At 32.8% G+C, this 72,089-nt stretch overlaps 2 protein-coding genes and 1 long non-coding RNA gene across 4 annotated transcripts; 2 read left to right on the top strand and 1 right to left on the bottom strand.

Annotated features, from left to right (window-relative positions):
* Nucleotides 1-14,474: 14,474 nt before the first annotated feature.
* LOC111413938 (innexin inx2-like) lies at nt 14,475-17,977 on the top strand. Of its 2 annotated transcripts, none has more exons than XM_023045118.2 (2): nt 14,475-14,787; nt 14,839-15,791. In XM_023045118.2, the coding sequence occupies exons 1-2, from the start codon at nt 14,544-14,546 to the stop codon at nt 15,696-15,698; spliced, it is 1,104 nt and encodes a 367-aa protein (XP_022900886.2). In that variant the 5' UTR covers nt 14,475-14,543; the 3' UTR covers nt 15,699-15,791. The 2 variants fall into 2 exon arrangements, 1 of the variants encoding a protein (XP_022900886.2); XR_011641805.1 differs by lacking the exon at nt 14,839-15,791 and adding an exon at nt 17,752-17,977 and having other exon boundaries at nt 14,697-14,787.
* A 12,354-nt stretch (nt 17,978-30,331) lies between these two features.
* Nucleotides 30,332-62,507, bottom strand: LOC111413112 (guanylate cyclase 1 soluble subunit alpha 2). Its single transcript, XM_071199974.1, has 11 exons — nt 62,490-62,507; nt 60,009-60,085; nt 58,794-58,876; nt 36,820-37,189; nt 36,408-36,762; nt 36,063-36,242; nt 35,711-35,849; nt 31,506-31,672; nt 31,312-31,455; nt 31,107-31,261; nt 30,332-31,039 (listed from the first exon to the last, which is right to left on the bottom strand). Exons 1-11 carry the CDS (start codon nt 62,505-62,507, stop codon nt 30,847-30,849), a joined length of 1,881 nt encoding a protein of 626 aa, XP_071056075.1. The 3' UTR covers nt 30,332-30,846.
* Nucleotides 43,448-46,875, top strand: LOC111413478 (uncharacterized). The gene is made up of 3 exons (XR_002706180.2): nt 43,448-43,740; nt 45,085-45,209; nt 45,270-46,875. It is a non-coding gene; the product is annotated as an uncharacterized lncRNA (long non-coding RNA).
* Nucleotides 62,508-72,089: the final 9,582 nt, after the last annotated feature.

The raw sequence follows: 72,089 nt of genomic DNA, 5'->3' as shown, positions 1-72,089 counted from the left end.
AGTGTGGGTACAAGTGGGTTCATTTCTATGCTATTGAAAGGGGTAATGTTGAATTTATTTAAGCACGGTTGATATTCTTTGATAAGTTTTTTCAATTTATTATTGAATGTTGTGGTTGGGTTTCTTTTTATAAGGGAAATGTTATTTTCGCTGAAGAATTTTAGTGTTTTGTCGATATATGTTTGTCGATCTAAAATGATATAACCTGCGTTTTTGTCTCCTAACGTCACTATTAAGTTATTATTAGTAATGGTATCTTTTAGAGATTCCAGTTTGCGACGATTTGAAGAGGTGTATTTGGGTAAATTATGTGAGGGTTTAATATTTTTTATTAGGTGATGATTATCCTGAAATATCTGTTTGATGTTAGGGCTATAACTTAATTGAGATTCGATTTTTATAGCATAGGTGGCGGGGTCGGTAGTCGTAGGTAGAGAATATTTGTGACCCAAATTCAGGATGTCAACCTCATTTTCGGAGAGAATTATGCCACTGAGGTTTGTAAACCTTGGTGCAAAATGAATATCTTTTAAGTTGTTAAATGATATGTTATATGTAGGGTTATTAACGTTAAGTCTATGAATGGTGAAGTTAACTTATTCATTAAGTCATCTTTTACATCACTAGAACTGTTAAGGTTCCTGTTAGGATCAGGAACAGCACCATGTTTATATTTGTGAGGAGGCCGATTATTAACATTATTATTGTTGCCAGAGCAAATATTTATCGAGTTATTTTTATCTTTTACTGACCTAGTGAGTTTGTTTCTCTTCGTTTCTTTACCACGTAATGTCTTGTAGTAGATTTTCTCCTTAAATTGATTGTAGATATTTTCATATTCTAGTTGGTGAAGATGGTGGTGTAACGTTCTATGTAGATATTTCAAAATTGAGTCTTGAATGGTGAGGCGTTTGTATTGAATTCTTACATAATTCATACATAAATATAACAACATATATAGCGACCTTCTTCTAAATGATCTTACAGACATCAACAACAACAGATTTTTTCTTAAATACGTCAATCAAATTTAACATTTTAGTCAATTGCTTTAGAGTAACTTTACCACCTCCACCTGTTTAAACGCGCACGCGCTACTCTTTTTTGAACATTTATTCAGTCTGCCAAAATTTATGAGCGGTGTGAGTACCTGTTTTCTTCCGATTCTATGTTTCGCTGTCGCCATTTGTCTTTTGTTATAATGTTATATTGTATTTTTCATCCTTTTGACGGTATTTATAAACATAATTATCTGTATAATTTTAAATATTAACCATATATTTGTACTTTTAGTCGTGCCCGTCGAAGATTGCTAGGCAATCGAAACATTGTCGCACCGAATTTAAATAATAAACATTATTCATCGTTAAAAATTTTTTCTTTTTTTACTTATTAATTTACTACCTAACGATGATCATTGAAAAAACTATCGCAAAATCTTCATTTTGTGTTATATTACATCACATTTCTGGTTTAGTATATTTATTTTCATCTTCAAATTTTAAGTCTAATATAAATAACCCTTTTAATGTCTTGGATTCAATTTCGCATCCATTTGAATATAACTTTATAAAATTTCTGGTAAACGTGTTTTAATCCTTCTACTATTAATGCATTAATTGTAATTTTTCTATCGTTCTAATATGCATTTACAGTTGCTTTCTTCTTTGCCAACATGTAATTACCATTTGCTATTTGTATTTTTATAAAGGTTTCCAAATTTTCAACTTCTGTTGCATAGGACAACATTTCCTCTGACAATAAATGTTGAGTTGCCCCGGAATCGAGTATGAAAATAGTTTCTCACATTTTCTTCTATAAATCTATTCAATGCAATAAAGGTGATATTATTTGTATGTACTTCATTTACAGTTTCGACTTTATATCTTCTTCCTCGTCCACGATATTTAAAATCTCTACCACCTCTTTTTCTTCCTTTGAAATTAATTTGTGCTCGTTATTTACATTCGTTACTTTTATGTACACTTTTACCACACGAATAACATGAAAAAGGAAATGCTTTGAAAGTTATTTCTTCAATATTTCTTGATTCACCTTTACTTTTCTGTTTTAATTCCTCATCTAACAGTCTTGATTTTACAAAATCCATACTAATTTCTGTATTTAATGTTTCTATAGCTGTAATAACTTGATCATAATCTTCGTTTAATAACAGTAATAAGTGACAAATCTTATCAAATTCGTCCATTTTTGTTCCTATACTTTCCAATTCTCTAATATTACTATCAAATTTTAAGAAATAATCTTCCAGTTTTTCTTGTTTCTTTAATTTTAATGTCAATAATTTCCTTTTAAGTGTTAACTTTGTAAATACACTTTTTCTCTGAAAAACATCTTCTAAAGATTTCAACATTTCCTTTGCTGTTTTTGAATCCTTTATTAAATCTAAGTGTCGATCTGTTATGCACTGAATTATTATGGATTTCGCACAAGCATCTTTAATTTTGAATTCAGATTTTTTTTATAATGCTTTATATTGTCTATATCTTTCTTTAAAGTATTTTTCATTGTTTCTTTGCCGCCATCTATCGACGGTAATAAACAAGTAACCAATTTGAAAACGTTGATATCAGCGTCATCTATTATACATATACCTAATTTTCAACAAATTTATTCAGATAAATAAAAAATTTAGAATTATGTAATGAAATTAATTATCTAAAATAAATATATAAAAATTAATATGATATTTAAAAGTTTTTTTTTAGTTTAATGTTTAGGGTATTCTAGGGATTTCTAACCTATTTTTGTTTAGTTGGTAGCTTTGTGACAGAACAGCCAGAACAGCATCAGAACAGATAGAATAGGGCGTTCATAGCACGTGTTCCTGATCTTCCTTTACTTTATCAAAAATAAGTATCGTAATCATTAATTAATGAAATAACATATATAATACATTTGGTTATACGAACTAAACATAACCAAACCGAATTTGATTGTTCGATGTGTGGAAAATATTTTTCGAGGCAAGATAACTTGTACGCACCTCAAAGATTACTTCATGGACTAGCTATTAAACCTAGATATCAAGCGCCACCACTATCAACTATTGAACCTCAATCCAATTTTGAGATGCGAGTTCCTACTTCATTTTCATCATCTACTACTACTTCTACTAAACGCCGTCGAGATTCAACACCACCACATTCAGTTACCAGGAAGAAAGGTAAGGTGTGTGAGGTTTGTGGCGACATTTTACCATCACTCACGTCGCTTGAAACCTATCTTCGAACGCAGCATGTTGAATTAATCGATAAAAATGTTGAAAAAATGATGTCTTGCTATAAAAATAGGGTAGTTTGCTATAAAATTAGTGGTGCTGAATCTGATGATGATATACCATCATATCTATTGAAATGTTGTGAAACAGTCAATAGACTGATTGAACAGCATGTCAGTGAGAATGGTTCGATTAAAGCTCAGATTGAGTTATTAGCTAATTTTATTAAGTCCGGGTTTGATGATGACGGCAATGAAGAAGTTATGACGTCAGAGAAAAATTTTAACACCAAATTTAAAATTATCACTTCATTTACTATGTTGAATAAGGTGTATGATGAGAGGACTAGCGATATTTTAACTCAAAGCGAGGAATTTCAGGAGCGTGGGTCGGAGTGGGCTTTCAATATCTTAGCTCTTCTTAAACCTCAATAAATTTGAACCTATACCCGGGTCATCATATATTCGTTTACTTCATGAAATTATTCATAAAAAGGCATGCATCAATATTCAAAACTATGAAGACGATGCATGCGTGGTGTTTGACGGCGGCTCTTCATCCTGCGAAATTTAGTCAAGGCCGGACTTCGAGCTACCTTCATTATAGTCAAGCGCTTAATTTGCAAGGGATTAAGCTAATGGGGAATATTAGCTTAAAAGATATTGTTAAAGTAGACAAATTAAATAATTTAAGTATTAATGTTTATGAATTAATTAAGAATTTGAATTTGAAGTATGCATATAAATAGTATGTATATAAATTTGCTTTATCTATACGAAAATGGTTAGGATCATTTCGTTTTAATTAATAACCTTTCTAGGCTTATATCAAGTCAGGTTACATACCACGAACATCCTACACACCTTTGTGATGGATGTTTAACTCGATTTCCATCAAAGAAAAAGTTAATTAAACATCAAAGTTAAGTTAAAGTTAAGTCATGATTGCAATCATATCAAAACAATCGAAACCTAATTATTTTGGCTTATATACCTCCGAAAATATTTTAAAATTTAATAATTATAAATTCACTCAGATGACTCCGTTCGTGATATATGCGGATTTTAAATCAATTCTACAACCCATCGACTTTTGTGAGCCAAATTCCATGCATCCAAAAAAGTTGACATGCATCAGCCCTACAGTTTCGCCTATTACTTCGTTTCTACTATCGATAATAGTTTCAATAAATTGGAAACGTATACGAGGCTTGATGCATCTCAAGTTTATATCACAAAACTAATCGATGATGTCAAATTTATTTAACTCGAAACATATAACTTTATCAATATACGTAAATTCTTTCCACATAATAAATATTTTAAATTGTTAACGAAAAAAGGTATATTTCCATACAATTATATAACCTCTTTCGATACAAATAATACGAAATAAATGATACATCACTACCACCTAAGAGTATGTTGTACAACAAATTAACTTTAGAAGATATAAGTGATGAGCAATATTCGCATACTGAATGTGTGTGGCAAGAATTTAATTGTTAAAATTTAAAAGAATATTCCGACTTATACTTAAAGACGAGAATTTCTATGAAATTATGGAAGAATTTGTGGGTTTGAGATCGACGGTGTATGCTAATAGGGTTGCTGATGGGTGGGTTACAAAAATCAAAAAATGATGGGTGGGTTAATCATAAGCGATATATTTGCGATGATGGAATTAATACATCAGCTTGCATAGGATTAGCAGTAGCGTCTAATCTATAAATAATTGTATTCATGTTATTTTAATTAGTATTTACTTTGTACATAGTTTTTATTTAGTTTCCCTTTTACGTTGTTTAATAAATAATAAATGTATTACTTAAACACATCATTTTTTTGTTTTTATTTTTGTTCGACTGCTAAGCTTTTAATACTAAACTGAAAAGATTTCACTGGTTCAGTATCTTACTGTCTTTAAAGTATTTATATTTCACCTTGTAGCTATAAGTTCACTACACATAAATAAGTAAGTATTATATATTTCGTTAAGGCCGTCGTTCAATGGCGATTTTTATATAAATTGACAGTGGTTCACTTGGTGCACTCACGCCTTTTCTCACATCTTTATTCAAAAGTAAATACAGTAAAAATACATAGGATTGTTGTTAACATATTTCTGTACAAAATGACGTATTTTTTTTTGTTGTAAAATAGTTAGAATGTTAATCATAAAAAATTACTAAACCTTGCCATAAAAACGGCTTAGTATAATGCGATTTATATGTCTATTTCATTCATAATATTAACAGCCAATAAGAATTCGCTGTTTTCCGTCAATTGCGGGTGTTTCAGCGGTTATTTGGCCGTAACCATGGAAAACGATAATACGAACCTTTGTATTATCGCACGAATGACATTTAAATAATTTTATCTACGACTGGTTGGATAAGTCATCATTACCACACTCATTTGAGCTGAATTGAGTTGCGTAATGAAAATCATTACGGCACTGGTTTCATTACGTAACGCATTTTTAGCCCAATCAGAACAGACTTAATGTATTGAAACAAGCAACATTACAAAAGAAAAAGTGCTACCTATTTAAAGAGAAATAATACTATTTATTATACACATTAATTGTTATGTTTTTACATTTCGAAAAACTTATTCCATATGAGTAAACGTGTTATTGAAACCGACATTAATTAAAAATTGTCAACAATGATTTCAAAATATTTTTATAAAAGTCAAAATAGACTTTTTTTTAAAGAAATTGATTTTTAAGAAATTTCGGTACTCGTGTGATTAAATTCTCCACAGTCGTACAGTAATTATGTTTCTAGCCCACTTGTAATATAAATAACTATTATATTAACTAACTTGATAGATAAAATACAACATCCTCCCTCAATTACAACCGTATGGTTTATAACTAATGATTGTAATCGTTAATATTAAAACATTTTAGTTCTTTGTTTAATAAATACATTTCTTGGTAGAGGTATTGTTAGGATGTCTGCGACATTTTCAGCAGTAGATACACATTCCATGTTAATAGTTTTATTATTTATTAATTCTTTAAGAAAATAATTTCTGATATCAATATGTTTGGAGCTCTGTGAATTTTCAAACGAATTTGCCTTTATCAAAATTCTCTAATATTCCTTTTAAATTAATTATTTCTTGTACTGTTACGGCAGCAGCCATGAATTCCGATTCTGCAGTTGATAAAGCTACACATTTCTGTTTTCTTGAAAATTAATGCACTAAATTATTTCCATAAAATAAGAGTCCGCCACTGATACTTTTTCTATCTGATTTATCAGTTGCCCAATCAGAATCAGTATAACCAATCAAGCTATTGCTTGTTCGATTTAACTTATAATTAAGGCCTAAATCCTTGTTTCCATGTAAATATCGAAGAATTCTCTTTGCTGCTTTCCATGTTTGGTTCGTTGCCCTGTTGAAATATCTGCTAAGAAAAGACACTGAGAACATAATATCTGGTCGTGTGATCACTGCAAAGGTACATCAAACTTTCTATAAGTTCTCTATAAGAAACATTTTTAATTTCGTCGTTATCGTCAATTACATTAAAATTCGTTTCCATCGGCATTGCAACTGGGTTCGATTTATCGTTCGACTTAAACCTCCTAGCCAAATGTTTTGAACATTTTATCTCCCATATTTGTTTGATTTATATTTAAACTTTTATCTGTATGCACTATATTCAATCCTAAAAATGTCTTCTCATTTTCTAAATCTTTAGCATTAAATTCTAATTGTAATTTATATACCATTTCTTCTATATTTATATCTTCTCCAATTATCAATAAATCATCAACCTAAACTAAGAGCCATATTTTCTTATCAAAATATAAACAACAATCATAAAGTGATCGTTTCAACTTGTACTTTAAAACAACTTCGTTGAATTTTGTATTTATTCCATGCTTGTGGAGATTCCCTCATCCCATATAACGCTCGATTCAGTTTCAGGTACTTTGACGTTGATCATAACCTTCTGGTTTGTATATACAAACCTCACTTTCGAGTATTACTGGTGTGAAGTTATCCATAAATCCCAGCAATAAACTTAAAACATTAATAATTCCGTAACCAATACGATTTGGGTAACCAAATTTCACACACAGGTCACTCTTACCCTCAAGAACAGCTAACCACCCCCATTTTGTAAAAAAAAAATTTTTCAACCCTCACCCCCGAAAAAGGGATGTTTTCGCCCTGATGGGCACCTTCGAATTAAACGAAATTCTACCACATAATAGAACACACTTCTAAGTATTTTTACCAATTTTCAAAACACCGTAAGCCCTAACGGGTTTCGAGAAAAAAAATCAGTATTATAAACCGCGGATGGGACTTTAGGGGTGAATTTGACCCCGTTGGGCACCTCCAAAATTGATCAAATTTTAGGATGATTTAGAGGATGCCTTTAGCGATTTAAATCAACCATCCAAACACCGTGAGGTATAACGGTTTACGAGAAAAAAAATTGTTATTAGACGCTATAAGTATACACCGCGGCGCGGACTTTGGGGGTGAATTTGACCCCGTTGGGCACCTCTAAAATTGATCAAATTTTAGGATGATTTAGAGGATGCCTTTAGCGATTTAAATCGACCATCCAAACACCGTAAGGTATAACGATTTCCGAGAAAAAAAATTGGTTATTAGACACTATAGGTATGCAGCGCGGCGCGGACTTTGGGGGTGAATTTGACCCCGTTGGGCACCTCCAAAATTGATGAAATTTTACTTTTCCAACAAAAGACATCCATTCATGACTATTTAATTGAGCAGAATCATCTTGGCACAGCCAGTGCTCGGTTATGCAAGCAATTTCCACGCTATGTTCATCAAGAATGATTTCAAACGCGTCCATTTTCCTAAGTAATGATTGAGTATTTACATTTAGGATGGTCATTTTAGCAGGCTTCAAAAAATATATGGAAAATAGAATGAGGCTTTAGAAATATCTCTGCTGAAACAATAGATAAAGTGCAAGCCGAGTTCATAAATCGGCTCCATCTATGCATAAGGGTCATTCTCAGAAAGGGTGGAAAAAAGGTTTATAAGAAAAAAATTCGTGTAATTAGTTTTCTAGGCTATATATTTATCGAAGAAAACATATTAGTATAACAAAAGTTTTGTACTTTGAGAATATAATTAAATAATGAAAATAATGTTAAGTTTAGAGTTTTTCATCGATACGAAAGATCTTGATCCCTTTTATTGAGTTTTGTAAGACTTTTACTAAAGTATCGTAATCTGGTGTGGATACTTTTAATATACAACTAAGGTATGAAAAGTGTGGTAAGGTTGCTTGACAGACTTTACCACGCCGCAATTATATCTAAGATATCTGATGCTTTAAAGAGCCAAAGTGTGCAGATTGTACTTTTTCAGTATATTTACAGTAGTAATTTTTAGAAAAATTCATATGGATCAAGATTTTATCAACAGACAGATTCTTTTTCACTACATTTATACACCGATACTGATGGGATATATTCCTGAGGTGCAACATATATGTATCTCGGAATAGATTGTATCAATTCTGTAACTACTTGGTGTTTTTCTAGCTGCCTTTTTTGCTCGGTAAGTTTTTTACTATGTTCCCTCCATTCTTTCCTTTTACGTCTTTTATCTGGATCTGTTAACATTGATATCTTTTTTATTTTATCGCAATTAACTCTGCGGTGATACCGCTCTCTTTCCTTCAATTTAGCATTTTCATAAGCCTCTCAAAGCAATTTTTTTTTTACTTTGATGTTGTAACCGCAGTCTCACTTAGGACCTTACCTCTAGTTTTCACATTTTGGAACAAAAGAATAATAAAACGTAAAATCGAAATTATACTCAAAATTAGATCTCGTCTAAAGCAAGAGAAACATGGTGCATATAAATTTGGAAATTATCACATTTGAGCACTGTTTTCTTTTTCTTTAACTTAACTAAATGTTGGATACATTGAAAATAAAATATTTACAGTATATAATGCGTTATAACTGTTAAATGTGGCTGTAAATGCTACTGCCTAACATTAGTAACGGAGTTGAAATTCTCGGAGTAGAGAAAACACGCTTTCAAAAATATTCAAAATTAAACTAAATTAGATTTTATGCTGATAGTTGCATACCGTGTTCGTATATTTTTTAGCAATTTACTTAATGTAATTACAGTAAGAAATCACTTAAACTTTACCTTTTACGACAGGTAACGGAGTTGAGAATCCGAATAGCCAGAAAAATATTTGTAGAAATCAATCAAAATCTTGAATATATTCAGCGTGTCAATTTTATATTTTTTAACAGTTATAGTTTCATACTAATATTAACTTCCCTATGCAGTGTTAACAATAAGCCGGGTAACCATGGCGACACGAATATTTATATTAGAAGATGTGGTAACGGAGTTGAGATTAAAACGAGGGACACAACATTTTCGAGATTAATTTAAAACCAAAATGTATAAGAAATTGCAAACCATCTTCAAATCGATTTGTTAATTACCCCATATAAAAAAGACAGTAATAAAAATGATATAATACTATTTTATTTCCGATTTAGAAATAGTTTTAGTTGCAATTTTACCAGAGGGACACCTGAATATTTAATGAAGTGCGAACCAACTTTTAAAAATTTTTGAATTTTGTGTACATAAAATATTTGTTACTTTAATGTAACTTAATGAAGTAATACTAATGAGTCCCACCATATAGCTTTTTGCTCGAATGAATGTACTTATCTCAGTATATAAGATTTGATATTAGAGGGACACTTTTTTAGCCCTTCTGAGAACGACCCATAAACCACAGAGGGCAGATAGTTGAACACTTATAAATAAAGTTTTGTAGAGAATTATTTATCGTCTTATTTCCTGGCCTATTAAGGAAAAAATAAATAAGTTCTGCAATTTTTTGCATGATATTGATTAATTCCACAATATCTCAAAAACTACAACTGATAGGTATAGGAACATGTACTGAAGATTTATACAGATTTAAATTCTCTATTTGGTTAACTAGACAAATATGGGGTGTTCCATTTAAAATTTTCGATTTTTTTGTAATTGAATATGGCAAAAGAGTAGTTACATTTTTGAACATCCTGTATAAGATGACCGATGTAGCCAACAGCACCTGTCACAAATTTTAACTTTCTATCTCTATCAGTCGCCAAGAAATTCAGGTTTGAAGGGCACAGTGTTAATTGCTAAAAAAAGCTTCTAATTAAAATAACTCAAAAACTAAAAACACTAGGTATAAACATGTCTTATCAAAGTTAACTTAGTTTTGTGTATAGAATCAGAATACGCAATAAAAACTATATCATTCCATTTAAAATAACATATGTTTATTTCAGTACGTCGTTATGGAACACCTGTATATATAAAAATATTTTCGGTTTATAGTGTGCTAAATTTCCTACAAGTTTTGCCTAACGAATAACTGCGTATCTTGGCCCCTTAATGCCATTTATGTACTTTGTTGCTTACGTGGGACACCTGTACAGTGTCCCATATCTTCCGGATCAGAGTATTATACGGTTGAAAGATACATTATTCTGAAGCGGTTTTTCTAACAAAAATTTGTCGAAATGTTTATAATAACCGCACAGGAACTGTTTAAACTCGTCCTATAGGAAATCGTAAATTAGACCTATGCAATCGACCCCACCTATCGCCAGTCCGCCGCGCCGTTCTAAACTCTTATGTTTATCTTATGTTTATTTCTCTTCTCTTATGTTCCCGTGCGGTTATTATAAACATTTCTAAAAAATTTTATTGGAAAAATCGCTTCAGAATAATGTATAATGCTCTGATCCGGAAGATATGGGACACCTGTATATTTGAAGCGCCCCTAAAGGTGCCTTTAGTGCGAGGGAGATTTGGGTATTGGGAGATTTGAAGAAGGGAGAATGACACTGTCACGAAGCCTATTTACTGCGCGGGGTATTTGGGTATTCGTCTGATTAGCTGATGACGATCACGTGACGCCAGTACGTTGGGGGTAAATCTCCGTTTCTCCAAATACCCGAAAGTTGGTTGAAGTTTATGTTTTGGAGGTAAAATGTATCTTGCGCACGCGTAATAACTGCTAATAATTTGTCGTTTCTTCAAGAATGCTAACAACAGTAGTGTGTTTGTCATATTTAATATGATGCAAAAAAATCGGAAACCTATACTACAATACAATACTCGACTGTACTATGACTGTACTACAAATTATTGTTAGGTTAGGTCGCGTTGTGACACGTGATGACCGGATCACCGAATCTGCGCCGAATCACCAAATACCCAAACACCCTGCGCAGTTAAATAGATTTCGTGACAGTGTCATTCTCCCTCCTTCAAATCTCCCAATACCCAAATCTCCCTCGCACTAAAGGCACCTTAAGGATTTTCAAGTACGAATGCAACCTTTTAAATTAGATATTCAACAATTATTTATCTCAACTACGAATTTTAACTTTCCCTTTATACTGCTACACCTATTATGATGATTAAGTAATTGATGAAGGTAATAGAAACTTCTTTCTCGCTAAATAATTTTAATTTCATTTATACTCAAAAAACCGGTTTTCGGTCATATTCAGGCCATCGCCAGTTTGAATCTACAAAAACAATATAAAAATGTAAATACATAATCGAATTCAATTACATTTTAAATTCTATTCTTTACAACATTAAATAAAAATAATAAAATAAAACTTACAGTCAAAGTTTTAAAAAAGATCGCCGAACCGTGACAATTGCACCACGTAAAAAATTATTATTTTTGAGCACAAAACGATAGGTCTAACGATATGATAAAATATTAAAACAATCCAAAAAAATAAACCCGAACATACATATCTTGCACATTCAAAAAACGTACGAAAATGAGGGCAGACGGATAAAATATCATAAGTCACCTCGAGTCGAAAATAGACACTAAAGGAAAAGGAAAGACATGAAGAAGGATGGGACGATAAATTGGAGCGGGTTCTTAAGGTGGTTCCTTTAAATTTTCGGGTTTTATACAGGCTGTATCTGAATGACTGCAACAAACTTCAAGGGGTGATTCTTTAGTGAATTTTAAGGGTACTTTGATATATGAACCATGGGCGACTTCGGCTACACCCCTTCAAAAATGGCGGTAAATTTTGGTTTAATTTTTTTTTCTCAAAAACCATAAACGCTAGGAAAATGAAATTTGGGGAATATATTTAACTCATAATAGGGCACGTTTTGACCCTATTTGTACTTTCAACCTACCCTTCTAAACTACTAAACGTAACCACCCCCTTTGCATTTTTGCGAAAATTTTTTTTATGCAGATGATAAATACATTAGAAAAATTTTACATAGATAGATGAAAGTATTTTAAAACTTTTTTGTCTCTCTGAAATTCTTCCAAAAATGACTAATTTTTGAGAAAAAAAATAGTAAAGCAAACACTGCCCGTTAAACAACGGGGTTGTCGATCAAAAGTTGGAATGAATTTTGAATGAAAAAATCTTAGTAGGCTTTGCAATCTTTGTCAGAAATATTTTTGACGTTTAAATGTCAATTTTTCTTACTATTATTATTGTTTTTCAAATTAATTTTTGAATAAAGTTCTATCGCATTTACACTCGTTCACTCGACGTTTCAAAATTTTAAGTAAAACAATAATAAAGTAAGAAAACCACTGATATTTAAACGTCAAAAATATTTCTGACAAAGATTGCAAAGCCTACTAAGATTTTTTCATTAAAAATTCATTCCAACTTTCGATTAAAACTCTACAGCTTAACAGTTAGTGTTTGCTTAATTATTTTTTTTCTCAGAAATTATTAATTTTTAGAAGAACATCAGACAGACAAAAAAGTTTTAGAATAGTATTATCTATCTAACTGAAATTTTTCCAATGTATTTATCACCTTCATAAAAAAAATCTAGGCATAAATTGAACGGGGATGGTTACGTTTAGTAGTGTAGAAGGGTAGATTGAAAGTACAAATAGGGTCAACACGTGCCCTATTATGAATTAAACATATTCCCCAAATTTCATTTTCCTAGCGTTTATGGTTTTTGAGAAAAAGAAATTAAACCAAAATTTTCCGCTATTTTTGGAGGGGTGTAGCTCCTTAAGGGGAGTCGAAGTCGCCCATGGTTCATACATCAAAGTACCGTTAAAATTCACTAAAGAATCACCCCTTGAAGTTTGTTGCAGTCATTCAGATACAGCCTGTATAGGTGAAAAGGGGTTTGTAAAATAATTGAATTTGTTCATTAATTAACGTAACAGAAGGGTTTTTCTTATAAGAGGATATTTCCAGATATTCAAGTAAGTCAAGTTTGAAACCTTTACTGCAAGTATGAATAAGATTAACGTTATCATAATCTATATTATGTCCTGTCTCTATATAATGTTTGTAAATATTAGAATTAGGTTTTTGTTTATGTTCTTTTATTCTACATGCGAGTTTTCTTCCTGTTTGACCGATGTATATAGAGTCACAGTTAAGACAATTAATCGAATAAACACCACTTCTGTCTAATTTATTAAGTTGTCGATTATGGTTAGATAAAAGATTAACAATTGTGTTTCTATTAGAAAAGGTTAAGGAAATGTTATATTTGGAGAATATGGGTTTCATCTGTATAAGGCAATGGTCAAAACGTATGGATTTAAAAACATATGTGTTGGGATTTTTCTTGTATAGAGGATCGAGTTGCAGTTTGTGTTGGCGGATGAGCCGAAATATTATATGACGTGGAAAACCGTTATCGTTAGCCAATTTGAAAATGAATTTAAGTTCGTTGTTGAGATTGTACTTATTAAGTGGGTATTTATAAATTCTATTTATAAGAAAACGAAAATTGGCCAATTTTTGGTTCATAGGGTGAGAAGAATCGTAAGGGATAGTTGTAGAAATCGAGGTGGGTTTTCAATAGATATTGAAACTAGGAATGCTACTGTTATTAGTAATGGTGAGATCGAGAAAATTAAGGCTTCTTTCATTTTCGATTTCGATGGTAAATTTTAATAAGTTGTGGATATTATTTATGTAATCATGAAAGAGATTAAGGGAATTATATGATGATGATGAACAGTTGTTTAACTTTATTTTGACGTTGCGCTTGAAGACTTTTTTTTTAAACCAAAATATATCCATTTTAATAAAGAAATATAAAGTTAAAGTTTTTTAATTTTTAATATTAATATTATATGAATTTAAAAATGAGATTTAATTTTATGTTGGCCGTCATAAACGTTGACAAGTTCCGCCACGTCAACGACAAAGCCATTATACATAAAAAAATCTAGATTTTCTATTCATCTTTTTATTTTGCGTTACAAAATGATGGACTTTTTGAATTCCTTTAAATCACTTATAAAGCTCGAACAGATTCATACCGACAATAACATCTTCAAATTGCACTACAAATTTACTATGATTATGTTGATTGTTTTCTCGATTTTATTAACATCTAAACAATATTTTGGAGATCCAATCGATTGTGAGGTACAAGATAGAAGTTCCGAAGTTATTGAAACGTATTGTTGGATTTTTGGGACTTTTACAATAAAAAAGACATTAAACGGTAGGTTGTTGTATGACGTATAATTTTAATTTTAATGCTTTTTCGGTTTAGAAAATATTTTAAGTGGATTGGGTCCAGACCCAAGATTACTAAATGACTTGCTTCAAGATTCATCATCGGATGAAATTATAACACAAAAGTATTATCAATGGGTCTGCATTGTTTTTTGTTTTCAAGCGTTATTATTTTATATACCAAGATATTTATGGAAAACTTGGGAAGGTGGTCGTTTACGACTATTAGCTAAAGATTTAGGGGGTCCATTAATTCCCAACTGTTGGAACAAAGAGACGAAAGAACGTTTAATTAGTTACATGTTAAGCGGAAATTATTCTCACAATCTTTACGCTTTACGATTCGCTTTTTGCGAATTATTAAATTTTATTAATGTAGTCTGTCAAATTGTATTTATGGATTGGTTTTTAAGTGGCCAATTCACTGATTATGGCATCGCTTTGGCATTGTACAATGGGGAAAACCCAATGACTCGTGTTTTTCCAAAAGTAACCAAATGTACTTATTATAATTACGGTCCCTCCGGAGGTAGACAAAGACAAGACGCTTTATGCGTTCTCCCATTAAATATTGTTAACGAAAAACTATTTTTAATACTATGGGTTTGGTTTTTGATACTTGCCATTGTTAGCTTTTATGTTTTAATTTATCGAACGATCGTTTTAGTTTCACCTAAAATTAGAATGTATCTTTTAATGGCTCACGCAAAATTTTTATCACGAAAAACTGCCAGTATTATAACTTGTAAGATTTCGTTTGGTGATTATTTCTTTTTACATCAGCTGGGTAAAAATTTGAATCCATTAACTTATAAGGATTTATTGATTAGTATCGCAAATGTTTTATTGGATAAATCATCTTTACCTTATAACCCGGAAGTTACTATGCCGGTTTAAAACACAATGTTTCTTATAATGCTTAAATGCTTGCTCAATGTAGACTTATTGTTTTACAAAATGTAATTTTTTTAATGATAATTATTAATTGAATTTGGCCTTCTTTTATGATGAAAAGTTGATCTGTTATATTCACTTCTATTTACTCTGTATACGTTTATTAATATAAAGAGATATTTATGTACAACTTTGAACGTTTTTATTAATAATAAGTTATGGAGTTTATTAAAAAGTTTGTTTTCTGTTTTTATATTTTGTAATAAATAGAGTGGTTTTATTTACAATGTAAAATATAAATTACATTTCAAGTACACAAATAACTCAAATTAAGGACACAAATAATTCTGTTTAAATTAGTACTTTAAAATATCACGATTTAGTACAAGACAAGGTCACGTGACAATTAGAATAGTAGGTTGTCAAAGGTCGTACAATTAGTTCATAAAAAATCATTGATGTTGAAAATCTGTTGATGGAAACGGGTGCAGTTAAGTACAAAAAGAAATTGAAATTGATTTTTTTGTTCACGTTATTTTATTTAGGTTTTAAAGTTTGTTTTTAACATTTTTTAATTAACATACATTCACGAAAAATACATTTAGGTCCATTACTACCATCTTTTAGTTAAATTTATCTTATAGATAAACCCATCTACTAGCCAATCAGTGCGTGAAATAGCCGTAACCATAGTAATAATCCCTTAGATAGCTTAACCAGAAGATGGCAGTAACCAGCCTTAGCAACATAGTAGTAATAGTAACATAGTATAGTAATTCAATAAGATGGTCTTGATATCCCATTATTACTTTTTTTTATTTCTTCTCTTTTACCGTAATTTTAAGTATACACTATTAATCTAAATATTTGTATGGCAACTTAACATTTTACAAATTCAAATATGTGTAGAGGGTTAGGGTGTCCCACAGATATGCGTTCTAGTAACATCAATCCAATCTGGAAATGCGCTTCAGAATTAACCATTTCAGCAAATTCATGATCGATTTGCTTTAAATATCTTTCGGAGAGAAAGACCACGTTATTTTCAAGTTCCACCAACAAGCAGGGATATTTTGCCGTAGTCAATCGTTTGAAACGCACAATTGGATATAGTTCCCCGATTTCCAAATCCATACAGGAGATTTTCGGTTTGCTATCGTAGATCGATTTATTTACAGCTCTTAATTTTGCATCAAAATAGCATCCACACTTTGAAGTAGTTCTTGAACTACCTGACTTGCTTCTGGTGATAACGCTTTCTTCTTTATCTTCGAAAGAAGAAAAAAATGACTTAAACAAAGATTGTTTTTTTGATACTTTCGGCATTGTGTCGGATAACTTGCAAAAGTAACTATGTCTTTAGCACACACTCATTAAATGACGATTACAGAAAAGTTGCAGTGGCTTTTATACACGAAAAATTGGTCTGTATCCGTTATACCGCAGTTCGAATAATAGGAGTTTTGATAGGAGGAAAATGGAGCTTTTATCTCTAAGAAAAACCGTTGCACCGCAAAATTATACAAAACAACATATTATTCATTAGAAAAATATCAACTATTAAGCATTTCGTAACGATTATGACACCGCAGCATAGGAAGCGAAAATTCGTTGGACCACATCCTCCGTTGAAAGTTAAAAAACTTTTTTCCTTATTCTAGGTAAAACCTTTTCCGTTCAACCACAATTCGAACATATCAACTATCAAGGATTTCGTAACTCTTGTGACGCCGCAGAATAGGAAGCGAAAATTCGTTGGATCACATTTTCCTTTGATAATTAAAAATTTTTTCCTCTTAGTTACGGCAGACTGTGGTAAAGAAGAGTATATATACATTGGGTAAGATGCATGGAGTGCATCTTTTGAAAAGAATATTCTTTTTTATTTGGTACTTATTAGGACTACTTTTATTTACGTTTTATTTTAATAGATGGAGACAACAGAAAAACATGAAATAATTCAAAATATGGAAGAGAGAGAGGAAAATTGTGTGGCTTTTATTCTTTTTTTATCAGTATTTGTTAGTAATATTTATTTCCTTGTTTATTTTCTCAGATCAGTGGGGGGAGTATGACACTCCCAGATCACCTTCACCGGAGCAAGTAATTCATGAGGATTACAACAACGAATTTGAAACACCAAAATTATGAAGGAATTTGCCAAATGCTCCAAGCAATGAACTTCCGGGATTATCAACAGAATATTTTTTAAGGAAAAATTGTGAACAATTATCTACAATTTTCGATTTGTTATCTAAAAGTTGCGATAAATTGAATAAAAAATAAAAAAAATACTATTACTACATTTTTTATTTATTTCAATTATATAAAATCTTATATATTTTGTAACAAAATCTTAATTTAAATTAAATTTAAAATTCATTTTCTAAATACATTATAAAGCGAGAAACTTATTTCGCACCTAATTTTAAAAATTTACATATTATCTTATTATTCTCTATGTATAGCACAATTACTTGTACATTTATAATTACTTTCTATAATTACTTTCTAAATTAATAATAATAGATTTTTCTGTGGATAGTAGACCTGTTAGCAGTGTTTTCTTTTGCGAACCCTTCACAAACACTACCTCTACCCCACATGTATGTTTCTCTTAACCGCTTATAGGGCACATCACCACTCTCGTAATTTAAATGATGTTAAGTATTTTCCTTCCAAATAACTTGTTGATGTTCTTTTTTATTGAAGTTTCTTCGAGTAATGTTAGGTTGAAAAAGTAAGTGCAAAAACAGTAATTTTTTCTGTATTAAAGATGTTATTCGTTTTAAAAATCGGAAACGATCACTACTGACTTGCTCCCAATTCGGAGTATGAACTTCTACTACTGCTACTACTTTAATTTCATGAACAACTTGACTACTCTCTTCCTCCTTCGCCACTTCTTTAACCTCAAACATCTCTCCCCCTCTTGCCTAATCTCCTCTTTCTTCCAATTCATTGAATAGCACATTCATTTAATTTCGATTTTAGTCTTTTGTTTTAAATCCATTCGAAGAGTTCGGTATGGATTTTATTGTAGATGTTATTGTTGTGTTATAAGTAGAGTCCGGAATTTATGCAAATTACATATTATTTACTGCTGATAGTACGATTAAATGCTTTTGAATCTAGACGAATTACGTGAATAGGAATTGAATGACGCCTATTAATTTTTCCATATTTGGCATATTTCTAAGTTTTTCGCATATTTTTGCATATATTGCATATTTTCACATATTTTCATAAATTTTACAGTATTATAAGTTTTGAAAGTACAACGTCGATTCCTTATTTATTACTTGAGGTTTAATTTATATTATGGTCAACTCATATTATGGTTAACTCATATTATGGTCAACCGTCGCGACGCACTGTCGGGCGTCGCACGTTCGTCGAGGGCCCGTCGTTTTTGACGACTTATGCCCGACGCGGGTCTTTATGTAGTTGGCGTCTACAATAAAAAATGATATCCACGAACTTAAATTTATTTGAAAACACATCATTCTACGAGTCGATCTTAAGCTGTTCGGATCTCTTTTTAGTTTTTGCTTTGTATGTACAAACTTTTAAGTATTTCAAAAATACCGAAGGTGAAAAATTATTTGGTGATGTCTTGGATAAAAGCAATTCCTGAACTTATTCTGCAAGAAGAAAATGTGTTTTGTAAAGCATGTGGTAAAACGGTAAGTTTATATTTGTCATATTTTTCAATGTAAATTTAAATAAAACTAATAATTACACTTTATAGAGTCTAGATTAAAAAATCACGCTTTTATTTAAGTCATCCTTAAGATTGTTGTTGTAATTTCGAATACTTTTCTTAATCTATTTTATTCCATGGGTTTTATATTAAATTAACTTTGTATGGCTAAAGTCGATTCCAAAATGTTTGTTTCTTACTCTTAAGCTTTTGTTGCATTTTGCTTGTGACCGCAAATCTCAGATCACGCAACATGTTGCTACCGATTTACATAAGAAAAAAACTCACCAACTTAATCAAACTAAAATGGCTCAACAATCTTTGAAGCAAGCTATTCAACCAGAAACAACCAAAAATGAGCAGCAAATATTTAATGCAGGATTATGCAAAGCCTTCTTAGCAGCCAATATTCCATTTCAAAAATTGCAAAATTCTGAATTAAAAAAATTTGTAGAGCAGTATTCTGGGCGTACTATACCGGATGAAAGTACTTTGCGCAAGGGCTACGTAAAAAATGTTAAAATAATTAGGACTATCAAAGAAGTAGTCAAAAACCACTACGTATATTTAATAGTTGACGAAACTACCGATTGTTGGAAGATATATTGCGAACTTGCTGATAGGTATTGCAATTTACTTCATGTGACGTGCTTAGCTCATGGTTTGAATAGAGTAGCAGAGGAAATTAGGAATCAATTTCCAGACGTAAATGCGTTAATTAGCAATGTAAATGTGTGTTTTGATAATTGGAGACAGCCACGCTAGGGGAATGACTGTCATTCTGGAGCGGGTTTTGAATGACCCCCGTTATGAAGTCAGTAGTATTTTTAAACCAAATGCTACATTATCACAAGTTACTGAGGATGTTGAGAAATTGATGGCCACATTTGAATTCAACGACTATGTGGTAATTTGTGGCGGAAGCAACGATGTAATAAGGGGATGTAGTTTGAACCCGTCTGATATGATGGGCTTGAAAGACTGCTCAAAAAGAACGAATGTTATATTATTATCTGCTCCTTTTTGGCGAAATAGACCAGTGTACAATAAACTGATCGAGGAATTCAATTATGTAATTCATCAAAATATTATCATGGGTACAACTATTCAGCGCATTGACGTTGAAAAACTCTTAAAATCTTGTCAATTCACTAAACATGGTCTTCATATGAATAATAATGGTAAGCGCAGAGTTCTGAAGGAAGTGGCTTATTTAATTGATCCCACTATGATGGTGAATGAATCTGTGAATATTTCTAATATCATACCGATAAACTTAGGCAATTCATCCAGTACCGGAAACAACGCTCACAATCCCTTGGATTCCACTGCTCATCCACCAAGGTCTCTGGATCTTTGGGTAGAGCTACCGACAGTTCTTCATAGTGAAAGCCTCTACACGTGCAACCTCCAGGATGGTATTGGGTCATCATCTCGTGAGTTGCGTGATAACTGTGTGTCTGATGTGTCAAGCGTGCGGGCAAGTGATGTGAGTCAAGATATTTGTTTTTTAGTCAAGAGTCCTCAACGTTATCCTCAGAAAGTTTGAAGATTATCCATGTAAATGCTCAATCTATTATGAATAAATTTAATAAACTAGAGGTTTTAGCTGCCCACTATAAACCGGATTTATTGTGCATATCGGAACATTGGGCTAAGTCGGAAGCGCGTGATGTCATAAACATGCGTCATTATAACTTTGTAACTGGCTATTTTCGTTCTGTAAGATCCCACGGGGGGTCCTTAATACTTGCCAGAAACTGCTTGACCATATCGTTAATCAATGTTGAAAGTTTTTCATCGGAAATGTCATTTGAAGTATGTGCCGCACGTGTCAAATTTATGGCTAAAGATGTTGTATGCGTTTGTGTCTATAGGCCCCTACTGGGCTCGATTGAGACGTTTGTTGCTAACCTGTCTGCGTTACTTTGTTCTTTATTCTTAACATTCCAAAACATTGTTCTATGCGGTGATTTTAACATTGACATTAATAAATTCAATAGGGAATCCGATCTATTGAAAGATATTTTGAGCTCATTTGGTCTACACGGTCAAACGAGCGAGCCAACGCGCATAGCTATTGACAAAAACAACCGCATAGCCAATTCACATTGGATTATATATTTACTAATTTACCGGCGCGCTTCTGCACATTTACCGTTTTTGATCCTATTATAGCGGATCACATGGCTTGTTCACTCGAGGTTCTTTTTGAGCCGGTAATTGATGTGGAGATAGAGGGGCCTGTGGTAGTAAGGCGTCGTGTGTTGTCAAATTCGAATCTTGCTAAGTTATATTCGCAATTACGTGATTATGATTGGTCGGATATATGTTCAAATATTCAATCCGACTCTTATGACCGTTTTTTGAATGTATTTATGTTTTACTTTGATATATGTTGCCCTATAGTTTCTGGTCGTCCTGGTGGTTGTAATAGAGCTCCCTGGATTACAAATGTATATGTATATGTGTCTTCTTAAAATGTAAAAAATATTGTTAGAATCGTCGTCGTTTCTTTTATATATTTTTCCTTTTGTAATTCAATTTTTACTAACAATCGGAAAGACCGATATCTTTACATGCCGCATCGACGGAGTCAGTCAAAGAAGCATTTTCTGGTAAGTTTGGATGTTTATAACATATAATAAGTGCTGGCAGGGAACTTAATGACATGTTTTCGATTATGAGCAACGGTTATCCGGAGTTGCGTAACTTATATAATGTTAAGAAGGGTTCATATAGAAAACTGAAACAAATAATAGAGTCATCGAATAGAAGTCGCGCAGTGTGGCATTGTGTAAATAATCAATTGGGTAAAGGAAGGAAGCAAACTAGTTTTCTGTTGCGTTCGGATGATGGTCATATGATTAGCGACACTGCGCAGATCTGCTCAACATTTTCATAGTTTTTCACAACATCTGTTGAGGAGAAGGTAGAGTTGATTTATGGCCCGATGAGGGATGTATCTTGCACCGTTGGTAGCTCTGTACCCAATAGCATATTTTGTATACTATATCCTCCGCAGAAATTCTAGCGGCCATCAAGCGCTTAAAAAACGTACGTTCGACGGGTTGCGATGGCATCGGTGTGAGTGTAATTAAGTATGTAGCGTCTTGTCTGGTCGAGCCCCTTAAGCATGTATTTAATTTTTCTGTTTGTTCTGGAATCTTTCCCGGGGCGCTGAAAATTTCTCGGGTCATTCCAGTTTTCAAGGCTGGTGATCCTACAAATGTCAACAATTTCAGACCAATAGCGATAACTAGCGTTTTTTCAAAGATATTTGAAAGCATCGTCTCGGAGCGAATTTTGAGTTTTCTGGACAGGTTCAATGTTGTTAGTAATGCTCAGCATGGTTTTAGGCGGGGCCTGTCTACAGAGACTGCGTCATTGAATTTTATTGAGTTCATCTACGATAACCTGGATAAAGGTAATTTTGCTGTGGGTCTGTTCTTCGACATGTTGCGTGCGTTTGATTCGCTGCCACTAGTGTACATCATGCAGAAATTGTATGCTTTGGGTTTGCGAGGCACGCTTTAAATTGGCTTCAATCATTTCTGGAGGAACGAAAAATAAAAGTGGTCCTCTCTGGTCAGGAGTCATCGGAATCAAATGTTTCACTGGGAGTTCCCCAGGGCTCAATCTTGGGCCCATTAATTTTTCTATTGTATATAAATGACCTTCCTGAGTATCTTTCCGATGTCCACATAGTCATGTATGCCGATGACACGTCAATTGCCCTGGCGTCGAGTGATGCTGATATGCTTTTTTCGAAAGTCAAGCATACCGTTGAATCATTTGATGCTTGGTGCAAACAAAATCGTATTGTTCTTAATCTAAAAAAGACCGTGTTTGTAAATTTTTATAAGAGGAGAAGGCTTCCGCAAGCCAATGATATCGTTCTATCAAATAGCTGCAACTTTTTGGGTGTTTATCTAGACGAGCAGCTAAGTTTTGACAAACATGTTGATCATCTGGTTTCGAAATTGAACTCGTCCCTTTTATGCAATTCTGAAGTTGAAGGGATGCCTCCCGCTATCGGGATTATTAGATGCGTATTATGCTCTCTGTTATTCGCATCTCTCATACAATATATTATTGTGGGGAAGGTCGACGGAGTGGCGGCGCGGCGTGCCTTTGTAGCACAGAAGCGCATTATAAGATTAATCTTCGACCTAAACTGCAGAGATTCGTGTAGAGATACATTCAAGGCCAATTCGCTTCTTACTCTTCAAAGTATATATATATATATATATATATATATATATATATAAATCAGTTGTTCATGTGCGGGAGCATGTCGATAGATACCCTGTCATGTAACACAATTACGAAACTAGATCTGATAGTTTGGTGTACTTGGGTCATCATAAGACGGCTTTCTTTGAAAAGAGTCCACGGTATGATTTCCCAAAGCTCTATAATAATTTGCCATCTGCAATTAAAAAAGCTGATACGCTTAGCTCATTTAAACATAAAGTAAAAATGATGCTTGTAGAAAGGGCGTTTTACGACCGCCAGGAATACTTGTCATTTAATTTTAGTATTAGTCCTAGTCAACTAGAATAGGTCATACTTCATAATTTAATTTCTCTCTTTCTTTGTTGAATATTGTGCATGTTGTGTATTATACAGTGCTAGCGTAAAGTAACCCCCCCCCCCTGTTTAACTTCCGAACAAATTGAGATATCACTATGAACAAAAAAACGTCAGTTTCTATATTTTATCAGCACAAATATTTTCTTATGGAAAATTTTGCCATCACTTTTAGTTTTTCCGGAAAATAGATCAACTTTGTTTTTTTAAATGGAACACCCAGTATATTATGGTATCTTCCGAAAGATGAAAACAATACGAATCCAACGGTACCTCACAATCAAATATCGGTTTATTAGTTTTTCGCATAAAAATTAAACAAAATGCGGAATTTTGCCGGAAAAACCAACGTATCTTCGTCGACTACCTGTCGAAATGCAATCGGCCAGGTAAATGGTGGACGGTCGGTATACGCTCGAGCTAAGACGGATTTAAAATTGCAAGTTCAATTACTTATTTTTTTTAGAAATGAAATAAAAGTTGTTTGGAAGTATATTAAATTTATGAATTAATCATATTTTATCAAAAAATATTTATAAAGAAAAAAAGTCAATATAAGAAATGAAATTTTCTTATTAAAGATTTTGCTAGTATAGGTAACGTAGTGTTGTTATTGAATAATAAAAGATTTTTTTATTTATTAAGAATCAAATATTAAGTAAATTGTTCGATATGATTACCTTGAACTTCTAGGCAGTGGTACCATCTTTGTATTGTTTCCTCTCTCACACGGCTTAACATGTGATTAATATTTTGGCAGACGTCAATAATTTTTTGTTTTAAATCCTCAATACTACCCAACGGAATTTCATATACCTTGGATTTTAAATAACCCCATAAAAAGAAATCTAAAGGTGTCAGATCTGGTGATCTTGTTGTCCATTAAAATTTTTATCAAGATAATTTCGTACCATTGGCGCATAATGTGGAGGTGCTCCGTCTTGATGAAACACTAGTTCCATTTCAAAATCGTCAGAATTCTGTTGTACAATTTGCAAAAGTCTTGAAAGAAAAACATTTACTTTCTAATGAAATTGAGTGATAACGTCACGATATTCATGTGGATTAACATCACGCCGATGCAATTTTTCACCCAAAAAGAAAGTACATTCATCACTGAAACAAATATGTTTCAAGTATAATCGATTTCGTTCAACCAAATTTGTCATTAGCTCACAAAATTCTGTTCTTCTATATCAGGGTCATCTTCTGTTAATTCATGAAGCATTTTTATTTAAAATGGATGATATTTATTCTTCTTTAAGTATTTCCACGTCTTCCAACAACGACGCGGAAATATTTAACACATCACACGTTGATGCGATAGCAGCAGACGACATCATGTAATGTCATTAAATACTTCTGTTAATATCTGACGACCAGTTCTTTTGCGGTCTTCGACGCTTCCAGTTTCCAAAAACTTATTCACAAGCTCTCTTAAATATTTTCGACTAATTGGATGTTCAGGAAATCGTTCCTTAAATTGTCGCCCTGTTTCATGTAGATTTCTGTCAGCACGAGCGAATATTAAAATTGCTTCGATATTGTGCTCTAAACTCCTTCTAGCCATTTTGATCTCGCCTTTCTTTGGTTATACTTGGTCGGATAGAATTCAAAGATAGAAATGAAGGAAAATATTTGCATGCTGCCTTAAATACAAAATTTCAAAGTACCTACAAACTTTAAAATTGTTGTTATGACAATTTTTTCTTAGAAGTTTTAAAAAGAACTTTCTTTTTATCCTTTTCTTGTATTGATTGTTTCATAAAAACATTCTAAAAGAATTGCTGATTTTAATCCTGCTTAATCCGAGCGTAGACCGACCTTTAACTGACCGTCCACCATTTATCTGGCCCATTGTATCTCGACAGGTAGTCAACGAAGATACGTTGGTTTTTCCGGCGAAATTCCGCATTTTGTTTAATTTTTATGTAAAAAACTAATAAACCGATATTTGATTGTGAGGTATCGTTGAATTCGTATTGTTTTATTCTTTCGAAAGATACCATAATATACTGGGTGTTCCATTTAAAAAAACAAAGCTGTTCCATTTTCCGGAAAAACTAAAAGTGATACCAAAATTTTCCATAAGAAAATATTTGTGCTGATAAAATATAGAAACTGATGTTTTTTTGTTCATATTGATATCTCAATCTGTTCAGATGTTAAACAGGGGGGGGGTTACTTTACGCTAGCACTGTATATTGTATGTGGTTTGAACTTGTCACATCTACTATTTGTAGCCAGGTGATTAAATAAATTATTATTATTATTATTATTAAAAAAATATTTTTAAAGTCTCCCCTTAGGATCCAATTATATAAGGAAAAATTGCCTAATGTTAATTTACCACCAGAGCCTGTCATTACACGGTGGGGTACCTGGTTAAATGTTGTAACATTTTATGCCTTACATTATACGTCTATAAAGGAATTAATCATGGATTTTGAGGAGGAAAATAATCAAGCAATTAAAAAATGCAAAGCACTATTAAAAAAAGCGACATTAGGTTCAGAATTAGTGTTTATTCAAAGTAATTATGAGTTTGTCAGTAGGATTATTTTAAATTTACAAACGCAAGCAATGTCACTAAATGAGTCTGTTGGATTAATAGAGGAATTTGAGAATGGTGTTAAAAAAGTAAATGGTAAAGTAGGCCAAATTATTAATGAAAAGTTTTATGAAGTATTAGAAAAAAATCACGGTTATATATTGTTATCAAAGGCGGCTAAAATAATTAGTGGATATTTAAGCGATCAGGTTAATATTGAGTCAAATTTAATTAGTAACTTTAAATATGCACCCATAACATCTGTAGATGTAGAGAGGAGTTTCTCGAGCTACAAACAGATACTGTCTGATAGACGACGTAACTTCTTAGTTGAGAACATTGAAAAATATATAATTGTAAACTATAACATTACTGTAGGTATTTAAATATTTATATATACATCGATTTTTATGTATGCTGAAGTTTGTAGTTGCCTGTTTATAAATATATTTTATTTAGTGGTATTTTTTTTAATTTTAATAAAATAGAATTTTTACATGTTTAGATGTTATTTTGAATTGAACCTATTAAAAAAATACCGACTTTATATATAAATTAATATACTATTTTAACAGTAGTACAAAATGCATGCATATTTTAACATAAACTTTGCATATTTTTATATGAAATTTGCATATTTTCTTATATTTACTCCATATATATGCGCATATTTTGCATAAATTTTGTGCATAAAATTCCGGACTATAGTTATAAGGTTTGAAACTTGATGATAATACATGTGTTCATGATGTAGTATCTTGTAAGGTTTTACAATTGTTTCATGACCATTGACGTTAAGTTGATTTTGTTTTATTTTTCTTTTTTTCGATACTGTTTTAAAATTAACCATTTCACTGGAAACTCCTAATTGAATCTGACTGTTGCAGTTTTTCACGTTATGAGTAAGCGAACTATGTTTAGAACTATCCGTTTAGAAATCCTCCTACTTAACGATATGGACAAATATAGCTATTAATTTCAAGGATGTGTATCTTATTGAACAAATACTTAAACGATCGAAAAATAAAGAGTACGTGAAATGGTTAGGATTTCCTTCTTCACATAACAGCTGTATTAATAAAAATAATGCTGTATAATTAAATCTAAAACATAATTTTTATCAACTTCTTTATTTATCCTGTTTTTTATACACAGCTTAATACGCGTAGTTAGAACATTAAAAGAGTTATATTATATAAAAGAGTTTATTATGGTATAAATGTTTTAATTATAAAAGTAACTATGTATGGATTGATATGCTGCAGGTCTCACTAAGCAATATAACAATACAAACCGTCGAACTATATCGTTATCACCTTCGAAGGTCGGTCTTGATAACGCGGAACAGCTGTTAAACAAAACGTTTACCCGATTAAAACGATCTAAACAAAAGTTATACGTTAAATGGTAGGGATTTCCTGGTTTTCATAATATTTGGATTAATAAATCTGATATTGTGTAATGAAAAACAAAACAATAAAATGATGCTGGATTTTATAATATAGGCATAAATGAAAGTAAATGCATAAAACTATCATACATAGCGCTAGATAAAATTATACAACTATAAAGAAGACCGATTAACACTATTTAAGCAACTAGTCTGCAACTAGTCCAACATTATTATAACATATTGAAATTAGATCAACATCATACAAAACCGAAATCCAATTCTCAATTACGGTCTATTTCCATATCTCTCCCTAACACTTTGTTTTGGTATCGATGGATCACTTTTAAATTGCTATTACTGGCACATATGTTCACACAGCCTGAACTATTTTGCCTATATATTCTTTTAAATTTGGTATGAAGAATTCTTCTCATTTTTCTTTTTAAATATGCGGTTTCCACCGCTTAGCGTCTAGTATTGTACCCGAATACTTTACAGTATCGGTATATGACGCTTTGGTATTGCTTATGCTGTCAGGAATATATTGGTCCCTTTTGTTTGTCAAATTATTGTGTCCAAACTTTGCCTCATTTAACTTGATTCTTCGTTATTTGATCCAACCATTGTCAAAAGTGCTTGTCGTGTCATGCTATAATTCAGGAATATTTCTAGTTTACAGGATGAGTCGGGAGGAACGGACCAAACTTTAGGAGTGTATTGTACGCTTCAAAATAATGTAAAAAAACTCTTATGTTGTTATCCGATTTTAATTTTTCTTTCATTTTCGACAAGAGCTCTTAATAAACGAAGTTGAAAATGTTTAGAAGTGAATGGCGATATTTTCGAACAATCATTAAAATAACGCTGATGATCAATATTTAATGGTAATTTATAAGATTTTGTTTAATTGTAGTTATGCAGTAAGAGTTATGCAATAAAAATAACAGTGTACGTTCCTCCTGACTCACCCAGTATAGCACATAGAGGACTGACTCTAGTACACTGTCATGTGATACTGCTACGTTAATTGCTTTACGTTCAAAGTATGCGCTTTCGTGATTAGCCCTGCAGACTCGATCTGTTTAAGACTTCAGCAGTTGTGAAAACTTTCTTTCTTCCAGCGACTTTTCAATTATATCTGTCATCATGCAAATCTCATCAATAACTGAGTGACTCTCTCTCTGAAACTTTACAGAGATACATCTTTCCACGTCTGTAAATATTTTCAAGATTTTGTACCATTTTTATGGTTTCCCAGTATTAAACGGGAGCAGACCGTATACTAAAAATAAGATGCCAAACGTCAAAATATACTTGCAACGTCTTCTATAAGAACTTATAACAATCTTAAACAAATACCTACATTTTAAAATAAATTGTAAAGAAATTTAATTATACAATTAAAAAATAAAATGATTGATTTTACGTTTTGGATTGAAAATTTGTTATTATTTAAATTTGTTTTTTTATTTTATTATTTTTTATTTACTTAAAATATATAAATTATTTAAATAATAAGTGTAAATGAAATAAATAAACTTTGTTACAATATTAAACTTATTTTTTTTATAGACTCTTACCTAATCTCAAAAATAGTATGCTTGAGATAAGAGTATAGCGGTTTATTGGGAATCTATAGATGCAATAGATTCGATATTTCGCACATCGATATAGAGTTGCTACCAACTTCACTATTTTTAAGAAAATTAAGAATAATATTAAATTTTCGATATAGCCGAAAGTGATTGAGTCATGACTATACCTTTAAAAGATTGATATCTTTGGCCTATATCGACGTGCCAAATATCAAATCCATTGCAGCTATAGTTTCCCTATAAAATCCTATGTCCCACTTCTGTGAGCCTATATTCTTATTTCAAAATATTAATACACTTATTGCAAGAAAATGGGATTGTTGACGCAAAACTAAGATACTCTCTGGTGTCAAGATAATTGATATACTTCGATCAATTCTTACTTCAAAAGTACTAGTTAGAAAGCGGAGAGTTCATAAATATTATAATCGAATGTTTGTGATACACTCCCTCTGTAAATAAAAATAATAAGTTTCATTTAACGATAATAGAAATTATCATTATTGTTGTAGCTTATTAAGTAGGTTAACTAAATCAACACCATTGTATACACAAATTAGACCGAATTAGGGTCCCCCTATTTAAAACGTTTTGCTAAATGAATTTTATTTATCATACCATCATTTTACTGAGCTTTTGTGCTGGGATTAGTTTGGACTCCAGATATGAGATGGCGCTGTTTGTTACCGACTATCGCGCATTTGTTAATTCCAATATAATGTAAATTAATTGTTTTGTATGAAGAATCTTCTACATATATCAGACTAATATAATAAGATAAAGGTGTATTAAAACTATCAATATTCTTTGTGTATATATATTTTTTTACATAAAGCTTTTTATATTCTTTTATTTGAGACAGCGTGCTTGGGTTTTAGATTCAATAAACAGATTCTTTATACGGTTTACACTTAAAAAGTAATATGTACATTTTACATTGATCAAGTTATGCTTTTAGTTTTACATTTATGAGTTTGAATGTAGTTAGGAAACCTTTTCGAAAAAAAAAATGTGAAAAATCGTATGATTGTCAATATAATATGGTATTTTTTAGGTGTATTAGAACTGGTATTGAATTTTATAAGATTTTTGATTTATTTTTATTAGTTTGAAGATGTATTTTGAAATGCGTTTGAATTTTATTTCTTTTTGTGAGTATTTTCTTTCGCTATAATACAGAGTAAAAAGCAGTGTTGTTCCGTTTCATTACGTTTTTTCATAAGCTGAGTGTTCAATTGCTTCTTAAAATGTAAAAAATATTGCTAGAATCGTCGTCGTTTCTTTTATATATTATTCCTTTTGTAATTCAATTTTTACTAACAATCGGAAAGACCGATATCTTTACATGCCGCATCGACGGAGTCAGTCAAAGAAGCATTTTCTGGTAAGTTTGGATGTTTATAACCCGTTAAAAAGTAACAACTTCCGGGGATGGAACTAGGAAAATCTTTTGGAAGGAATTCCCTTCCACGTTCTTCAAAAGAGAAACCTCCATCTCCTTTTAAAAGACTGAAAAAGATAATTAGTAAAATTATCTAATATAAAATGATTTCCATATTTTGAAAAAAAAACTCACTTATAAGTAGTTGGACTTATATTTATTCTTAAAGGTTCACTTCCTGATTCGAATTTATTCGCTATTGTTACATTATGACCAAACATACAATATCTGGGCATCTTTACACCTACAACCCCAGCTAAAACTGAAGCTGTATGAAGCCCAATTCTCATCTGAAAATGTTTTGTTATGTATAAATTTTTTTATGAAAATGTTATTTTACCTTGATTGGTTCTCCTTGATGCGTTTGATGTCTGGCACATGTATCTATCATTTTGAGTGCCATCCATGCAATTTGTTCGGCATGGGTAGTGGTTTCTTTGTGTAAACCACCAGCCACACAGTAAGCGTCACCAATTGTTTCAACCTAAAGAAATAAAATAATAAACAGGTTAAATTAACTTCCTATAAACTAACCTTATAAACATCTAACTGTCCACAATACGCATCGAATTTATTATATAAATTTTGTAACATGTTGATAACCATCATTGGAGTCGCTGTTGCACAAATTGAAGTAAATCCTACTATATCACTAAACAGCATTGTTACATTTTCGTGAGTTTTAGCTTCTATGGTTTCACCTATGTTAAGAATAATAAGATAAATATAATACTTTTGTGTTAATACAAGATGACGCAAAATGATTTTCCGATTTTAGATTCTTACAAATCTTATTTATGTTTTTTAAAGTTTTTCTGACATTTTCGATATTAATTTTACTTTTAATTTTAGATTTATTTACGAAAAAATTATTTGATTATTAATGGACTACAAAATAAGCACATTTGGACATATTGTCGGTATCAAAAACAAAAAAAAACATAGAAGGGGCTAAATGAGATGGACCTCTTTATATAGAGTGGAATGAGTAATGTAGACAGAGCAACTGGAGTGGGTTGTATATTGCATTGTAATCTTGCAAATATTTTAATCACATGGAAAACAGTAACCGAAACTTAATCTCAAAGGTAAGAAGCTGTAATTCATTGGTAAGAAAATAATAATAATTTTGGCAGAAACAAAATAAAATAGTTGAAGATGCAAATGGAGATGTTTTTATTCTGGGAGATTTCAATATTTCTGGGAGATAGAAATCCGGAATATGGAAATGCAGAAGAACTATTGCAGAATAATTATAAAAAACACACACAGATTAGTGATTTGAGGATATAAAAGAGAAAGTACAACTCAAAGAAAGGTTTCTAAAAGTTGTTGCAAAATAAAACAACGCAGAACTATCAAGCTTATAAGAAACAACGATTAAAAAGGAAATAATTACTCACGCAAAGGAGGGAAGATGGAACGTGTTTGGTAAGAAGTTGAGGAATAATGAAACAACTAAATCAGAAGCTAGTACACTAGATCGGATCATTTGAACTTAAAGCAATAAATCAGCTGAACAGTAGCAGGACGAAAACGTCATATTTAGCGTTTATCGATATAGAGGAAACTTTTGACTGCATACCAAGGAAAAAACTGTGGGCATGTATAAGAAGATGGGTTGAAAATATAAAACTTGTAGGAATGATAACCCAAATGTTCAATGCAACTCGCAATCAGGTCATAAGCAACAACCGAATATCAGAAGAATTTCTTCTAATGAAGGAGTGAGATAAGAAGAGTGTCTTAGCCCACTACTATTCATAACATTTATGGATGTAATTATGAATCTCAGGCATACATGAATACCAAACCACAGTTTGCCTAATGCTTTTTCGACGAAGACATAGCGATACTAGCAGATTCAGAAGAAGAACTCAATAGAAGCATCAACAATTGGAATAATATAACAAAAGTAAAACAACAGTAATGGTAATATCAAAAAATATCGAAAAGATTAACGTACGAAAAGATGATCAAGTATTATAACAAATAAACCATATCTAGGCACAATATTTGAAGATGGTAGAAGACAGCAAATTGAAATGAACTACAGGATAGAGAAAGATAACCGGATTCCTGAAAGTGAAAGGGGTTAGCAGCAACTAAAAATAAGTGCATATAAAACAGAATAAGGATTAATTTTGTCTTATGGCTGTAAAACATGAGTGCTAACGGAACAGAAGAAGGATAACATAAGAGCAGTAGAGTCCTTGCAAGCATGATGTTAGATAACATTCGCAATGAATCCAGGAGAAGTCAAGGGTCGATGGGGCCATTAAAAAGAACACCGTGGAGGAAACGCAATGAAAGACCAAAGATGTTCTGGGACAATATGATAACCAATATGTTAAGACAGAAAACATATAACTAGGATTGACGCAAAGAGACTGGCGATGTATAAAAGACAGTGAAAAGAATTTATTTTGAGATAAGCTTTATAATGGTATTATGAAAATTTATTATGTTACGTATTTACTAAAAAAGTTAATTTGGTATCTGTTTATATACAGGATGAAGATATACAGATACATTAATTTGATTGAGTTAAGGTTGAAAGAATTTATGTCTATGAAGTTTGACACACGATTTCTAAAAAAATGAGTAGTACAACACCCTTGGCAAGTAATTTTAAAAGATGGCCTGTTTAGTCAAGTTTCCAAAATGGTACAACACTTGCTATTTTTCTTGTCATAAAAAATATTATTGCCTGTTTTTCTGCAAAAAACACGTTATTTAAAAAATTCATACTTTTGTATGTTATTTGTATTTAGTTTTATTTCCTCTTGTTAACTTTGTTAGAAGAAGTGCCAGTCAATATCTACGAACTACAAAATGTGGTTTCAACAAGATGGTTGCCCTTATGTCTTGCAAAAATACTCTTTCAAATAATTTTAATCTAAAGACAAAATTAAACAAACAAATTTATTTATTATTAATTTTATAGCATTATTTTCTTAAAACTAAGGCAAATGCTCAAATTATTTGCCGTCGGCACTAATACAAGCTCTGCATCGTCACAGAAAAGACCTTTTTACTAGTTGTGTAAAGTGCTTTTTACTCTTTGAATTTATTTCTTCTGCTGCTGTATAAATATTGTGGCTCAGTTCGGCAAGATTTTCAATCGGTTTTTAATACACTGTTTCTTTTATGCAATCCTAATAAGAAAATCAAAGGGGTTTAGACCCAGAGAATGAGGAGGCCACGTAATCGAACCACGACGCCCAATCCATCTTTCTGGGTTTTCTGTATGCAATCCCATACAGGACAAGCATAATGAGCTGGGCAACCATCTTGTTGAAACCACATTTCTCTGTAGATATTGAGTGGCACATCTTCTAACAAAATGTTGTTAAATCATTTCGAAGGAAATACAAATAACATACGAAAGTATGAATTTTTTAAATAACGCGTTTTTAGCAGAAAAACAGGCAATAATATTTTATAAGAAAAGAAAAATAGCAAGTGTTATACCATTTTCGAATCTTGACTAAACAGGTCATCTTTTAAAATAACTTGTCAAAGGTGTTGTACTACTCCTTTGTTTAGAAATCGTGTGTCAAACTTCATAGACATAAATTCTCTCAACCTTAACTCAATCAAACTAATACTTTTTTTGGCAAAACTAACGACTTTTGTTGTTCGATTTGTGATTGCTATAGTAGCATGGTTCATTAGGAATACATTATTAAAAAAATTACTATTAAATTGCGAACATTTCTGACCGTAGTACCTAAAGATATGATGTACGGGAACGATTTTTAACATTTTCAAAAATATGTCTATTACCACTTAACTAAGAGACATAGAATTTTTTTCTTATTTTTACCAGAACAGGTATGGGTTGGCCTCTCATCCGGTGCCCGCTTGACGTTGAGTTTCGGGACATCCTGTATATGTACACAGTGTATTTGATTTTACCTAACCCTTAACTGTACTGGTGAGGTCTACGTCTACACCAGCAGTAGGAAACTCTTCAGCTACCAACAGAAAGGACATAGAGAAGCCGTTTGTATTTTTTGTAACCCTCAATTAGAGACAGAATAAGGTGTGGGAATAATGATATGACTGGATTTGATATCATTTCAAACTCTTCAAACAAAGGAAAATAACGTTCATGAAGACATTTTCTAAAACTCCAACCTGATGTTGTAGAAGTAATAAAGTATTAAAATGATGCATATGAAATTATATGGAAAAATCGGGAATAAAATTCCTGGACATTTATTACAATATGACAGAATACCTTTTTAAATGATAAACAAAACAAATTCCTTATACTCTATATCTTTAGACTATAAAGGTGGATTGCCGAAGCATTCATATTATCTTTTTCTGTTGGGGACGTTGAGCTATTATATTATAAAGAACTGTTCACAACTTGAAGATTTTTTCCATGGTCAATAAAATATAATGGAACGTTATAATCCAGTAATTTGTCACCTCTTTGCACAAAGTATCGAGAACGTTGAAGTATTCCGCGTATATATAGCGATACTGGATTGGATTTCTAGTAGGATTCTTCATGAATACGAGGTAATTATAGAACTGCTTGACCAATTTTAAGTTTTAAAGATTCACATGATCTCGAAATATATTTTGGAAACCCCATACAAATATTAACTAATTTTGAAGAAAATCTGCTGAAATAGATTAACCCAGGAACAAAGGTGTTTTAATTTATTCGCATCTAAAATCGTATCGATCATTTTGCGTACAGCACTTTTTTAATCAATTACCCAGCCATAATCTTTTGGCAATATCTGGTGGAAAAATTAAGTGCAACAAACTGACGTTTTTTTCTCTTTCCTTATCGACCGCTCGATTACCTTCTTCTATAGAACTTTTTAATTTATCCATTCTCCTTCTCAAACCATCCTAAAAAAGAAAAAAATATTTTTAATCATTTATACCAATTTATTAATTAATATTTAAAACAGCTTAAAAAGTTAAAATAATAATTTTAAGTTTAATAAAAATTATTTTTTTAGGTGCGGTTCTCAGTTTTAATTAAAAAAAAATGTTAAAGGTTTTTTTATTGGCTGTGGGATGGTTTAAAATTTAATATTCTCTATCGATTAATTCCCTTACTTGTGCCCGAGCTTGTTCGCCGACCAAAATAACATCCCTAGTGGCATCGTGAAGCGGAATATCAGATATAAAGAGACCACTTCCGGTGAGCCCTTCCAGTCCGTCGATAAAAGGCGATCCGATAAACAACACAGAATCCGATTCGGGACAATAGACCATCTGTCCTTTTAATTTTAAACCCTAATAAATAACAAAAATAAATTAAACCTTTAAAACAAATTAAAAGGCGACTAGTTTACTGTTAGAAAATTGAAACCGCGAGTTTGATAACTGAAGGTAATCAATTCACGGTTGATGTTCTTGACTTTCAATCTAGATTATTTATTAAAAATCAAATCAGCTTACCTCCGCTGGAAAAGCGTCAACCTCGGACAACTTCTTAATTATCAAGACGAAAGGAGTGTTTGCTCGTTTTACGATTTCGTTAAACGACAAAGTAATACTTTTCGGACGTAAAAATTCGAAATAAGTCGCCATTCCTGTTCCGCAACTTTTTAACAAACAGCCGAATACCCTCATGAATCCCGATCCAAGTTGAACCAACTCCAATCTTCGATCAATTACGAAATGCCAAGGGAATGCTTTGCAAAATGTTGGAACTCCCATGCGTAAATCACCAGGAGTTGATGTAATCGATGACAAACTCCAACAAGATAGGCTTTTATCAGAAATTAAAGGTGTTAAAGGTCTGATTGTGTATCTAAAAAATAATTATTATTATTACATATTTAAGTTTGTAACATTTTTGTTGATAAACCTGAAATATCGAAAATCGTTTGAACTTCTTGTAACCGTAATTTTAGCATCGGTTTGATAGAGGATTCGGGCTATAGCTTTCAAACTGCCTACGAGCAAATAAGCAACGGGCGTCCTCTCGGTAGTAAAATCTAATTGAAGGTAACCGTCGTTGACGGTACACACAAACACGGCCTCGCGCTCCTCTTCGTCATCGTCTTCCCCCGAGGGTGATTGCTGATGTTGTAGAACCTCGCACAAACCGTCCAACGTGATGAGAAATTCCTTCAGGTTACCCCCGAGGCTTCGGAAAGCTTTCTCGTATGTTCCCGAACAACAAATTCGTATCAACTCTTGACCCAGTTTATCCAAAAATTCCATCTCATCGATTTCTGTAATAAATAATATATTTGACTAAAATACAGGGCAATGAAATTATCCATCAAATTGTAATAATTTCGTCATAATCTGACGAGTCTGTCTTTATGATTATTCGTATATTATTCACATCTTTACTTTATATTACATAAATGTTACAATATGCTAAGTTTTTGTTATTCATTACAACTGCAAAGTTTGACATACTTTGAACAGGGTCACCATTATTAGTATTATTAGCAACTTACAGCCCCAATCTAAGAGTCAAGCTACAGATCTCTCCTAACAGCAGCAACATAGTAATCTTTTTTACAGATATTATAGGTACATAAACACAAAATACATAGTATAAGGAAAGTAATACCTATCTCATGCCATAGCTGCTGCTAGGTATTCGACAGTTGACAAAACTCTGTCAGTGTTCATCAAATGGTTTAAGCATTCATCAAGAAAAGGGAACGATGAAGATATCTTCTATACGGGCTAACACATAGGTGGATAGGAAAATGGGAGTGACGGAGAAGTCTAAGAGAAAGGTCAACACATCTGATTAGCACCCAACATACTGCTCACACTCGCACTCCATCTCTGAGGTTATATACCTCGAAACACCAATCGCGGCCAACGCTACCCACGCTACTACAAGTAGTCAATACAATTTGTGCGCATCACAACCAGGAATGGGAAACAATCGGATTTCAAGATCTATAAATACTTCTGGTTATTTTTGACAGTGAACAAATTTCCCACCAATTTTACGTGAAACTCAGAGGGGTACTAGAATGAAAGGCGGAAGCTATCTTTAACAGAATCACATCTCAAGTTTTATGATTGTCGTGGACATCAGCTGATAGCATACTTTTTAATATAGTTCTAGAATCCTAAATAACAGGACAATTCCGGAATGTTACGTAAAACTGTAATTATATGCTAGTCATCAGCCTAGCGAAAATAGTCAACAAAGACATTATCGTACAGATCATCCTCACAACGATTTATTTATTGGTAACTTTTGCAATACATCAAACCGTAAATTCTGTTATTAATAATACCACAAAAAGTTAGGGGTGATCGTGTCATGCCTATGAGAGATCGCATACCACATCAATAGCTCTAATATTACTGTACCACTATCGGAATTAGTAGCATCATAGAATGTACAGTTTGGTAGTTGAATATTGATTTTTCATGTATGATAGAGGCACGAATTCTTTGTCTCATAGGTCGTTATTGTCTTCGTTTGTTGAGGTTTCTTTTGAGCTACTTCTTAGCACGATATTATACCTATTTTTTTCTCGCCAACGCAAATTCAATTTAAACGTAGGATATTGAATTTGCAGCCCTTTTTGATATGAATAACCCAGAGATGAGCTTGGTGAGCTTAGATTTTCCTCTGTACAGTTTCACCGGAGGAGTCTTCTGTCTTTTGTGACCCTTCCGGATTATGATCTGAATTCATCATCCGTGGTTTCGTGGAGTGCGGCCAACAGGTAGCAGGTCATTAAGTGTGTTATGGGTTTGTTTGTGTGTCTGAATGTGTGTCATGAGTCTGTTGAGAGAACTATAGCGCGTTGGTTATCTATAGTTTTCTTTCTCAGTTGCGGCATCCGAGTGCGTATCGTTAAGAAATATCTTTCACTTTGATGTGTACAAATCCACTTAATAATATGATCATATATCATTTTGCTATGTAAATACCATTTATATTATTTGAACTATTCTAAAGATCAGTCCACAAAAAACTCAGTGTTGATTGATAATGCAGACTAACTTTTCTTTCCTTTCTCTTTTTTACAAAAATCGTTTTCTTTTTCAAGACCTTTTACTTGTAAGTATTTTTTAGATTTCTAACTAGATTCACTATTCTTTGTTTGATGAAGGACTCCATTGTTGACTTCGGTCAGTAATGTTAAATATAAAAAAAAATTAAAATTCCGAAGAATAAAATTTATTTGTTCTCAACTACCGGTTTCGGAAAAAGTTTCCGTCATCAGGTTGTTGCTACAAAACATGAGTAAAAATTTTTTTAATTTACAAAAACATAAACATGAGATAACTGTTTACCGTCAATTAATAGCGGCTGCGTGGTATAATAATTTCGGATGTTAAGATTTCCCACTTTTGAATTTCTCTCGGCATTGTTAAATTTACAAGAAAATGTAAGGATAAATTTACGCGTTAAATTTATGTTAAAAATTATTATATTATATTATTATTAGGGCACGGAACTTTTGTAACAAAACGATACGATTCCCCTCCACTCGTTCTCAGAAAATCTTGATAAAAGCACAGCATTCTGTTCAGTGGGAAATTAAAATTTCAAGTTAGAAAAAAATTGTGTTAACAAAAATTGTTCCTGAAACAATTCTAAACAAACTTTGTCAACATTTTTTTTTAATTTAATCAATAATTAAGGAGATAACCTCAAAATAATAATTTTTCCGTTTTTCTACATAATTATACTTAGATGCTTAATTAATAGAGATGTAAAAATGTTTTCTTAAGACAATTGATTCAGAATCGAAATTGAAACAAATTTTATTTAAAACATTTTTTGATAAAAACAATAATTATTGAGATAATTAATTTTGATAGCATACTATTCAGAGGGAAATTAAAATTTCAAGTTAGCAAAAAATTGTATTAACAAACACTGTTCCTGAAGTAATTCTAAACAAATATTGTGAATAAAAATTTTTGATTTGATCAATAATTAAGAACATAACCTCAAAAAAAATATTATACAGGGTGTATCTGAATGACTGCAACAAACTTCAAGGGGTGATTCTTTAGTGAATTTGAAGGGTACTTTGATATATGAACCATGGGCGACTTCGGCTCCCCTAAGGAGCTACACCCCTCCAAAAATGGCGGAAAATTTTGGTTTAATTTCTTTTTCTCAAAAACCATAAACGCTAGGAAAATGAAATTTGGGGAATATGTTTAGCTTATAATAGGGCACGTTCTGATCCTATTTGTACTTTAAACCTACCCTTCTAAATTACTAAACGTAACTACTCCCTTTACATTTTTGCTAATATTTTTTTTTATGCAGATGATAAATACATTAAAAAAATATTACCTAGGTAGATGAAAGTATCCTAAAACTTTTTTGTCTCTCTAAAATTTTTCCAAAAACGACTAATTTTTGAGAAAAAAAGTTGGAATGAATTATTAATGAAAAAATCTTAGTAGGCTTTGCAATCTTTGTCAGAAATATTTTTGACGTTTAAATGTCAGTTTTTTCTTACTGTTATTATTGTTTTTCAAATTAATTGTTAAATAAAGTTCTATTGCATTTACGCTCGTTCACTCGACGTTTCCAAATTTTAAATAAAACAATAATAATAGCAAGAACCACTTAACCATTTAACCATTTGAACCATTTAAACGTCAAAAATATTTATGACAATGACTGCAAAGCGTACTAAGATCTTTTCATTAAAAATTCATTCCAACTTTCGATTAACAACCCTACAGCTTAACCGTTAGTGTTTGCTTAATTATTTTTTTCTCAGAAATTATTAAATTTTCGAAGAACATCAGAGAGACAAAAAAGTTTTAGAATAGTTTTATCTATCTAACTGAAATTTTTCCAATGTATTTATCATTTTCATAAAAAAAATCTCGGCATAAATTGAATGGGGATGGTAACATTTAGTAGTTTAGAAGGGTAGGTTGAAAGTACAAATAGGGTCAAAACGTGCCCTATTATGAGTTAAACATATTCCCCAAATTTCATTTTCCTAACGTTTATGGTTTTTGAGAAAAAAAAATTAAACCAAAATTTTCCGCCGTTTTTAGAGGGGTGTAGCTCCTCAGGGGAGCCGAAGTCGCCCATGGTTCATATATCAAAGTACCCTTAAAATTCACTAAACAATCACCCCTTGAAGTTTGTTGCAGTCATTCAGATACACCCTGTATACTTTTATATATTTTTTATTGAGAAAATCGTTTTAGAATTTAATTTAGAACAACTTTTGTATGAAATTTTCCGCAAAGAACAAGTGGAGGGGGAGAATCGTATCGTTTTGTTACAAAAGTTCCGTGCCCTAATTATTATTATTATTATATTTGCAATGCTGAGAGAAATTCAAAAGTGGGAAATCTTAACATCCGAAATTATTATACCACGCAGCCGCTATTAATTGACGGTAAACAATTATCTCATGTTTATGTTTTTGTAAATTAAAAAAAATTTGACTCATGTTTTGTAGCAACAACCTGATGACGGAAACTTTTTCCGAAACCGGTAATTGAGAACAAATAAATTTCATTCTTCGGATTTTTTATATTTATCACTATTCTTTGGTGGTGAAATCAGTTTATTCTTCTAGTGCTGAATATAAATTTAGGTATGTGTGTAGTTAGCCTTCCTACGACATAAATTGTATCTCGGCAAACGTTTGTTGGTCTTACTGTCGTGCAAAAACAGATGGCTTAGTGGACTGTATTATGCTCAAGTTCTACAGTAAAGTGAACTTAATGTCGTCCGGTGATACTTAAAGTAAATGAAATTACAAAATAAAATTGAAATATAAATATTAGGTTGAAATTGAAGTTAATATCCATTATAATATAAAGCGGTGAATAAATTAAAATTATTACTGTCACAAAATTTACTTAAAATACTTGTAAAAATTCTTTTACAAAACTTTAAAGATTTAACTCCGCATGGACATCTTTTGTGGTAGATGTTACAAGATGGTCTGACCATCTTTATATTTTCGATGTTAATTTCCTGTAAGATACAATGACTTTTGTCTCTGATGATGGCTTTTGCCGAAACTAGTTAGACAACAAAAATATAAATAAACCAGTAAAAGTACAACAAAATTCGAAATTTTTTCTATCGCGAAATATAAATAGTCTACGAGCTACTCTATTTTACAGAGACGAAAAAGATTTGGTTATGGTTTAATAAACATCGTTTTTTGCAAGATGTTTCCTCGTTCACAATTCCTTGCGTGTTCTCCAATATAAATCTAGAATCAAATTATATTGAGGCCTCTTCAATGGGAAAACTTGAAACACTTGTTCTTAATCTTCGAGCGGGGCCGCTGTCATAAAATGTATGATAGTTTTCGTTATTATAATACATCTCCTTATATTGTGCATTTAAATGGATTTAATGCTAAAATATTCGTGTAACTATGTATTTTTGACATAATAAAAAAAAATTTAAAAAAAGTATGTTGTCTTTATGACAAAGAAAGGTATAAAAGGCAAGAAATGTACACATTAATTGCTGATTTATAAAGCCGCATTTATAGTATGGGATGTATTTAGAGATTATAAATGTATTATAAACAGAAGTACGAAGGCTTTGATGGCCGGTGTTAATTGAACTAAAACTAACACTAGAAGTTTTCGGGTTTTGCCGTGCGTGTTTTAAGAAAAAATTTGACGTTTCGGATGCCATGTTGCAACCTTGCAACCAAGTGGTTCGAAGTTCACTTCGAACCAGTTTCTGAAGAAGTCTCTGAAGTTTCTAGTGTTAGTTCTAGTTTCAGTTTAGTATTATAGGTTTCGGCTTGTTTGCATGTTTCTGAAAAATACAGGTCCGTAATGACAATTTTGTCAGAATCGATACTTTTTTTCTTAATTTTTTCTATATTTCAAATTTTTCGGTTTTTCATGAGTTTATAGAAATATTCAATATATTCAAAGGTTCAATATTTTTCGATTGGACGCGTTCTCAATTTTACGATAATTTTTAGACATTATCGTAAGCAACCAGATGGTCCGTATAAGGTAAAGAGATTAGTTGAACGAATAAACTAGCATTGCTCTAGCAGATTATCTACTATACAAGAACTTAACACTGACTGGAACAATAAAAAAGAACAAGTGAAAAATCCCATCAAAATTCTTACCAAATCAAAGTCGAGTCATTCATTCGACATTATTTAATGTTTAATGTTTAATGTTTATTTATATGTCAAAAAAAAGTTTTTGGCAGACGTCATACAAAATATATATGTATACTTCAACAATGAGTATCTAAAACAGTAACTTAACTAATACAGTTCGGTCATATGGTGGACATTACTTAGGAATTCTTCTACCGAGTAAAAGGCCTCAGACACCAAAAAATGTTTAACACGATTTTTAAAACGCGCGGTGTTCATGTTCTTTATGTAATCCGGTAGTTTGTTATAAAGTTTTGTACCCTGGTAGTCCACACCTTGCTGGGTCACCTTAAGACGGTGATACGGAACCCTTATAGAGTCTTTTTGTCGCGTATTATATTCGTGATGTACGGACACAGGTAAGTATGTACATGCAGGGCACGGTAAGTATATCAATTTTTTTTAAATGTTCTTTACATGATTCTAAATTTTTTAGATTACACAAAGCGCGGATACAACTCTTTTGTAGCTTAAACACCCTGTTGATTCCCGGACCCGAACCCCAAATGGAGATGCCATATGAGGCCACTGCATGAAAACAAGAGAAATATGCTGTTCTTACTACTTCAGGTTCGGTACACTTCACCAATCTTCGCACCATAAAAACTGCACTCGCGAGTCTTCTACAAAGGGCACTCACATGGTCATCCCAGGTGAGACGATTGTTCAACTTCAAGCCAAGAAAGTTCACCACGTTATAGTTTCCTTTCGTGAGAAAGTTAATTTTTTGATTCTTTTGTTCATTGAGGATGAGCTTGTTCGCTCGCAACCAATCAGACGCGTCTTCTAAGACATCGTTAGTTCTCAATTGTGTTTCTTCTCTCGTTTTCCCTTTTACTACGAACGACGTATCATCCGCATATAGATACGTTTCTGAGTTTTTTATGTTTCGAGGAAGATCGTTCATATACAGTATAAATAAGATCGGTCCCAGGATTGATCCTTGGGGTACACCGTATCTATTGTTTTTCACATCGGATATTGAACCATTCCAAGCGACATATTGTGTTCTGTTACTCAGATACGATTTCATTAGACTTAGTGTTGATCCCCGTACGCCGTAAAAGGCGAGCTTATCCAGTAATAGATTATGGTCCACCGTATCAAAAGCTTTGGTGAGGTCGTAACAGGTCATTGCCACGCTTTCTCGATTGTCATGAGCTTCCGTGACATCGCGTATCATTCTGGTAACAGCTGTGATCGTCGATCTTCCGGTCCTGTAACCATGTTGGCTGTCGTCAAATATTTTATTTTTTTGTAAGTAGCTGATTAGTCGGCGTTTTATTACTTCTTCGAAGATTTTCGAAAACACTGGAAGGAGGGCAATCGGTCTGTAATTTGAGCAATCGTTGTCATCTCCTTTTTTGTAAATTGGAACGATCCTGGCCTGTTTCATCCTTTCGGGAAAAACTCCCTCTTCAATACATTTGTTTAAAACCATACAAAGCGGTTCAGAGATTTCATTCGCAACTTTCTTTACAACAGCTGTTGAATGTCCATAGACATCTTCGCTCTTTTTGGTTTTTAAATGATTAATTATATTTGTTATCTCGTCTTTGGTACAGGGACTAAAGTAAAGACTTTTTGAAAAAATTCTTGCTGTATTCTTTACGTAAACGTTGGAACTCGTCGTTGTCGGATTCAAACCCTTTACCAGTTTTTCAACTTCTTCAGCGTAGTAGTTACTAAAGTTTTGTGCAGTTAAATTCGTTCCTACTTCTTTTTGTGCATGATGATAGGATCGTTCCTTATTAATAACCTCCCACATCTTTTTTTGTTTATTATCGGCCGTTAAAATGTTTCTCGTGTAGTGTTTTTTCTTTTCGCTCTCTAAGAGATCAAAGTACTTTTGTTTACATTGAGCATATTTGTCGTAGGATTCTCTGGACCTAGTTACAGAGGCTAGCCACCTCAAAAGATCTAGTGTGTCCCTTTGATTTCTAGTCTCCTTAGACATATAAATTGTTTTAAACTTAGTATTCCGTTTTTTCTTATAGGCAAACGGGAAACAATCATCGAAGACTGCACAGAATATATTATGAAAAACATCATACAACTCACCTGCGTTCTCGGATTTTTGGAGAGGCTGCCAATCCACTGTGGAAAGAGCGATTTTAAAAAAGTGAGTGTTCTTATCGTTATAAATTCTTTTTTTAATTTTCTGTGTTTTTTCCTTTTTTAGATCTTTGTTGGTTATCATCAGTATTTGTCCGTAGTGGTCACCGATGTGCAGCTGCATCGTGGTGTTTCTTAGACAATTGTTATTTAGGTTACAAAATATATTATCAATACAACTACTAGTTTTTCTATTCACTCTAGAGGGTGAGTCAAACGTTTGTTGCAGTCCAAATTCCCTCATCAATTCTAATAGGTCGGCTTTATTGACACTTTCATGCAGAAAATTGATATTGAAGTCTCCTGATACTATAAGTTTATAGTTTGGATAATTTTCATCAATGTGAGTTAGGATCTCGTTTAAGGCACTTAGATAGGTATTTATGTCGCCGTCAGGAGACCTATAGATGGACAGGATTATCATCTTCCTGCCTGTTAATTCAACTGCTGACGCCTCAATGTGCTGTTCAATACTTTTGTCTTTAACATACCTCAGTTCCTTGTATTTTATACCGGTTCTCAGCAGAATACCCACGCCCCCGCCTCTTTTGTGTGTTCTACAGTACAGTGAAGCCCATTTATGAGTATTTGTGGCGATAACCTTTTCTGCATGTAACCAGTGCTCGGTGACACACGCTACATCTACTCTGTGCTCATTTAGCACTGTTTCAAACGCATCAATTTTATTATTTAATGATTGAGTATTGATATTCATGACTACTAACCAGTGTTTATTGGTTCTTTCGTTGCCCTCGAAAAAAACGAAAGGGTTTGACTACTACACCTTTCGGCCAGAGATCGTGTTTTGTAAGATCGTCAAGTAGGTGAAAGTCAAAACCTACTTTAAAGGACTTTGCCAGACTTTCGTTTCCGTTGCCTTTCGGAATTTCGTCAATTATAACAGATTCAAGTGGAACTCGGGCCGTGAGGTATTGTCGTAATTTTTCTGCTGTGGTTTCCTTGCTTAGCTTTCCTACATAGAGCCAGGCTTTTTTTTCTGCTGCCTTAATAATTTCGTTGTCTGTTACCTCGGCAGTACCAGTGATGCGTGCTGAATTCTTACGTTTACTAAAATTCTTCTTTTTTCCGTGATTATTACTGGTTGCTGAAGCTGTGGATTCTGATGCGGAAGCCTTCTTCACGTTATCCGAAGTTTTGGCGCTCTTAGAACTATTTACCCTCACTTCACTATTTTTTCCTCCTTTCTTACTTGTTTGGATCGAATCCTTTCCCAAAAGGTTGGATTCTATCTTTGTTGACGTTTTTTTGTTTTTTAAATCATACGGCACGTTCACATTCACATCTGTGGGGTTATCGCCCTGTTGTTGTTTGTCAATGTGAGACAGGTTTTTCTAAGCCGGCGTCTTGTTATTTACGAGTATATTTAATAAAGATATCTGTTTCTTAAGTGAATCAATATATTCACGTAGATCAGTTATTATAATATCTTTGTGTTTCAGAAGTTCTTTTAGGTGCGTTAAGTCCTTTAAGTTATTTTCCTCATGCACATCCACCGCACTCCCGAACGATAATTCAAGTTCCTCGTCAGTTTTTACCGGTTCGATTACACCGTCACAACAGGCTATTGTTGTTTCGTTAATTATTTTAACGGTTTTTAAATGTTTTACGCAACTATGATGCGACACTACACCGCAATTAATACACTTAAGACCCGTCAGAGCAATTTTATTGCATCTTTTGCAAGTTTTACCGGCGAGATCGGACAATGTTGAACCATTCTGCGCCATGACACTTTTATTCTAGATGATTTATTCTAGATTTGGATTTCAAACAAATAAAATGTTGATTTCTTATGTACCACACGAAAATGAAGCCGTTCCTCGCCTTTCCACGATGCACAATGACGAAAAAACCATCGCCAAAAGGTGGAGTTGACACTGTAGATAAAGTGTGAGCCAGTTAGACGGTTACTCGCATTACTAAAAAATGGCCATGTGTGATGTTTAATTTGTTAAATATTGCTGGCATAAATGCGTATGTTTTATATTCGTTTTCATAAACAAATGTAGCAAACTGCCGTAGAATTTTTTTTTAAATCCAGCCTTAAGTTTGATGAAACCTTTAGCGTATTAAATTATACATTCATGCAGGTTATGAGTGATTTATCACTCCAGACAATGTTATTAATAAAACGTGGATCACTATTTATTACGGAATGCATTTACTAGTCTCTCCTTAGCCAGTCGTCTCCTATCTCCGCCCTTCAGTCATCTTAGGTCCTCCTCCACATCGTCCAGAAATCGTCTCTTCCGCCTTCCAACCAATCTTATACTCACAAGTCATAGACAAATCAAAGAATAAAGATAATTCATGTGGTACTTTTTATGTTCATGCTGGGCTACATGGTCAATCCATCTCAACCTTTGAACTTTGAAAAATTGAACTATTTCTGGTTCGTAATATAGGAGATACAACTCGAAGTTGTAACACCGCCGCCAGACATCATTGTCATTAACAGCCCCATATATTCTTTTAAAGATTTTCCTATCGAATCTTCTTAGCGCCTATAGGTAAGTATTGATCGTACTAATGTCTTATGTAGAACTAATTTGATTTTTCTTGGTTACATGTGAAGTTGTTTTTAAGTCCATGGAAGCGTTTATTGGTTTAGGTTATGCTCTTCTTTATGTCTCCGCAGAATTTTTATTTTTCATCAGGGATTCCAAGCATACGTAATCGCTAACAGTGTCTATCTAGTCATCCCAAACTTCCATATGATCTGCCATATTTTCACCACCAGCTTTTTCCACCATATGTTTGGTCTTTCCAAAATTTATCTTTAAGCCCATTTTCTTCGTCTCTGTTTTCAACCTTGTAAAGGCCACCTTCATCTCGTTTTGTGTTCTTGCTGTAATATCTATGCCGTCGGTGAATGCCAGGATCTGCGTTAACTTATTGAATATTGTTCCAGATGTCCGGATCGATCTCTATGTCTTATAAATTATGACTTTACATGAAACTTTCCTGAGAGTTAAAAATATCAATGCTACCAGATGAGAAGGTTAGATCAAATAAAAGTGCAGGTAGTTTAGATGAAAATTATATTATTATGTGAAATCGAGGTGTATTTCGATTATAAAATAGTCCAAATTAAATTTTTTAGATTTGGTAATAGGAAGAGAATAAATTTAATATTTTTAGAAAAAAGACCTACACTGATGTGACCATCTCAAAATTCTCTTTTAACTGTTTAAGTCATAAACACGCCAATTTTATTTTCATGTTTAATAGAATGCTAAATATGCCTCTAGAAGAGAATAATATTGTAGACGAAATATATAAAATACTGAAAATAGGTCTAAATGTTTTTATGTTTGGAGCATTAAAAGGTACCATTCTGAAAAGGATAAAAAATGAAGATAACATCAAGTTCCTACATAGTGCCATCGATAACGAAGTAATCATTCAAAATTAAAATACCATCAAACTTCAAAGGCTACAAAATGGATCTAGAAAGAAGACTCATAAGAAAAAGGTTGAGACAGCTCTACAAGTTATAAGATGAACATCATTCTGTATTGAAATTCCTATATTGTATACTATAGGTGTTCCTGTTCATTTTATAGAATATGACGAACTGTTATGTAAGTTTCAAGAAGAAGCATTTTGTAAAACAATCAAAGATAGAGTAGGCAAGGATAATAAAATGACTAGGTTAATTAAAGATACAGTTAACTCAGATAGGTTTAATCGATTAAAAGCTAATAACCTTAACAAAGATTTTAAGAGTAAATGCACCTGTAATAACAATAGCTTCTGTAAATGTATTAAAAATGTAAAAAATTTATTAGATAGAGGCAAAAATAATCATACCGTTGACAGTTTTGCTCACAGGGCACAATATAATAGAAATAAGGGAAGGGGAAGTAATAATAATAATAATAATAATAATAACTTTATTCAGGCTTCATCAAGTACAAACTTAAAAAGAAAAAAATATTATACATATACAAAGGTAAAGAAAATGATAAGTACATGCTAAAGTAAAATAAAATACATTAAAGCCTGAATTTAGGCGAAGTTCAGGTAACACCTGTTCTACCACTCAAACCCAAATCAAAAACAATAATAAACTAAAAAAAAAATTCAATGACAACTGAGCACCGTCATAGGCTAATGTCGAACATGCACAATAGTTAGCCACACATACTATACTATAGAGTGTCCAAATGATATCATACAAGAATCTCATCCCCCGAGGCCACCAAGCACAAGCCCACAGTCACACACCCAAAACCCAGTCCCGCAAAGATTTCTTAAATCGGTTCAAGGGTAGACCCACTAAATGTTTAGAAAGATTATTATAAACAGATGTAATTTGATATGAGAAGCATCTCTTAAAAAATTCCAAACGATGGGAAGGAGGAGTTAACCTACCCCTGAACCGGATATTGACATTGTGTACGTCCGTTCTAAAGTTAATTCTGTCGAATAGATAAGGGGAGCTCCGCTCCGTAATAATCTTATAATAAAAACATGCTTTGTGAACACACCGACGCGACTTCATATTCATCCATTTAAGTTTCTTAAAAGCAAAAGAGACATGATCGTACTTTCTTAACCCAAAGATCAGCCGGACACAGGAATTCTGGAGCTTTTGAATTTTCTGTTGATGGCGGGAGTCAATAAATGAATCATCAATGTTATCACAATAATTAAAATGTGATAAGACGAGAGAGTCACAAAACAGTTTTTTAACAGAATTATCAGGGCAATGTCGATTACTGAAAATCAATCTCAGAGAGCCATAAGCCCGCTTCAACAGCATATTAACATGTTCCCTAAAGTTTAGTGACTCATCAATAATTAGGCCAAGATTCCTAACAGACCCACTCAGAGGAAGAGGCACATTTCCCAGCGAAATGTGATAGAATCTGTCGATAAAGATTTTTTTCAATTTAGTAGGACCAAATAGGATCATTTGAGTTTTCCTTTCATTAATTCTTAGACAGTATTCCCGAGCCCCACTGACAATACTAAACAGATCACGCTTGAACTCATTAAGTCCTTCTTCAAAATGGCTTTCAGGGAAGGACAGATAGATCTGAGTGTCATCAGCATAATAATGAATTTTATAAAAATCAACAAAACTATTAAAATTTATAGTATAAATCTTAAACAGGGTGGGCCCCAATACCGAGCCCTGCGGCACCCCAGACTCAATCTCCAAAGGTCCCGAAACGTTACCGTCAACACAGACAGATTGAATTCTACCTTTAAGGTAATTGGAGAAAAAATCCAGCGCAACAGGGTCGGCACCAATATGTTTAAGAATGGACAGTAATAAATTATGGTTAAATAATAGAGACAAATTAAGGAGGGAAAATCTTGAAATAGAGAGAGGTATTTTGAACCCTTGCTTCTCAATAAAGAGATTTGATGTTGATAACCCTGTCTTGAAGGTCAATATTCAATCTGATCTCTTCTACAATATTCATTTTGGACCACGCTATGCCAATTTATCTAATTACAAATTTTCGGAAGACGAAGAAAATATATTTAAATTGGGACATAAATTTTCGTTTCCCTCAGGACTTGACCCCGTTGATCTGGCCATAAAAATGGAAACCCAACTAAGAAATTCTTTAGACATTAAAAGATATTTTCGCGGATAACCATAAAATCATTGATAATTTAAAACACTACAGAATAAAACAGAGAACAAAATATAGTCGAAATGATATAATAATAAACAAAAATACTCGTTACACAAAACAACAACTCCTCTCTACTTCTAAACAAATTTCAAATCTCAAAAACACTACCAAAAGAGAAAGATTAATAATAACGTTAGGAGACAAAAATTCTTGGCTTATTATTTTAGAAAAGATCAATACCTACAAAAGACAAAGGATTTTTTCTTAGATAATAAAATTTTTAAAAGTTTTAATAATAAATTAAGAAAATTCGTTAAAGATAAACAATCATAATACTTAATAACTTAATAAATTTGGGATTACACCATATAATTCAATTACTATGAATCCTTTGGTCCCCGTTATGAAATGCCTCATAAAACTCCATAAAAAGGAACAAAGCATACGGCCCATTATAGGTAATATTAACACGCCCACAAGTAGAATAGCCGGTAAAGTCCAAAACTGCCTGTATCGCAAACTGAAAGAACTCTTCAGACCTAATAGAAAAAACTAAAAATATTAAACTTTCTAACAAATCATGCCTTATATCATTTGATATAAAGAATTTGTACGCAAATGTCCCCATCAGCGAGTCGCTAATTACTATACAGAGATTACTACTAGAAGACAACTCAATAAATAATATAGAAGTACAAGATATTATTACTTTTATAGAAACATTAAAGATTATATGCGAACAAAACTTTTTTATCTTTGACGGGGAGTTATTTAGAATGAAAGACCGGCTCCCAATGGGATCCTCTATATCGGACATAATAGCCGACCTATATGTTAATCAATTTGAGAGGAAATTATTTACCGATAAACACAAATTCATCAACAAGGACATCCTTTATTATGGTAGATACGTTGATGACATATTCATCATTTTCAGCTTGTAGCACTTCACATCTTCAATAGTTTATGTAAACTGGAATTTACTTCGGAACTTGAACCCCAAAGAAAATTCCATTTTTTAGATTTGGAAATGGGAAGAGATCCCAATCAAGAAGGTCTTAAATTTAATATTTTTAGAAAAAAGACCTACACTAATGTGACCATCTCAAAATTTCCTTTTAACTGTTTAAGTCATAACATGCCAATTTTAGATTCATGTTTAATAGAAGCTAAATATGCCTCTAGAAGAGAAAAATATTGTAGACAAATTATATAAAATACTGATAATAGGTCTAAACAATGATTTTAGTTTAACTGATATAAAAAATTAATATGAATGAATATATAATATTTCATTAATAAACTTATATATCCAAATGTAAAGTCTACGACTCAATATCTGGCTATACCATATAATCCAATACTAGAAACTAAATTCAAAAACAATTTAAACAAATATAACATTACACCTGCGTTCAGGTCAGGCAATAAAATTTCAGGTCAACTATTAAATAATAAACATAGATTTGGTTTCTTAGAATTGAGCGGAATAGATGAGATGTCCTGTAAGAATTGTGAAGGGAGCTATATAGGTCAAACGGGCAAAAATGAGAGAGAGGTTCATCTACTTTCTTCAAACACCTAAAAGAACATGAACACTCTGCAGACATTGAAAACATTATACTACTAAAACAGGTTAACAAATCAAATCCATGGATGAAGATGACCTATATGAAGAATTTTTTAAGCATTCCAACAAAGATAATACCAAAAAAACCACTATTGAATGACATCAGTGGATTTTTTCAACAGATATTTTTTAAAATACATCAAAAATTAAATTAAATTCTAAAAAGCTTCCCTTTTCCAAATAATAAATTTACACACTTTATTTATCATTATTTTAGGAAGTTTTAAATTAGAATCTGCAATTATTTTATGAACAATTTGTAGTTTTCTTTGTTGCCTTTAATGTTATTTCCTCTTTTACGTCTGCTTGACCCTCAAAATTTCAAGTTTTTAATGTCACGGTCGTTTTTGTTAATATTAATTTTGAGTGGTATAATTTTTTCATCAATTCAGTGTACAATATTGTTAGATCCTGTTTCCTTATCTTCTAATTTAATAAACATTCTATTGGTTATATTTTTATATTTTTCTTAAAGACCATGCCAAGTAAGTCAGGTATAACCTCTCATTTTATTTTATTTTGTATAATTTTATATAACATCGCTTCTCTTTTTTATATAGAATTTAATAATTATTGTCTAGGACGAATGAATTTATGGTTACTAAATACTTATTGCTATGAATTTTACCTCTTAACATACCTTGATGGTAAATTATTAACACCTTAATTGTTAAGAGTTATGAGAATGTAGGGGATACTATTCTCAAGGTTATCAACGAAACGCTGAAAATTACCACTATTAGTAGCGCTCACATAGAGTCGGAAAAGGTAAAAATAGACATTTAATTGTGAAATTCTTGAGCTATCGAGATAAAAACCTGGTCATGAGGAACAAGAAGATGTTAAAAGGTACAAAAATCTATATTACTGAGGACCTAACTGCTACACGCTACAAATTATATCAGAAATCAACGGAAATATTTCGAAATCAGCAGGTGTGGACGTATGATGGAAGAATTATGGTGAAAGATAATTCCGTTAAACATGTTATCACGTACGAATCCAATCTCCTGGAATTTGGGAAAAAAATATCGTGTTGGCATCAACCATCGCTCAGTCTACAAAGGAATGTATCACTAAAGTTCTCACTATACAATTGTTTCTTTTTTTGCATTTTTGCAAGTTTACATTAATTGACAATTGTTATAATTGTTGATTATTATTATTATTATTTTTGGTTATTTTATTATTGTATTTTTCTTTTTTTTTTCTTTATTTTTGCCGTTGTTATTGTTTTATACTTCCGAACTTAAGAGCTAAAAGCAATGACCTTATAGTAAGTAATAGTATTTAGCACTGGTGAATGGCAGGGGCGGATGTTGCGGGGGCACACGCACGAATAAATTTGCCATCGGGCAGTAAAACTAAAATATTAAAAATTGCACGTTTAAATGTGAGATCACTCTAAATTGAGTTTATTGGTTGATTTAATTGATGCTCAGAATTATGACGTGCTAGCGGTACCTGAAACTTGGCTAAAAAGTGAAATTCCGGATGATGCTGTAAGAATTCCAGGGTTTGATCTTGTGAGAAGGGACCGTGTTGGTCGTGAGGGTGGCGTGGGTATCTATATTATTTTATAATATAGTATTTTATAATTTGGGTAAGGATAAAAGTAAAAGATCAGGTCTTGGCGGTTGGAGTGGTTTACAGGTCCCCAGGTGATAATCTATCAAACTTTATGAATAACTTTAAGAACTCAATCTCGGAATGCATAACGTCGTCGGATTGTACGTTGTGTGTTGGGGATGTAAATGTTGATCTATTGAATTCTCGGTCAGGATCATCGGTGCTTCTTGAGTCATTCCTAGCATCTGTTCGGTTGTATCAATTAATTGATGAGCCCACCAGAATTACCTGCACATCGCAGTCATTTCTTGATCTTTTATTAGTTTCGAAAAAAGATCTCATTAACAATGTAGGCACTTTGCATGTCCCGCATATTTCAGACCATGAATTGATATCATGTCAAATTATATACGATACTGGTAAAAAGCTTGCAGTTTACCGTACATATCGAGACCTCAAAAATATTAATTATCAGTAATTTTATTCGGATTTAAAATCAATACCTTGGAGAAATATTTACTATTTGTCTGATGTAAATGATAAACTAAATTACTTGAATGATAGTATCCTGACTGGTAGATTTGCATGCACCCTTGCTGACTAAACGTTTCACCAAACCGGCAAGTCCATGGTTGACAGATAATATAAAATCAATGATGGCTATAAGAGATGATGCCTTTCATAAATTTAAAAGAATTAAAAGACAACTGATTGGACATCATACAAAATATTACGAAATGTAACTACAAATGCCGTAAGGACTGAAAAGAGGGTGTATTATGCAAATGCTTTCTCACGGGATTACTCAAGAACGCTTTGGCGCTTAAAAATTGACAATAAGCACAGTAGTGACCCTGTGTCCATTAGCGTAACTGCAGATGACTTCAATGATTGTTTTGTTGGCGTTGTGACTGTGGCCAATCAGTGTGACGCTGAGCTGCTGAATTTTTATGGTACTTCTGTTTTTAGAAGTGATTGTTCGGAAATGATCTTTTCATATGTGAGTGAAGAAAGTATTTTAGGAATAATTAACTCCATAAAAACTACTGTGGTTGGTTGTGGTCATATTAATATCGATATTATTAAATTTTGTTTACCATTTTTATTACCATGTGTTCTACCATATATTTTTCTATACGTCAATTGGTTTTTCCTGGGATTTGGAAGCAATCTACTGTGATACCTTTACTAAAGAAATCGCCTACAATAACTATACCTTATTTCAGACCTATCAGTCTTTTGCCAACAATGTCAAAAATTTTGGAACAAGTGTTAGCTAAGCAAATTCGTCGCCATTGTGATATTAATAACGTATTACCCAATCGCCAGTCTGGGTTTAGGCCGGGTTATAGTTCTTCTACAGCCCTGATGGAGGTCACTGACAATATATTCGCAGCTCAGAGTCGCGGACTAGCTACAATACTGTTGGTTTTGAATTTTTCAAAGGCGTTCGATACAATAAATCATAAATTACTAATTATGTATGTATGTAGTTTCATGTGAGATTAGTTATACCACCTGTGGTTGGTACTTGGGCCCCAACGGTCCCTTTGTACATCCTCACGGTTTACTTCGGCCATGTGTAGGTCTATTTGGAGGAGTGAAAGATGTTCGAAAATGGCATCCGATCAGGCTGATACCGCTTCTCGCCTCGCCTTCAGCCGGGCTGGTACTCCAACGCCCAGCAATTTGAAGACGACCCCCAAGCCGGGCTGGTACTCCCACGCCCAGAAACTTGGGTGCATGGCTGAGTACCGCTCAAAGAGCGCAGACGCGCTTTCAACCCGTTTTTACGTTCACAACCTCCAACTACACATGTATCTGACGACAACCAGAGATGTTAGACTGGTTGCCGGGACCGACGGCTTAACGTCCCCTCCGAAGGACGGGGAGGCGACTCGGCGTGTATTCACTGGGAATGGAACAAATTACTAATTAATAAACTTCATTACTTTGGATTTTCAAATTCTGCTATTCAGTTGGTTGCTTCTTATTTACATGGTCGATCGCAGCGTGTACGCTTTGATGGTTCTCTGTCAACGATATTGAAAATATCGCAGGGTGTACCACATGGCTCGGTCTTGGGTCCCCTCTTATTTGCTCTGGATACTGCTGATATTCATACTGTTTTAAAACATTGTAAAATACACTTATACGCGGATGACACGCAATTGTACTTGCATTTTCGCCTATTGGATGTGAAAAAGGCGTGCGAGCAACTTAATGAGGACACACGGGCTTTGTCTAACCTATGTATAGAGCATAATTTGAATCTTAACCCTCAAAAGTCGTTGCTGGGACTGTTTTGCTCAAAAATGGGTAGAAATTCCTTAAAAAGCAAAATATATAATGCAGTATTAGTGGGGGGCGTGGCTCTCTTCCTGTAACTGATACTATAAAAAAACTTGGGTGTGCTAATTGATTATAGGTTGAGATTTGAGCAACATGTACGTAACTGTTTGCGGGGGGTGTATACTGCGTTGCGATTGATTTATGGGAATAGGCATGTGCTGAATAAACAATTAAATTTAGTCCTGAGTCGCATGAATTACTGCGACGTGCTGTGTGCTCCTAATCTTATAAGGGTGACTGCCTGCCAGATACAGAAACTTCAAGATTGTTGTTTAAGGATGATCCATAGCAAATGGAAATATGATCATATATCACATACGTTATGGGCAGCGGTTGGTTAAATATGCAACAGAGACGTGAGTTGCACTGTGCTTCGTTGTACTTCAAAGTAATTAACTATAAGTATCCGCCATATCTGGCTGAGAAACTATCATATAGAACAGATGTTCACAATGTGAATATTCGACGGAAAAACGTTTTAACATTTCCGAGACATGCTTCCCGAAGGTCTTTCTCCTATTTGATTGCTAAGACTTGTAATAGTACACCCATTATCACTAGTACTAGATCTTTCAATTTATTTAAAAGATATTTTAAACGTCAACTTTTCACTGATTTGTGCTAATGTGCTTCCGCTTTGCTCTGCCTTTGTTCTTGTTATTGCTGCTTTTCTCTTTTTTTGGTTTATTAGTGATTTGGTATTTGTATTCGAAATAGGGATTAAGTGGAAGAGCAGACGTTCGTAAGAACAGTCTGAACTTCGTCCCTTGAAAACCAACATTAAATTTTTATTTTCTATTATGTTGTATTGTTAAGTTGTACCTTGCTGGTTTTCAATAAAGGCATATCATTATTATTATTATTAATTTTTAAGTTAATTTAAGTTTTTCGGTTGCAGTCGTGCCTGAGGACGATTTTATAATCAAAATACATCTCGTTGTATAGCACCGATATCACATAATAATATAATTTTCCTCTGAACTACCTGCACTTGTATTTGAAATAATATTGATTGAAATGACCATGGAGAGAACACTTGCTTTCAGATGAGAAGGTGAACTGCGACATTGCCTCGACTAATTTGTCTTTCAGTATGGCATATGCACCTTCTTGTACATATGGGTGGAGTCATATGGTATGATCGATATTTTTTTTGTCTGCGAGGAGGAAAGGACTTTTTCCTCTTCTTCTGATCCTTTTAAGAGTTCTTCGAAGAGGTCTGCCTATATGTTAAGTATTTCTTTTTTATTAGTAACCATATTTCCTGTTCGTATCTACATTCCGTTATTTTTGGTTTAAATGTATGTTTTGTTCTCTTTAGTTTGTGGTAGAATTTCACTGTCATGCTCGTTGTATACCTCAATTATTTCCAGTTGTTATTCCTCCTTCTTTCATATGTGTACTCTCTTTTCGTTCCCATGAGCTCCTTGCTGACACTCTGCATCGAACCAATCGTTTCCCATCTTGTATTCCGTAACGCAATACATAAACCATCCACAAAACCTGATTGGAATCTCTTTGTCTCTATCACGGAGAACTTCAACTTTTTGGATGGAATTAAATAGTTCCTCTTTAACAAACTGTTGATTGTCTCCGTTTGGAATAATGTTTGTTACGATGCAAATCGAAGGCTTGTGTTTGAGACCATCTCCACAAATTCTTGTAGACGAGTTCATGTCATCCTTTATTTTCTTGGCGATTTAAATTACTTATCGCTACTTAATTTTCTCGTTCTCATGTCAAGTTTTGTTTCGTGCGTTTCGTTCTTTTTAAAGTGTTTTAAAATATTTTATCTATACAATTTTATTTATACACTGTGTTTTTAACTTTAATTGTTCACAATAACATACATCATTATTGATTGATATATTTCAATATGTATTCTTTTCATAATTTTTGTTTTAATGACGTCGTAGGTTTCTTTTTAACTATTTGACAGTAAGTTTATGATTGGAATACTTTTATTATGTTTTTCATTATATTTAAATGATCATAATGTAATTGCTTTTACGTAGATTCGGTTGATGATGGGCTAAGCTCGAAACCGGTTCAGAATAAATTGATATTAAGCAAGTAAGAAGTTTTTTTATATAGTTTAAATTTCTAATTTTCCCGTCTTATAGTTTTTGGTTCCGTGTTATGGTTACCTGTATATACCTCAAAATCAATACCGAGAAAATCTAAATATTTTATTCAAACTAAAAACAACAAATTGTAATCTCAAATTTAAAAATTCATCCCGACCATATTTATGGAAATGTTATTGGACTATAAACTCGCGCATGTTCAACATTAATTACTCATCTATGAATTATTCATAATTCACATCCATACATTAGTCACCAAATTTGATCTTTAATTATTGATTATTTCGAGAACAACTTTAACTATTTGAGCATTATATTGTATTAAAATTTCTTACCTGGGTCATCAACAACGACATCACATAAATCTTCTAAATACGCATAGTTATTGCAATCGTTAACGTCTTCTGGTAGCTGAGATCTAAAACGAAATAATTTTTATCGTGTTAATACATTTAGTCAATTTAAACTTCATTTCTTAAATTATTTAAAATCCTTGTAAATTGAACCTTCTTGAACCCAATCCAACCCCCTGAAAGTTGATCGGGGGCGACATTTGGGGCAATTACAGAGAGATAACCGATGACGACGTCGTCGTCGTCGTTCGCTTCGAGGCATTAATACAGCCGTTCGAAGGTGGGGAACCAAAATCGATAAATATCGGGCATTTTTAAGATCCTCCGGGTCGCGTTTCTGTCGTAATTATCACCATATCTGAACACTGTTAGATTCCAATCTGATTTTTTAAGACATAAAAATAACAACCTCTTCAAATCATTTAGAAATACGTTATTTCATTCTTTTTAAGCTTATTTTGTTTTTCTTCCCTCATCGTTGTTTACGGTTTGAATCGATTTATTATTCAGCAGTTTTATCCTTGGGGCGACTACGATCCGGATATTGGTTTCTTGTATATGCGATTTCAAATATTTACGGCGAAACGTTAAAAGGAAGAATACATTAAGATGAAATTTGTAAGTGTCTTTTTTGATGGTCTTTTTGTAAGTTTATGTAAAATCGCGAATCCGCGTTATAATCGGATTTAGTTTTTGGAAATTTCCAAATTTTTTTTAGAAAGATCCCACCTTATGACTATATTTTGGAACGACGTGTAAATGTTTCCCTTGTAAATCCCAAAGCATATTCCCAACCCTCGAGGGGTGAATTTTATTTACCATGTGTGTTTTCCGATTTGAGGGATGAAGTAAATCTGTCAGGGCTCATTCAGGCGCGATCTTTATTTTTCGTTACATTTCAATCAAAATATTTAACTTGAGTATCATAAAATTTGAATTGACTTAATACAATTTATGATTTACCATCAACAGTTCGTCAAGGAAGCTAATTTTCATCGACCTCATTTTACGTCTCAATTTCGAAAACTTTTTAATTAAGCCCCTCTGGGAATAAGCGGGAACCAACCCCGATTGTAATTTCTCTTTTCACGACTCGAATCGATCCGCCACGACCGAAAACGAACGCTAATTAAGATTCATTAAGATTTAGGGTGTACAAATTATTTGTATTTGAAACTTGCTGCTTGAAATACTTACAGACAGGTTAAAATGGCCGGTGTTGGCTCGATTTCACGCTCCAGTAAAGATGTCACCGCCTGTTGAAGGTAATCATTCTGGAAAAAACGAAATAAAATAATTCAAACATTAACAGAAAACTTTTAAAAAATATCTAAGTCATTAATACACTTCGATTCGACTACTTTCTCATATGTTTATTGATGTCCCATTAAATACTATAAAAAACATCAATGGATTTCAAAGACATATCTATCTCGGTTATGATAAAACACTTTCAAGTTAATAAACATGACATGTAAAATCTAAACGGTTGCTCTTCTTGTCGATAATGTTTAAGCTCCTCTTATTAATAATGTTCAAGTTTGTTGTTATCGTTAATATTCCAACGACCCAACAGCCAGTGAATGTTCCGTAGGATTCGTGACATCTTCCTTAAATTCATTTACCACCGCTCGATGGTCATTATGCTAACTGGTCTCAGAAGCGAGACCTTTGCTTTCTTATTACTTTAATAAAACGTTTGAAATTTATTAATTTAGAAAATGATTTCATGGTTTAAACAAATCGCGGCTTTAATAATTAGAATCATGGATTTATGTAGCAAGAATACACTTTTTGCACTTTTTTAACATCTGTTTTATAAATCTCTTTGATAAAACTTTAAGACCTTGATATACAAATAATTATAATGTACTAAGATACTAACAATACATTTTTTTTGCATGTTGCGAGTAATGGTCATAAGATTTTGCAGGTCAGAATGTTTGCAGTACGCGCTAAAACGTTTAATAAGCCTCAAGTGTCTAAATATTTGAGATGGAATTTACAATATTCATTGTTCAAAAGCCTTCAAAAATCATGGCTTCATCTGGTTGAAAACAAGTTGGGTTTTTGACTAGTGCTGAACGTGGTCAACATGTACCTGTTATAAGTTGTAGGAGTACAGAAAGAAATGTTGTCTCCCCTACAATGATTTTTGCTAGAAAAATAGAAAGGTTGACCTGTTTAATAAAGCATCTATCGAATCCCTGGGTATGTATCAAGAGTTTGGTTGGATGACCTCACATTTACATCTACAGTGGCTTAAGCATTTTTGTAAGCATGCACATTCATCATCTTCAGAGAAAAAGGTTCTTCTATTGTTGGATGGCCATGTTTGCTACAGGTCTTACAAGCTGTCATTTTGTCTAGAAAATAACATCATCCTTGTGTTTTCTGCATATTGCAACATCTTGATGTCAACTTTTCTGGATTTGGTTAAATATAATCCTGAACTGTTTGCTGTGTTATTACTGTTTACCAAGTTAGTGAGCTTTTTCTAAGGCCTATGGAAAGGCTGCAACTATAGAAAATGCATTAAGCGGATTTTCAAACACAGGAATTAGTCCACTTGATCCTGAAATTTTTCCTGGCCATCTTTTTGTGGCTGCATATACCACTAATATTGAACTTGAAAATACGCACCCTGAAAAAGAGTACGCCTGAAGAGGAGAATTTATCTGAAAATAGTTGCTTAGCAGACAAGAATCAACTAGAAGTCACACAAAATAAAAATGATACTACAACAAATAACAAATAATAATAAAAGACTATCAAATTATCATTTCTGGAAATATCTGCTCTTCCAAAAATATCAAACCCAGTGAAACGTTGAAAGCAAATAAGTAAACACACAGTTTTGACATCCAAACCTAGAGGAATTGAAGGACAGAGGAAAAAAGACACGGAAAGTTAACCAAGAAGGTATGAAACAGAAGATTTTTTCAATTTTAGCAGAATTACTTTATGTAAAAGACAACACTGAAACTATGAAATCTGAAGATGATAATGATAACGACAACATGACGATACATACAATAATTCAAAATCAAAGGAATGATGCACATTTAGAATCCTCTGCCTTAAATCCAAAATCACAACTATTCGTTTGTGATTTATGCACATAAATTTGATTAGTCTAATTTAAATATCTTTTAGTGTACCATTTTGTACGCACCCAGGTAGTTAAATGATATAGTTAATGAAATAAGGTTTTGTTTTTTTATGATGGCGTTTGTAGCAAAAATTTGTGGCATATCTTGAAGTTGGATAGAAACCGTTTTGAAACAAAGAATCGTTAAATTGTCAACGAGCAATGCTCCCCTTACAAGAGTTGTTACCAGAAGATGTCGTCCATTATGTATACTGTCACCACTTTTGTGGAACCTCACTATAGCTAGCCAAATTTAACTTTATAAGAAACCAACATCTTCATTATTGGCTTCACCGACAATTTTGCTATCATTCTCTAAATTGTGTGGAACAGTGTATTTTAAGTCCTAACATGCAGATTTAAGTTAATTTTGTTCGCTAGATATTCGCCGAGCTTGTCAAAATAATTTAAATATAGGAAATTATTCAAAACAGCAGATTATACAGGAAATCACACCTAGATATAAAGTGAAAAAACTTAGTGCCTCTATCGGCCAGTGCCAGAGATTTGGAATTTATTGATTTTACATGGCTATAATCAGACATGATCAAGTATATCTCCTGTAGTGTGGTGCTCTGAAACTTCATACATTATCGACATTATCGCATTAAACAGAATCCAGACTCTCACGTGTCTTCGTGAATCTCCGCCATAGGAAACATGGTCATTATACTAACTTTCAAAATATTATACTAGTTACCATGTTATGACTACGTAAAGTAGAGATTGCTGATAATAGTGGAGAATTCTGTAGGACGGCCATGCAGAATTTTCCTACAAAAGCACAATTTATTATTATAAGAAAATACCTCAACCATCTTGGTGTTATAGATGCAAACAACACCGCTAAAACATACTGATGGTTTAAATAGATGGACTGTCAAACGAGTCTTCTCTTATGAATCACGAATCGGTAGTAATTAGTAGTTATGTTGCTGATTATATTGTTAGCTTATTGCTTAACGTTTAAAGATGGTGCAACTCATAGCTGTGTTACACACCAATAGACAGAAGAAAGTATAATTTGTTTGAGAAATCAGCACGTAGTGGGATTGCTAAAAGCACTGTCGAAAGAAATCTCCGCTAGTGTTAGCCACCAATTGCACTGTCAACTGACAACTCTTACTGAGGTTATTAAATATATCTTTTTTCTTTAATAACGTTAATGTGCTGGCAAAACCATATAATTATTGACTAGAATGTATGCATTGATATCTTCTAGGTTTGTTATTACGCACGAAGAGTTGTTCTGTCGTTGAGGTGAAGTCTTCTTCAAGCTTTTCAATAAACCTTTTAATTTTCCCCTTAACAATTGGAATCCAAACTTTTCTATGTCTATCAGAATTTCACACATACCATAACCATATTTTGTAGAATTTTATTGTGGAATGTTTGAATAAACTTGCTGTTTGAGTCACTGGCATAACTTCAGACCTGAATACCGTAGTGCCACATTGGACTCAAACAAATGGAATGGCTTGTAATCAATAGTTTGTTGGAAATTGAATATTTAGTCTGTTATTTGCATTATCGGCATAGTATACAATTAAACTTCCTACCCAACAATTAATGCATTACCATCAGCAGTCAATAAACAAGACAATTGGCACAAATGATCTTTACATGGGGAACCCAACTCTCCGATTTAACGGAGATTGATTTCCGATATATACATATTTACAGAAATGTCTGGTTTATGCAAAGTTGCGAGTCGTAACCAATCAATAATTAATGGGACGATTGCCTTATGTTACTCCCTCTAAACCGTTCCTTGACACTGCGGTGGTAAAACATATAAATCTTATCTAATTTTATTCGTTTGTATAGCTACGTTAGCTTTATATCTTGCTACCGATATCCGGGTTTCTTGCGACATAAAAGCGATTTTCCGGACACACAGAGATAAATCAATATAGTGATTGTGGGACAAATTTGGTTGGCGACGATCGTAAACTATCGACGGAATAATAATAGAGTATGGTGGTGAAGGACATTTTTTAACGGAAGAAACTCGATTCTTGCATTCAGATAATTTTAATATTAAATTCTACTGTTTTATATTGTTTTTTTAGTGGAAAAAGAAATCTGCAAATCTTGAAATATACAATATTTTTATTAAAATTTAATTTGACGGCGAAATATATCCATAAAACAAAGTTATAAAAATTCAAACATAAAATTTCAATTAAATTGCTTACCCAGAAGTGATACTTCTACTACCTACCGCTTTAAGTAAATTGAGATAAATTAATTAAATGTTATAGAAGCGTTTATAATCGTGAAAAACATTCAGATATAAAATATTAATAAAGGTGCGTAACCGGAAATGGTGCTTAACCCGGATGATTCACTCATATTTTTACATTACCGTTCTTTTTAAATTTATTACTCTATCATCTATCGACGGATATTTTTAAGTGCTGCAGTTTATCAGTGTCATAAAAATGCGAGAAATTACGTACATTTTATGAGTTTTCCTTATCTAAGTTTTGGTAAAAATTATTACGGTTCATCCAAATATAAAAAGTTTATTTGTATTTTCTGAAAAGTCTGTGTATTCCGACCTTTACGAATAAAAGAATGTGTTGACAGATTTTATGAATATCAATGAACATCCAGACCAAAGTTTTAAGTTCTTTGTTTAAGTTTAGTTCACAGTTTTAAATTGAACCATATTATTTCTGACTAACTATGATGACACACATCGCCGCGAGATTATTTATTGTCAGTTATTGCTTTAGTTGATGCTAAAGCTTTTTATATAGTGAATATGGAGGTCTACGTTGGAAAACAACCCTCTGGACACTTTTATGTCGAGAACAGCGGAAAAGCAGTTGTTGAGCGTCTTACACAACCAATAGTAAACAGTGAGAGAAACATCACCATAGATAACTGGTACACTAGTATACCATTATACGAAAGCCTGCTGAAAAAAAGTTAACTGTAGTGGGCACCATAAAAAAGAACAAGCGAACTACCACATGAGTTTATAATTGGAATTAGTCCAGCAGATACAAGTATATTTGGATTTACAGAAAATTGTACATTAGTGTCGTATGTTCCAAAAACAGGAAAAAATGTCCTGCTCGTATCCACTATGCATGACGATGATAGCATAGTGGAGGTTACAAGAAAACCTGAAATAATTATGTTGTACAATAAAACGAAGGGCGGTGTTGACACAATCGACCAATTATGTGCCAACTGTAACTGTGCCAGAAACACAAGAAGGTGGCCTATGTTGTTTTTTTATCATGTATTAAACATAGCTCAAATATGCTTCCAAGAGTTTTAATGGCAAAATTTTCATTTGATTGAGTAACAGATCATCTAAAGAGGCGTGTCAACAAGTGCTATATTTAACCCGAACGTGCATAAAAGAAATCTATAACATAGGATCTGAAACTTTTGCCCAAGAGCAAAATACAGAGTATGGTAGATGTTCCTTATGCAGTGCAAAGGAAATTGTAAAACAAAACATAAGTACATAAATTTTGATATAAGTACGAAGGCTTTTACAACCTATATTAATTAAACTAAAACTAGAACTAACATTAGCACTATCACAAGAACTAACACTAGCTTCGAACTTGTTTCTGAAGAAGGTTGCAACATGGCATCCGAAACGTCAAACATTTTTTCAAAAAACGCACGGCTTAACCCGAAACATTCTAGTTCTAGGTCTAGTGTTAGTTCTTGTGATAGTGCTAGTGTTAGTTCTAGTTTTAGTTTAATAAATTTTGATGTTTAGAGCATGTTACCGCAATGTGCAGGGATAGCGTTAGACATTAATGTATTATTGACTTTGAAAAAGATTTACTTTAAGTTTATTTAATAATAATAATAAATGCCTATATTAATAAGCCGCAAAAAAGAAAAAAATAATAAAACATTCTTAGAAAATAGACTTATTTTCTGGACGAAGTTCAGTTTGATTATTAACCAACTGCTCTTCCACTTAATCCACAATACATAGAAAATATATATGATACAAAAATGAAAATTATGATGACTCAAGCAGGAGGGAGGATTTTACCTTACTCTTGAATGAAATATAGCTCAATCCCATAAGGTGCACTGGTAGATCATTGTACGTTTTGGCTATCTGGTACATCTTTCCTTCTTACATTTATATTATGGACATCGCTTCTGAAAGATAGGCGTTGCAGCAAATAAGGAGACTGTTGACTTTTAATAATTTTATAATAAACGCAAGTTGTATGCAGTTTACGTCTGTTCTTCATGTTCAACTACCCAGTCTCTGCCAACTTATCACTAATATGGTCATATTTACGAATTTCGTAAATAAACCTTAGACAACCGTTCTGGAGGGTCTGAATACGACGCTCACTTGTCCCCGTTAAATTTTGACCATAAACAACGTCGCAGTAATTTAATTTGCTTAGAACCAAGCTATCACACATCATAATTTTTTATTTAAGACATCCCTATGGGCAAACAAGAGACGGAAGGCGCCATACCCACCCCTCAAGCATCTGGCCACATCCACATGCTCTTCAAACCTCAACTTATGATTCAATCTAACTCCTAAAATTTTTATATCGTCAAAAACAGTAAGAGAATTGCCAGAAACAACTGACCGGATATTAAAGGTTTAATTGGTCTCCTTTTGACACTGCCGCAAAACAGAAGAACACAAGACTTAGATGGATTAAGCACAAGCTCATGGCGTTTCGCAACATTAGAAAATAATGTTACATCTGAGTTAAATTTTATACAGGCATCATCCCAATTATTTGGATTAAAATTCAGCAGAAGCTGTATATCATCTGCATAGAAATGAATCTGCGAATGCTCAAGTACTTGTTTAAAAAAGTAAAAATAGTGGCCTCAAAATGGACCCCTGAGGGACTCCACGAGTAACAGACAGAGCGCACGATATCTGATTATTAATCTTCACAACCTGAGACCTATACGACAAAAATGGCTTTATCAAAATTAAAGCCTGATTTCCAACATCAAAATAATGAAGTTTAGATACAAGTATATTATGATTTATTGTTTCAAATGGTTTAGTGAAGTCCAACGATAACAAAAGTACGGTTTGCCGGCCTCTCTAGAAGCAAATACCTCATTAGTAAGGTTCAATAAAGCTGTTGCGTAGCTGAAACCCGAACGAAACCCAGATTGTTGATCTGGCAGTATATTATAACTTTCGCAGTGTGCTCTAAGTTGCCTTTCCAAGACTCTCTCTAAAATTTTTGACATTACTGGTAGGATACTGATCGGTCTAAAATCCCTTAGGGCAGAAGGGGAAGACACTTTAGGTAACGCAATTACTTCAGTCATCTTCCAGGCATCCGGAAAAACTGATTGATGAATAGCAGCGTTTATTACGTGAGTAATATAAAGAGTGAGAAAAGGGGTACACAAGTCAATCATCAAGACTGAGATACCATAAGAACCCATCGCTGCAGTTTTAATGTTATTAATTATTATAGATACTTTATGTTTATCAATGGGCATAAAAGCTTGCATTATCTGCACTCTAGGGTTTACATTATTTTGATAAAATGTTGGTAAGTCGGGATTAGTCTGAATATAAAGTGAAGAATCACCGCGAACAAAACAATTATTTAAATCGTTTGGACGAAAAATGTTAGGTACTTTGTTATCGATTTTTTTTATTTATATTTAAAAGTTTAATCTTTCTCCAACAAAATTTATTTAATAAAATGTTACGTTTTTAAAATGTCTTAATAAATAGTTATTATAAAACCTAATTATTTTATGGAGCACTTTACATCCACTGGCCACGTATTACCTATCAACCAAACATATTATCCTTATATTTTAATATATTATGTACGTAAAATTATCTTAACGAGGAAAAAGCACTTTTTGGTAGGTTCGGTCGAACAGACTGATATTAGTAGTGGTGTTACAAAAATCATGTTAGTACTGGAGGGTTAAATATTACTATGCAGTGTTTATAAAATGTCGCTGCAACTTTCAATCAGGTTAGGTTAATCTCGAGATTTTATCGTCTCCACGAGTAATCGCTACTTCTCCCTCCACTCATTAATAATATATTTCATAGCAGACAAATAACTACCGAAATAGTATTAAGCTACTGTATTATTAATCTGGTGTTTCGTCGTGTTATGATCGTATATTATAGTGTTTATATTAGCTATATTACCGCATTGAGCCGTAATTGTGCCGCAACTTAATGACCTGAAGTGGAGGTTGTCATCCCTGTTTCTTTTTTATATCCATGTCCTTATCTCCATATTGCCCAATATTATTTTATTTGTTACAGCGACATTGATCTGCGAATTGTTTTATAGATATAAAGCATCGCCAATATTTCCGACGAGATAGAAATTAGCCATCAATCATTATACAATCACCATCATTGTCGTTTAATCAGTTACACCTTTGTCATTATAAAGACATTTTGATTATGTATGATGTATGTTGTTCGGTGAAATAATAATAATAATTTATTCGTGGTTTTCATACATTAACAATTTTCACACGTCACAAAAGGATACAATATTTCTTTACAAAAAATATACACAAGTAAATATAAGATAATACTGGTAGGTGAACGATCGATAATGGTCTACGTAAGAGTCTGGCCAATAGAACTAAAATCAGCACTAAAAAATTCGTCAAAGTTATAAAAGGCGGTCAAGAATGCCACAACTGTACGTCTAAAAGATAGAGTTGGTAATGTTTGAATGTTAAAAGGTAACGTATTAAAAAAATTAATGCCATTATAATTCAGTCCATCTCTCGTCCTAGCCGTTCGGTTGTAATTTGTAATAAAATTTATATTATATTTATATTTATATTCTTATTTCCAGTATTGTAGTTGTAACAGTCATTATTTTTTAAGTAAGAAGGCAGATTTTTCTTAACGTGCATCACGCAGGTGAGTATATACAGGCAAGACAGTGTCAAAAACTTGTAATCAACAAACTCCCGCCGACAACACTCAGTAAAACTTATACCAGCCATCACTCTGACACATTGCCTCTGAATTTGGAACACCGGTACTACATGCTTAGAGTGCCCGCAGCACAGGATCGCATAAGATAAGTGAGGACAAAAACAATCATAATAGGCATTTATTTTTACCTCGAGTGGTACTATATTGACCATATTTCTTATTGCGAATATGCTCTTGTTTAATTTTTTTGTTATCTGAAAAACGTGTTCATCCCATGTTAGCTTCGAATCTAAATAGATACCGAGGAATTTAATAGGTTCAGATTAATAGTTTGAGTCAAGTTGAAGAAGAGAGAAATGTAAAACGTGCTTTAGACTCATTTAATTTAAGTTGATTGATGGAGAACCATTTTACAATGCTTTCATGTGGTAGCACAATCTGTTGTCTCAATTCCTGTGAGGAGGCTGATACATTCAAAGTCGTGGTGTCATCAGTAAAAAGAATACTTGTTGTCTGCAGATAGGTACAACATTAGCAATTTTTAGACAGTTTGGAAATACGGAAGTGCGAATACATTCGTTAATAAGTTTAGCTAATGGAATAACTATAACATTTTTTACTGTTTTGATCAGCTTGGTATTTAAAGAAAATACATCAAAACTATTTTATTTTATAGTTCTGCGATCACATTGCGCAATCCATTGTAGGAGACCTCCTCAAAGGAAAAATACATTTCACCTAAATCATTACATTACAAACCTGCGTCGGACCCGTCACGTACACCAGTCTGGGGCACCGACATAGAGGAACAATCTCGTCGGCGACATTCGCAAAAAATGGTTAAAGTCGTCAGCGGTAATGGTAGTCGTCTGTTCACGTTTTTGAATTGGGTTGCAATTTCTAGTTACTGTCCAAGTTGCCCTTTGTAGCTGTTAGTTGCTTATCTAATATAGTTTTTCACAGTTAACTGTTTCAATTTATACCTACGTTTTTTTACATCATATATATTTTAGGCTTAAGTGGAAAACACACGTTAACAAAGAAAAATTTATTTTTTCCACACAGCTATAGAAATACAGCAATCCATGATCAGTAATGGGTCTATAAGTATGCCTAGCTTTATGTTTAGACTGTAAGTGTATAATTTTACAATCAAGAAAAACTGTCTCATGATCAATAACAGCAACCCTATCAGCATCATGATCAAAATTAGTAAAAACTATATTTAAACAAGCGCGGCCACGGGTAGCATGACGGTTTGTTAGTCTCAGATCATAAGATTCACATAACTGGCACAACTGCCTTGCCTGACTCGTCCCAGCATGGAAATGCACGTTAAAGTCACCTGTTATGATAATAGTCTTAGTTAAAATTAGTATAAAAAGTAGAATATTGAATTTATTAAGAAAAACGTCAAAATTCCCGGAAGGTGAACGATAAATGGTTAATAACTGTATGTTTTTAAAAATTATTCCTGCGAATTCAAAGTTAAGCTCACTATTTATATCCTTAGTAACAAACTCCAATGACTGAAAGGTGGGCAGGAGAGAATTCAAATAAGCGCTTCCTCGCTCATGAGTTGATCTATAAAATTTTTCAGCAGCTATAAAGTAGTCTTTATGTTGTCTTAATATTCGTTGATAAATAACGATTCGATATACCCTGAATCACAATGATCGTAAAACAGTTAAAAATTGTCCTTAATATTCTTTCAAGATTAGCACCCTGTAAAAAGTAATCCTGCTTCAAAAGGTTCAAACCTCGTTAAACCCACTTCGGCTCGAACACCTGCTCCATGCAGAACCCAATGTACAAACATTCACATCGACGCTCCAGACCGGAATCTCAAGGAAATCGCCCAGAAATCCCACCACAGTTACCAGATCCTCGCCGTCTTTTTCCATACATTCTAAATCTCCTCATTACTGTGACGGGAATATTGTTCAAAATCCACTACTCATCCTGATAGTTACACAAATTGTCTTTTTAGAAGGATGATTCATTAATTTCAGGGTATGAATCAGTAATAAATTGTAATAATCATTCACGAGCTTGCTATAAAACTACAATGACTTAAACATATCATATAAATTGTCATATAAATTATGACAAGTCGAATATCTCTTACTGTATCTCGAACAACCCGTAGTGTATCTTATTCAAGATTAGAAAAAAATTGACTCTTTAAAAAATTGGCGATCATTGCAATTGGTGATCTAAATTTCTATACTAAATCCAAATGTAAATCAAATAACTTGTGTATGATAATAACAGTATGTCGATGACATTTTAAGCATCTATGGACTTTATTTTTCTCCTATAAGAAGAGATACGCATTTTTGTGCAGGTTTTGTAGTAACACGGTATTTCTTTTTGAATCATTGATAACTTTGGCAATACTAATACCTCATTGCGATAAAATTTTCTATGCGGGTGCTAATAATAATAATCTTTTTGGCCAATAGAATCGCAATTATCTCTTGTTTATAAATTTAGATATTATGTTAAATTGACTTGAATTATTTGGAATATAGCAAATTCCTGAAAAGATTCCTGAAACTGTCCTATAATACTGCAGTTGCAAGGCTGTTTTGATAAAAGAAAGTTTCATTTCTAGACTCAGTACGGTAATATTTTACCGTACTTCTTTTCCAAACTGTTTGCGCTTTCAACTTTTTTCTAATCTAGCATATTGTACTTCTTTAAAATTTGGATTGAAACAAATGAAAAATTTAATTAAAACATGACATTTTAATTCGACACCATGACAACATGTTCTATTTTTTGAACAATCCTTTTTTAATTAACTAAGTTTTGTGGTATTTTAAACAACAATTATTGTAGTTTTAGGAAAAATTTAATACTATCCACTGCTGTAAAAGCCTGAGTGACTCAGAAAGAGATCGGAAAATTCACCGAACTTTTCCGTAGAAGCATCCAATGTACAAACTGCCGTTATCGGGAGAACGGTAATTTCGAGGATCGTTCCAGAGGTGGAAGACCAAAGACTGGTGTGACTCAAACCATGATCAAGCGTGTCCGGGACAAGGTTCGCCAATTGCAAGAGAAGTCTTAGAAAAATGGCTAAGGAGCTGAATATTATCCGTGAATCTGTGCATAGGATTGTCAAACATTGTTTGGGGCTTAAAGATGCAAAAGACTCACACTTTGACGAAACAGACGAAGGCCACTCTTAAGAGATGTGACA

This window comes from Onthophagus taurus, chromosome 11, assembly GCF_036711975.1.
Source record: "Onthophagus taurus isolate NC chromosome 11, IU_Otau_3.0, whole genome shotgun sequence".
NCBI lineage: Eukaryota > Metazoa > Arthropoda > Insecta > Coleoptera > Scarabaeidae > Onthophagus > Onthophagus taurus.
The sequence above is the reverse complement of the archived record's forward strand: the minus strand, read 5'-3'. Positions and strand labels throughout refer to the sequence as shown.

Coding starts and splice junctions, on each gene's coding strand:
- LOC111413938 (XM_023045118.2), top strand. CDS start 14,544: ATGATGGACTTTTTGAATTCCTTTAAATCACTTATAAAGCTCGAACAG. Junction 14,788..14,838: donor AATAAAAAAGACATTAAACG/GTAGGTTGTTGT, acceptor TTTTCGGTTTAG/AAAATATTTTAAGTGGATTG.
- LOC111413112 (XM_071199974.1), bottom strand. Junction 37,190..58,793: donor TGTCGTTGTTGATGACCCAG/GTAAGAAATTTT, acceptor TATTTATTACAG/AAATCGATGAGATGGAATTT. Junction 31,262..31,311: donor ATCAAGGAGAACCAATCAAG/GTAAAATAACAT, acceptor AAACATTTTCAG/ATGAGAATTGGGCTTCATAC.